This window comes from Trichomycterus rosablanca, chromosome 22 (assembly GCF_030014385.1).
Source record: "Trichomycterus rosablanca isolate fTriRos1 chromosome 22, fTriRos1.hap1, whole genome shotgun sequence".
In the NCBI taxonomy this organism is placed as follows: Eukaryota; Metazoa; Chordata; class Actinopteri; order Siluriformes; family Trichomycteridae; genus Trichomycterus; species Trichomycterus rosablanca.
In genome coordinates this window covers 16,588,111-16,660,199 of record NC_086009.1, presented here as the reverse complement: position 1 = coordinate 16,660,199, position 72,089 = coordinate 16,588,111, and the positions used below count along the sequence as shown (strand labels likewise).

The window sequence follows — 72,089 nt, the reverse complement described above, 5'->3', positions numbered from 1 at the left end:
ACAGGGTTTCGCGGGCGGTACCTGATAATGAGCCCAGCACGCCTCCCACATGCGCAGCGCTTCAGTGTCTGGGAACTCGCGCTTGAAGCATAGCAAGACCCAGCGATGACAGAAGAGCAGCTGAAGGCCGTCCTCACCCAGACGTTTCAGGTGCTGGTGAAACCGCGGCAGCATCAAGCGCAACAGTTCCCGTAAATACATCTGAACACGGAGAGAGATAGAGAGAGAGAGAGAGAGAGAGAGAGAGAGAGAGAGAGAGAGAGAGAGTTTTACTTCTGCTGACTCTTACAATTACGCACAGTGGTCTAAAAAAGTATTTTCCCCCTTTTCTGATTGTCTCAGTCATTGCATATGTTATAACTTCCTTTATATAACTGATTTATTACACCTGTAAGCAATTGCTGTAGATGTAACAAATTCTTTAAAAAATAGAAGGGGTGTCTTTTGTACATATAATGAAGGTCCAAATAGTGAAATGATTTTAACTCATTCAGTGTAAGAAATATGCAGAAGGCATCCATAAAGGAGGATTTTTTTACCAATCTGGCAGAATTTGCACTACCAATCACAAATTAAAACCCAAACATCACCACCAATCAAGTTAAGAGCAGAAGTAGTTTACCAGCTGCTGCTCCATATCCTCGTCTCTGGGGGAGCTGATGAAGATGGTGTTCTCCATCAAACCCACGAAGCACCAGAAAGTGTCACTCTCATCCTGAATCTCCGTTAGCAGAGGAGCCACCAGGTCAGACATGCCCTGGCAGTAGCCCATCTCCGGGTTATAGACTGCATAGTTTAACAGAATCCGTCTGGAGATGAGAGAGAAAGAATCTATTCACCAAAAAGCTTCAGAATTACTGCCATCCAATGTAGAGAGAAATCAAATGAATTAATAAAAGTTGCAGTATCGAACCTCATGATCTCCACATTAGGGTTGTTCTCTCCTCTAAAGAACATGTTGCTTCTGTCAGTCCTCACGACGTCCTTATCCACCGTGAACTGAACCTTCCTCCAGAACTCACTGTGCTCCTCAGGACTCATGGACAACCTAAAGACAGCAAAAGACAGGAGAAGATTATTCAACACATTTCTCGAACTAATTATCCCACTTCATTAGCAGCAAAGTAATTATTGTTTTATTTTTGATACATATGTACATTAGTTTTAACATTAAACATTTTTACATTAGTTTAACATTCAAATGTTACATAAGTTTTAACATTAAAATTTTACATAAGTTTTAAAATAAAAATTTTTACATTAGTTTTAACATTAAAATTGTACATTAGTTTTAACATAGTTTAACATTTTTTACATTAGTTTTAACATGTAAAATTTTATATGAGTTTTAACATTAATTAATGTTAGAACTAATGTAAAAAAAACTAAAGTCCAAATAGAGTTTCACTGCATTATTCCACGTGATGAAGTGTAAATAAATTCTTACAAATGATGTCAGCTCACATCACAATAAATCAGATCTACAACACAATAAGTCTGCAAAATGTCAAGAGTCTGAAAAGTTTCTAAATAATAAGTAATGTAAGCTTAATTTACCATTTATTTATACTCAATAACTTTCTTTTATAAATATCAACTTTTTTGGTTTAACTGAAGTCTAAACTATTAACCACTCATTTTTACACTGAGCTCTCTGGTCGACAGGCGGGAACACTTAAACCTGTTTTGTTCTGTTTCATTCTGTAATTTATTAACATCACATAGGGACGAATAAACTGTTTTGGCGTTCTGCCAGCGTCAATTGGTGAGGTGTCGGAAAACCTTCAAGCCAAAGGCCTGAACGCTCACCAAACAGGTGGGATTTAATTAACACTGTTTGTTTTGCATGAAGCAACACCAGACCTGATGCAACTTCACACAACTGTTTCAGAGCCAGTGTTTGTGCAAACTATTCCCCCGGCAGCACTCACCCCACCTTCTCACTCGGATTTTTATATCTCTCTCACTTATCCACCACTCTCTGCTATACTTTTCTCAGGACAATTACACACACACACCTACACACACACTTGTGTGTGTAAGTCTATTCTTGGGATTACAAGCTGGATCCTGCGCTGTGGGGACCTGTATTTCTAGAAGCTTTAGGATCAAATGAATTTTGCTCTAAAAAAACTGGTCACTTTAAATGAGAGAAAATGCATTAATACAGCACTGTGACATTTTCCCACATTCTGGGGACAATTTCTGGTAGACCAAACTTGTCAGGACAAGCACACACAACTTTTCTGGTATTTCTACAATGTAGGTACTTGTGAACAAGTAGGGACAAATTTCACAAACAATTGGGATGCTGCTGTAATGTGTATTTATAAGATAAGATAGTTGATTAAGTCACACTGCTCACTGCTATATTTTTCTCAGGAAAATTACACACACACACACACACACACACACCTACACACACACTTGTGTAAGTAACTATTCTGGGGACTACAAGCTGGATCCTGAGCTGTGGGGACCTGTATTTCTAAAAGCTCTAGGAGCAAATGAACTCATGTTTCATGTTACACCTGAATACAAGAAAAGCAATGTGACATTTTCCCACATTCTGGGGACAATTTCTGGCAGACCAAACTTGTCCGGACCAGCAGATACACACAACTTTATGGTGTTTCTACACTGTAACATTTGGGATGCTGCTATGAAGCGTATCTGTAAGATAAGAAAATTGTCACACCACTTACTGCTATACTTTTCTCAGAACAATCACACACACCTACACACACACTTGTGTGCGTCTATTCTGGGGACTACAAGCCGGATTCTGCACTGTGTACCAAGAAGCTTTAAAAGAAAATGAATTCATATTTTTTTTGTTTTAACCGAAGCTGTGAAACCAGTGATCACTAAGTAAAAGACAAGCAATGTGACATTTTCCCACATTCTGGGGACAGTTTCTGGTAGACCAAAATTGTCAACATTGACATTTCTACAGTGTAGGTACAAACAGGGGAATTTCACAAACAGATGTTGTTATAAACCATATCATAGAGAAGAAAACTACTACTACTCACACACTACTCACTGCTATACTGTTCTCAGATCACACACTCACACACACACACACACACACAATCGGACTACAGTATGTACATTTTTGGGTCTGGGTGCATCATTTTCCTTTCAAAGTACATAATTAATGTGTGTTATTCTACATAATATGTTTTATATTTTATTATATTATATAAATTATATTTTTGCGGGGTTTGTTTAGTATGTCAGGTCTTGTGACACCCGAACAATCATGAAAATGTGGTAATAAAATGATGGTTCTTTGTGTGTATTCTTTTAATAATATTTCATAACTGCTTGATCGTGGGAAGTTCAGAGTAGGGCTGGGCGATTTTGCCCAAAAAAAAAATCTCGATTATTTTAAAATTATAACCGATTGTCGATTACGATTTGGATTTTTTTTGTTCTTGTATAATGCAATTGAAATAAGACTCAGATTACTTTTTTTTGCATTGTAAATTAAAATGACTGCAGAAGTGCAAAAATAGTACCACCACCACCTATAATTATCCTTTTAAGGATCAAAAAATTTATAACAATAACGATCACAATAATTAAAAACAAAATGGAAATCTGAATTATCTATATGCTTTATAAGAATAGCTCACAAACAACTCTTTTTTTTTTTTTTTAATAATGTGCAGCAAAACCTTACATTAGGAAAAGGACTAAAAAAAAGTTCTTTACAGGTTTCTTAAAAGAAACACGAGTCTGTGCTGTGCTGTTTCCACCACCGAGTGAGTCTGTATCAGTATCTATACTGGGGGAGGGGGGGTGAAGTAATCACTCAGCTCAGCTTTGATTTTGTCCTCTTGTGATTGGGGGGTGGATGGAGGGGGCACGTTCTGCTTCTAACTATATAGACTACAACTCCCATGTTTCCACGGACCGTCACATGTCCCCGGTCAGCCAATCCGCGCCGGAGTTTTGATTCAGTTCAGCGGTGTTCGATTCAGTGAATCTTAATTAAACTCTTTTGTTTGTGTCTCGTTTTACCGATCGTGTTTGCGCTCCTTATTTCTGAATCTAACCGTTACCGTGTATAACCCTTGTTGTCTTCCGTTTACTGTTTTAGTTTATCCACTGGTTTTGGACTCTGACCTGGTTTTGTACACTGTTTTTGCCTTTTTATATTAAACTTTCCCTGATTTATATTCCGCGAGCGTCTGGTCAGTTTCTGCCTCGTGTCATGTTGGTATTTTAGTAAAAATATAAAGTATGTAAACAATCGCGATTGTCACATTCTAACATCGGGTGAAAACGTTCATTCTGATTAACCGAATTAATCGTGAAAATCGCCCAGCCCTAGTTCAGAGCCCACCCAAAAACACGACTGGCAGGGCAGAGATAAAACACTCTGGATGGGGCACTATTTTAATCACATGACACCACACTTACACCTTGAGGAAATTTAGATTAGCGACTATGCTGGTATGTTTTAAGAGATGGAAGAAAAGCAGACAAGTCACATGGATGGACACATTGATTTTGACAGGTTTTGAAATAAAGGACGCAATCATTTTACATTCTACATGTTAAAGCCTGGATATCATCATAGTCCCAAAAAATAAAAAAATAAAAAAATGCTGATATGTAATGTGCAACCTGGCTGATGTTTCCAGATGATTCTGGCACAACTCCATCCAAAAGTTATGATTAATGAGCTGACACAATAAGTGTAGCACACACTGCTACACTGCCGTGCCTGGTGTGCAATCGGTCATTCAAATGCTTCAATTTCTGCCCCAACCTGCCAATACTGCAGCTGCAAAGCCCAGATGTGCTCCTCATCAGGGAGCAGAATGCATAATGTGAGCACTGCTCAGTCAGATATTGATGGATTCATAATATTACAAGCTAATCAATAAAGCCTAGCAACCCTAAGATTATTCATATATTTGTATATTTATATAAAAAAACAACAGCTACTCCAACTCTAATTAAAACGATAACATATATACACGTTTCGTAGACGACTGACCCCCCCTACCCCAAATATATAATGCCAGCCCTATTAACCGACCTAAATCGAGTCTTTTTTTACATGTAGTTGAAGGGCACATGATGCCTTAATCTGTTATGACATGCCCGGTTCCTCAGGGACACATTAATTCACCCGCTGCACGTATCAGCACACATGTTTATTGATCGGGGCGGTCCAGACCACACCGTCTCCGTTAGTCACATCCACTGAGATTTACACAGGGTACAGAGGGTGTTAGGACAGCCTGCGACACGATTCTGTAATGCACGTCTTTAACACGTATAGCATAACGATCAGAGGTGCTGTCAGGTGGTTCCAAGTCTGTAAATGACTACAGATGCTCCTCTAGATACGATCTGTCGACTAGCATCGTTGTGGTTATAGTGTGGTTATTATGATATTTGTTATACAATATATAGAGAATTTCATTAAAACGTAGGTTACACATCAGGATTTTTTTTTTACTTAAAACAATAATTGTTTTAATAATTATTGTAAACTGCTGTTATTATCATGAAGCTTCCCCAATATTCACAAAACTATATTAAATGTATGATGTTAAAATATTAGGAAATTTGACAAAATACTGATTACTGTTCCGAGACGAGACTAGGCTTAGGTTAGGCTACCGTAGTACTGTCTTTGATTCATGATATTTTCAGCTTACAATGAGGTTATCAGAAAAAAAACCATTTTAAATGAAGGAGCACTTGTATTTGGGAATACGCCATCTGGATTACTTTACACGGTTATCAATAATAAAAAGCTTCAAGAATAATATACTAACAAAAATAGAAATACAGTTTACAGATTTTTTTCATGCATTTTACCCCCTTTTCCCAATTTAGCATAACTAATCCGCTGCTGGGGACCCCAATGGCCCAGTTTACAGATATTTTAGGTTATAGTTGGAACCCATGCCCATTTTTAAACAGTGGGACAAGTACAGGTATAATCATAGATTTAGGTACAGATAATAGAGTCATGTCCTTACCACCAACCAGGAAAACTTAAATAAAATAAAAATAAATTTAATTTAATAAGTGTGTCGGTACAATCACAACCCTCTTGGAATACCGGCTGTTTCTATTAATTTGTGCTGCTTTAAGGAATTAAACAAACTGGTCTCCAGTTATAAACCTTCTGCTGGGGTTGCCAGGCTTCACTCGTACCAATACCTAACATTATACCTATAACACTGATCCTTCTTTTATTTTTAGCATCATCAGAGGTTTCATTAGATGAGGTTCTGAATGACATAAAGGGTTATTTATTCTAAAAAATGTAACTCACAAGATGCTAAAGGAACTCGACAATATGTTTTGCTAGCTTGACAAATGGGTCACCTGACCATGAGCTGCACTGCATTTTATAAAGGATATTACCACATGAGCATATTAACACTACACACAGACAGCCATACGTCAACAATGTCCAGAAGTACCATCAACCTCTCTTGGTTTAACTTCACCTGGAACCATTGCTGTGTTTAAGTGTTATTCGGTTTAGTTTGTGAGCTTTTGTAGGCATACCCACCTCCTCTGCTGGATCTCTTGGTATTCGGCACGTTTTTGGATCCTCCAGGCCTCGCGTTCCTCTGAGGTCGAGTCGTAGCTGTAGTAGTGTAACAGAAAAGGCCACACCTCCCCGCGTATAGATGGGTCGATTCCCCCGAAGAAGATAACCTAAGAGAATAATTTCATTTAAAATTTAATGTACTAGCCCAGAGCTACTCATTACAGTACCTGTGTGAGTCTAAAATAGGTATAAAAACGACGCCAAGACACAATAAGCTGGAGAGTGTTAAGTCTCATGATCTTAATTCTGAACCTGCCCCAACAAGTCATGAAGTCGATTAAGACACGGTTATTAGAAACTGTCAAGTGATGACAAATAATTACAGAGCATGATAGTGTAATATGATAGTGTAATATATATAATTGAGATAATAAATCTGACTGACTTCTAAAAAAATTAAGTCTTTTTTGAGAGTAGGTGCCACATAGCAACATGGGTCTTAAGGACCTGGTTTGATCCTGACCTTTTATGATTGTCTGGAAAGGACTGGTTTCCTTGTGTTCACATTTTTGTATGTTTCAAATGTTTGATTCCAGTATTAAAAACTCATTTCATTTATATTTTCTGCATGTAGCAGATGCTTTTATCCAAAGCGACTTACAGTACAGTAACAGGGCCCAAAACTTGGGGCTTCAACCAGCGAACTTGCTTTGCTTTGTTATTGTAGTATCGCTGGATATTTTGGATATTCAAATGACCTCATCTCACCTTCCTGAGCTTGTACTCCTCCTCCACCTGACCGTTGTGGTTAAGGTGGCGAAGCCAGGAATTAACGTCCAGTCTGCGGTAGAGCCGTTCCTCGGGGTGGGTCTCTGTGGAAGGAAGAGTGGGCCTGCGGATGGAGAACTGCATACACGACTTCTCGTCCGTCACCTGAGCCGCAAACGAGAAAGCGGAAGAGGTTCGAGATCCGATGAGGTGGCTTCGTGCTTAACGCCGTTCGTGTTACATCTACTCACCTGGTCCTTCATCTGCGTCTCGCGGCAGCACTTCCACTGCTGAAAGACTTCGGCCAGTTTGTCCAGGCCGGCGTGGTGGAAGTGCAGGATCTTGTACTGACTCTCTCGACTTGCGATAACCAGCTGACCACTCGTGCACGCCTCATCACTGCACACGACACATTGCACGGTCGACTGATTAATGTTAAGCACTAGGACTGGAAACTGGGTTTCTGGGTTTGAATTTCAGCTGTGCTATCAGCCGGTTGGGTGTCTGCACAGACCTTGCATAATGTCCGAACAGGGGTGGCTGACACAATTAGGAATTGGAATAGTGTAGACTGACAAGGTTTTAAAGCCCTCTGAACCAGTATTATCAAAAACAAGTCTTGCTGCCATGTTTTACCCATAAAAAGCACAAAGGCTAAATGTGCTACAATTAAAGATGGAATGTGGAGCCTTAAGTTAAAGTGATTAAAAGTGATCATTGCCATTAGACTGTCGTAAGCCATGGAATATGGACTGCACAAGCCAGGTGTTGACAAGGTGACGGCAGGTGTCACCAGCATACCCAGCGTTAGCATGTCACAGCTGTTGCGTACATAAATATTTTGCTCTCGCATTACAAATCCACAGGGACCAACATGGTAAATCATATCAGTGGTAAAAATCCTGAAATTCCTCAGGAGGACAGAGATCAAGCAGAAAATGAATTCATTTTAATTATTTACTGCTTAATATTAACATGTTGGTATCATGGCACAACAGGCAGTGTGGGAGCCACACCCTCAGGCACAGCTGATTACGCCTAAACGCCTGGCCGGGTGGACAGCACTGCTATGATTCAAACGCAGCAACCACACAGGTGGGCTTCACCCAACTGACCCATGATAAAACGGCATAAATTGTAAAGTAGAAAAGTATATGATTGGCACCCTGTCTAGAGTGTATACCCACCTTGTGCCCTGTATTTCTGGCTGGCACTGAACCCAACTGGGTCGCTATGAATCAATTAGTAAAGAATGTAAAGAACCCTTGTACACATTCTGTAAGGGACTGTCTGTAAAATACTAATCACCAACATTAATTCTATATTCATAGAGGGTCTTATATTCATTACTGGATCTTGTGCCAGCCACAAACACTGGGCACAGGACAGGAATACACCCTGGACATGAATGTTCTTGGGGGTGCTAGTAAACCAGAGCATTCTGAAGAAACCCTGACAGACACAAAAACTCCTCATGGATGGACTGACAGGACTGAACCTAGTCTTCCCAAAACTTTGTTGCTATGGCAACCACTCCGCCAACTCTACTTACTTAATGAGGGACTGTTTAGTGGTGCGGTCGCGTCTCTATATAATCCCACCTGAAGAAGAGACGCAGTGACCTCATGTGACCCAGGTCCACCCTGAACACCCCACACAGCTGCTCCAGAGCCAGAACCTTCTGATACTCCTCCCATCGTCCACCCTGCGACTGGCTGCTTTCCGAGAGGGCGTGGCTGTCCAGGCTGGACGCGGAGCTGGCCGAGTGGGTCATGGACTCGTCACACATTTCTCTGAAAGAGAGACAGTAATCACATACTTGTGAATTAGTTGAAATAAGCAAGAGGACAGAACACTTCACTGCCCTTCCTGATGCAACCCTCTTTATTTTTTCTCCAGGCATGGGACCAGCACTTAGAGCGCACTGAGGAGTCCACCTCCCATTGTCTAGGCTGTTAAGCCACCCCTATACTGTCGGTTAACAAAATCATTTACATTTATTTATTAGCTAAAGCCTTATTTAAATTTAGAGTGATCTGAGAGCTGATTTGAGACTCATCTTCAGTAAGCATGTGGCAGGTTTTTTTAAAAGTAAGTAAGTTATGCACTTTTCCTGTTTAAATCATGAATTATGAAGACGTTTTATGCCAGTACAGAGTCTGGCTGCATGTTAAACACTGCATAATGTTATTTTTTACAGAAATGATTTAAAATTGTTGCATCATGTCACATTATAACAGCAAAACTAGCTTATTGAGTTATAATAACAGCATTAATGCTGCCAGGAAAAGCTCTAATATCTGTCTAAAGACTAGACAGTTAATCATTTTTATTGGTTTAATTTGGTTAAGATCTTTTTAGGCAAAAGACTGATTTTACAATGTTAGCTCATATTCTACTTTCCATTCCACCTTAAGAGCAGTCAGCATGATTCTGTCAGTTTAATAAGCTGATTAATGACATAAAATGCCTATTTATTTTTTTCCACCAAAAGTGAACCAATTTACGCTGCATTTAAGTGTTTAGATACACTACATGGTCAAAAACAAGTGGACACCTATTTAGAGAGGTAGATGGACACCCCATTTCCAAACCATAATCATTATTATACAAGTGGCCCCCTTATTGCAGCTATACAAGTGTCCACAAGTACTAATAATGATGTCAGGGCTCCGTGCAGGCCATTGGGGTTTCTCCAGACCCTACTCACCAAACGGGGGTAGTGGTCATGTAGTGTACCTTAAATATGGGGAGGTTTAGGGCTACAATTGAAATGTAAAATCTTAATACAGTAGAGATTAATCTGTTCCACAGCTGGGTCTGCAGTAAGACACATGGGGCCTGCAAAGTGTGTGTGTGTGTGTGTGTGTGTGTGGAGGAGACAAAGAATTAGAAGAATGTGGGGAAGTTACTATGAGACACAAATCAGCCCGTCTGCCAACTAGTTTCCCCTGTCGTCTGTGCCTCTCCTGCCATCTCTCACAGCCTGCTTATTTTTCCCAGAGCCGTAACCCGAGCCGCGGGACCCCTCGCTCTGTCTAACCGAGCATGTCAAACAGGCCAAATGCACCTCCAGACACGTCTGTGACACGGGACCTGATTGGTAGGCCGGGGTATAATGTGGGCAGTGTTTAGGGGGAGATTTGGAGCACAAACTGAAACACTGTACACAGAGCCATAGTGTATTACAGTCATTACTTAGAGGTGTAAATAGATAAAAACACACTAGCACACCAGAGCTAACACCTCGAACTCACAGGTTTGAATCTCGTTTTTTAGGAGTGTTTTGCCGGAGGAGATTCTTTATGACTGCTGCTATTACGACCTCTGCTGGCTGGTCGATGGCATGTGTGACTCTCTGTAGTACTAGTATAGTACTAGAATATTATTAGTAATCTATTATATATATATTACAATAATAATTAATAACACAATAGTAGAATATAATAACATAATACATTTTCTGAAGGTTTTTTCTGATTTATTTAGAAATTTTTGTGGCTGAAACACATAAATTCAAAATTTAGAAGGTGTCCAAATACTTTTGTTCATATAGTGTATTGAACCCTTAATTGTCTTTTTCTTGTTGGGTTTTGAGAAAAAAAAAAATAAATAGAAAAATTGACTTTTGGAACCAGAGCCAGTAAAAATAAAGCAATTAAGATAGGTTAAGATAGTGGACTAGTGATCAGAAGGTTGTTGGTTCAAGCACCATTACCATTAAGTTGGCCCTTAACCCTTAATTGCTTGCACCTTGCAGCTCACAGGAGTTAAAGCATCTGCTGCTAACATCTTGGTTCCAGATACCACAGCACACCTTCAAGGGTCTAGTGGAGTCCATGCCTCGACGGGTCAGGGCCGTTTTGCAAGCAAAAGGAGGACTAAGACAATATTAGGAAGGTGGTCATAATGTTATGCCTCATCAGTATATATGGGGTCAGGGTGCAGTGTCAGCCCCTGGAGCCAAAGGGATTAAAGGCCTTGCTCAAGGGACCATCAGTGGTTGCATGACATAGCTGGGATTTGAACTCTCAACCATATGGTTGATAGCCCAAAGCTCTACCCACTAGGTTACCACTGTCCCATGTAATGTAAGTCACATTGTAAATGTAAACGTATACTAGTTTAAAGCTATGACATCACTATTTCCACTCAATCGTCATGGTCACATCTTAACTTGTGTTCTGTACCAATTCCAGTTATTTTCCTGTCATCATATGGTTTGTTTAATGCAGTCCATCACTGATTGTTTTGCTGGCAACATCAACATCCCCACGGCTGATCGAATCCAGTCCCCGTCCTTCTGAATCCAGATTCCTGGATGTCAACAGGCAAGCCGTCCACGGTCTCCGAGCTCCCCGCTGAAACGAAGGCTCTCGGAGGGACGGTACCTTCCATCGCACGCAGCTTCAAATCTCAAGCCCATCAGTCTCCCGAGGTTACGAGTACGAAGAGTCACAGACTCGGAATTAAGACATCGCATAAACATCGCAAGTACAAAAACACGGCTTTAATTACAGGCTGGTATAATGACACTAGGCTCGGACGTCTGTTTTTACACAAGCTCTGCTGTTTCACTTTCATTGAACCTTACTTTTACTTCCCAGCCTCTAATAATTCCACACACACACACACACACACACACACACACACACACACACACACAGTAAAGGATTCCAAGTGACATGTTTCCAGTTTCCAGCTCTTTTAATGCCGTCCATTAAATACAGAGCCGCTTCCAGAGGGTTCGGGAAGCTGGGACATTCCTCATTTCTTTAATCCTCAGATCTGACACTAAGCCCAGCAATACAGCCAGAGGAAGAGAGAGGCCAATCAAAGGCCAGGGAGACAGATGATCCAACAATACAATTATTCAGAGAGAGATGGAGGGGGGGGATTGACCCATTATCAAATTCACGTGTTTTAGCCACAGCAATTGCTAGAATAATTTTTGTGATTAATTATTATTATATAATAATATAAAGGCTGCAGGGATGCAATTACATGCCTCTGGTTTAGCAGCAACAGTTTAAGGAAGGCCCTTTCCTGTTACAGTATAACTATCCCTGTGCACAAAGCAAGGTCCATAAAGACATTAAGGAGAGCTTGGTTTAAAGAACCCTCCTATTGGACCTTATTGGACCTTAACTCCAGTAAACACCTTTGGAATAAACTTTTATTTTTATGCTTTTTCCATCCTTTTTCTCCAAATTTAGCATAGCCAATCCGCTGCTGGGGACCCCGATGGCATCCAAAGAGGGTGTATATTAGCCCGACACACACTCCGACGTGTGCACAGTCCACCAATCCCTTTTTATTTACCCATACTTCGGTGGATTTGCACATGCAATTGGCTTCACGTACTGAGAGCCACGCCCTGATCTCTGCGCTCCTCCACTTTCTGTACAGGAGCCCTGGGTAACCAAGGTCCTTACATAGCGTTTATAACTCCACCCCTTAGTCCGGTCTTTCCCACCCAGCAGACTGGAGGCCAATTTTGTCTGATGCAGACATTCGCCAAATGGCCTGATAGAGGTCTACAGCAATTATCCAGTTGCGCCAACCATTTGACTAAAAGGACACAAATTCCCATAGACGTAATTCAAATTCTTGTGAGAAGCCTTCTCATAATACAGGCTCTTATTATAGCTGAAAAGATCACATAGATGACACTATGTTTTAATACCATTTGTTTTTGGGAGGACAGTGGTAGCCTAGTGGGTAGAGCTTTGGGCTATCAATCAGAAGGTTGAAAGTTCGAATCCCAACTCTGCCATGCTGCCACTATTGGGCTTTTGAGCAAGGCCCTTAACCCTCCCTGCACCAGGGGCGCCGTACAATGGCTGACCCTGCGCTCTGACCCCAGCTTCATTATATTTTGAAATGGGATAGTGAGGTGTCCAAATACTTTTGGCCATATACCATATTTAGGGAAGGTCCACCCCACCCTCAGATATTTGGCCGTGTAACTTAATAACCCGTCGCACCACTTTTAGCAGCAATGACTGCAACAAAACACTTTCTATAATTCGATATTAGTCTTTCACATGGTTTGTGGAGGGATTTGAAGCGTCTGTTCTCTGCACAAGCGCTTTTAATCAGACACGCCGCTACCGTATTGAGTTCAGGCATTAAGTGCTCGCTTCAGTTCTCGCCACATTAACGCTATTGAACCCGAGGCAGGACCTTCAAAACCTTCGATTCGACTTGGATGAGAGTTTGCTTTTGTTCTGCTGCATAAGCCAATTACGTCTCAGCTTCAGCTTATGGACTTATATTATCCTCAGAAAAACTATGATAGACAAAAAATTATCATACACAGCAAAGTGCCCATTTCCCAAACATTTTTGGTATCTCACCATGTCTAAAGAACCTTAATATTTATTTGGAGATAGTGGTTTTGTTCTTGCTACACTTCCATGAATTCCAATTGTTAGGTATTTAGGGATCATCCTGATCAGCAAACCTGACTTTTTTGGCACAGTTATACACAGGATGCCCCTCCTGATGCAACCCAATTTACCATTCAAAAGGGAAGTCATAGGACCCAGATAACCAGGTGTTATATGGGTGGTGGACAATTCTGAGCACTGAAGTGACACAAACATTGTAATGACATGGTAGTGTGTTTTTATTGTATGAGTGCATAGGTGCAGCAGTGTTGTTGGGAATTCTAAACAGCTCAATATCAATGCTGTGCTTTGACCAAAAATAAATAAATAAAAAAGGTGACAACATCTTGTTATCAGAAAGTGTCCACTAATAAAATAATAGAAATGATTTACACCTACAATAAGTGCTAACATGGTATGTGCACCTAATAAAGAGGTCATTAAGTGATATAATACACAAAACATTATTATATAAAACATAAATAGTGTATTTTTGTTTACACTGAAATGAATTCATGTTAATCCATTATTTTACTCCCATTTCAAAACCTGTATGTAATCACAACCAAGCTTAAGAACTTCTCTGACTCCATCACACAAAAGGTCCTCAAACAAGGTGCTTGAGGTGAAGGTTTTGGAACAAGTATCATCATATGTTGGGATTCCCCTAAGGATAATTGTAATGGAAAGTCAACAAGGGTGTGTTAAGATAGAACTGGAAAGCAGCCCTGGACTCATGAGTCACTGGCTGTTGGAATATCTGAGTGAAAAAACAGAGTGAATCCTGCTGTAGGGTCTCACTGGAGCAGAGAGCTGAGTCTGCCAAAACATCCAGCAGTTTATCACCTCAGCTTAGTGGAGGATGTGCAAATAATCCTGACCTGGAAAATCCATCTTTTCATTTATGTCGCCCTCATGTGGACGATTAAAGGCATTACAAACCAAAAACCCCATACAATAGTACCTAAATAAGGTGGCATGTGTCATGATGTCTGTCCCACGTGTGGATAGAATTTAAAATGGATCAGTTTTTGTATACAATCTGTTAATATTGTAAATAAATGCAAACTGTGTATAATTTTTTACAAGGTTATGAATTGCATAATTGAGCATCTCAACCAAATAAAACTTGTATTTCTATGCATTCTGTAAATATTATTATACAAAAAAAGGTGAATCCCAGATTTTTAGTCCCTGGTTTATCAGAAAGATTGTATTGCTTGTTTGTACAAACATCTTTTGAGTAATGTCAGTAGACTCAATCAATTTCTATTAAAAAATTTTCAAAAAATGGTCAAATTAAGTACAGTAAGAGTAAAATTACATTTACATTTTCAGCATTGAGCAGATGCTTTTATCCAAAGTGACTTACAGTGCTGTCACAGCATACTGTCTAAGCAATTGAGGGTTAAGGGCCTTGCTCAAAGGTCCAACAGTGACAACCTGGCAGTAGTGGGGCTTGAACCAGTGACCTGTTTGATTACTAGTCCAGTACCTTAACCACTAGGCTACAACTGCCATACAAATAAGGGTTTCACTAATTTTATTTTTACTATTTAATACACTTTTGCTGCATATATCTACTAAACAGCACTTTTTTGTGAATTCTGCAAATACTGCGTCAGAAATAAAAAGCTTTCTACAGCATTTTGGTTTAGACATTTAATGTTTTTAAATTAAGCGACTATTTTAAAATTAAATAAGCCTTTTTTTTCCAAAACATGTTCACTATAGAACATTTTGCACCAGAACAGAAATATTTGCACTATAAATGTTGATATGTTTGGTGTTAATTGATTAGTTCATTAAAGTGCCCAAAAAACTTAAGACCATGAGATAAACAACATTCTTGAGATAGACCATGAGATAAACAACATTCTTGAGATAGACCATGAGATAAACAATGAGATAAACAACATTCATGTTTATGAGATAGACCATGAGATAAATAACATTCATCTGTGCCATGATAAACATTGTTGGTACCTTCTTTATTTTATATTAAGAGAGATAAAACGTTTACAGGTAATGTTTTTAATACTGAGTAAAAGAAAGAGGAGCAATAACGCAAAGCTAAGTTGTTTATAAGTAAAGACGAGTCCAGGTAGCACGTGTCATTCCGCTGCTTAACCGCTAGATGGCACCAACGGTTCAGTTCCACATTTTGTCAGTGTTCTAGCGTGATCTGTTGGTAAAGCGGTGGTGCGTCTCATGTTCGCTTAACCACGTGCTACATGAAACAACATTAAAGCACGTGAACTTCGTATTTTGGTCAAAGTTTATTCAAGTAGTTTTAAGCTTTTTTTAAAGTTTTTACTCAAACGATAGCTCGAACCACAGCTCATAGCTCGGCGGTCAAGGTACTGGACTAGTATAATGTTGCTGGTTCAAACCACAACATCACCAGGCTGCCACTGTTGGCCCCCTGAGCAAGGCCCTTAATGCCAAGTTCACACTACATGACTTTCCGAGTCGTCATGTCGCTGTACAGTTCACACTACACGACTGGATCTCGTGTAGTAATCGGGGCTCTTTCAAGTCGGTGTATATTTCACACTACACGACTGATCGGCGATAGAGAGTTTCACACTACACCATCTATCACCAACTGGAATCGCAGGCGAGCTTCTCTGCTCTCCCAAACTACGTTTTGTCACGAAAACAAACACGACCAAAAATGCATATCAACAAGTAGCGAGTTAATAATAATTTTGTTGCAATGCAATGTTGGTGTTATGTTTTGTAGAGAACGATCAAGTCAGAAACACTGTAAAGCGTGTGTGTGCCAATGTATTCTGATATAAACTATATTATGCCCCTGTCCCACCTTTTCCCCTCATCCCGTATCTTCCCCGTTCTCATTGGCTGTTTGACATGGCACTTATTGCCAGTCGGGCAACTCAGATTCAGATATCTGACATGCTAGAAATCTCTAGAAATCTTCACACAGAGATTGAGAGCTGAGTTTCGATCACCGAGCGAACGCCGAGTTGCTCCCGAGCCGGCAAATCTAGCGCCGACCAGTCGCTGAGCGAAAATCAGGGCAAAAATTGTGAAGTGTGAACTAGGCATAATCCTCAGTTGCTTTAAATGTATTCAGTCATAGTTGCATTCATTATTCAGTCCAAGTCACTTTGAATTTAAAGAATGCCTTAAATGTAAATGCAATTTAATATCACAAGGACAGTATATTCTCACCACATACAGGATAATAAACGGTGCAGACAGGAGGTCAGTGCAGCGTGTACATTACGGTCCAGAGCATGTCAGAAATGTAATATAGCACCAACATGCTGAGTAACACGAACCCTGCTGAGCTGCCATGAATTATGAATAAGTGCTGTACAGCTACTGTTACTGTGTGCACTGCTGTCCTGACCTGCTCCAGCACACAGAAAACAGACTACTATAACCCTATAACTACTATAAGCCATAGCCTAGTGCTTAAGTTACTGGACTAGTAATCAGAAGGTCGCTGGTTCAAGCTCAATGGTTGTCAGGTTGCTGCTGTTGGGCCCTTGAGCAAAGCACTTAACCCTCAATTGCTCAGACTGTCTACTGGAACTGAAATGTAAGTCACTTTAGATAAAGGTGTCTGCTAAATGCCAAAAATGTAAATGTAAAACACCTGAACACAATAATATAAAGGGGCATCCACATACCATTAGCCACAGTGTACATACAAATATATAACATGGTCCATAGGGCTACATAATGAAGTAAAGTCAATTCACTCTGCTCACCTGCTCTCACTGTCCAGGAAGACAGAGCTGGTACTCTCGGCCAGGGCCTCGCTAACAGGCGACAGACAGAACGGCGAAGAGAAGGTGTCCGAGTCGGAGCCCAGCGTGCTGTCGCGGCTCACCTCATCGGCGGACAGCTCACACGACCCCTCGTCGCCCTCCTCCTGATTCTGCAGGGCTGCCTCCTGTGCCTCCTCTTCATCCTCGTCCTCCTCTGGTGCGGGTGGCGGGGGGCGAGTCTGTGCCGGACGGGCACGTCTGCGCCGAGGGTTGCGTCGCACGGGCGAGCTCTCGGGGGTGATGTAACGCAGGGCCTCTTCATCCTGCCTCTGGATGCGTGAGTTCGGCACCCAGGTGAGGATGAGCGTGGAGCCCAGGGTCTCATCCTTCTCCAGGTGGACACACAGGTATCCTGTAGAGTCGGGCATAGATACAGTCAACGGAACATGCCGGAATAGAATTATATATATATGCCCCTGCCCCACACATTTAGACCTTCTCCCCCGGGTTTTCCCTCATTCTGTATATTGTGTTCTCATTGGCTGTAGCTCGACTTCACACTCACTGCCAGTCACAACCTGATCGCAACACTTTTCACACTTGAGGATTTTGAGTCACCAACCAATATTAAGTAGATATCTGATAGATCCAGTCGTTGAACAGTTCACACGTAGCACGTAGCGAATAAGGGGTGAGAGGCGAACGCAGATTTGCCTCCAAGCTGGCACATCTAACTGCGACCTGTCGGCGAATGAAAATCAGGCAGAAATCGTGTAGTGTGGGCTCAGGAACAAGTTCTCCAGTTTAGTTCCAGACACATCATCAGAATTATTAAAGCAAACTAGAAGCACCTGAACACTATTCAGAGTATTCTAGGTAAATGGCAAGTCTATCCATCAAAATCAAACCCAGAACACAATAGTGTGCAAAAAAGTCAAGAGATATTCTTAGAAAATGCACAAATATATCAAAAAACCCTTTAAAACACTTCTTCCAATTCAAAGTTCTTCAATCATTTACTGACAGTAAATAAACAGTTGCAAAAATCATTTATATTCCAAGACTGTTTAATCACTATAAACTCAGTCAACATTCATATCATTAACAAACCCACAAAAACCAATAAAGCCTAAACCAATAAAGGCAAGATTCCAGTTATTTGGAGGGGGTTAGGGTTCATGCAGCTTCTGAGAAAGGGTTTTCCTGATCTCACGAAGTACCAGTACCTGGGTGATGCTCGGGCAGGCCGGGCAGGGGCTCGGCTGGGTGCACGCACACGTTGTTTTTGGAGAAAATGATCTCTCCGTCCTGCAGAGGGCGTGACCCTACCGACCCTACATTAAAGGTCAAGAGGTCAGAGGCTTTGGATGAAGCACGGCGCAGGAGTCGACCGAATGACATCTCCGATCCCTGAATACTGCTCCCATCCTCTGAGAAAGACAAGCAAAGCAAAAGTGGGGATTATAGAACAGCATGCAAAGTTCCTGCATGAACAGGGTGTTGCAGAAGTCCTGCATTAACTGTTCAGGTTCAAATCTTACCAATATTACTTGATTATGCTACAATAAAAACTAACAGAACCACACATTCAGATGTTTTATGCTTTAGCATTAAGTCTAGATTTGGTAAAAATGAGAGTAAAAAATACAATTCTGAAGTAAACAATATTTGAGATGGTGATAATGTGGTCTTTGGAACTTGGTCTTTGTGCCAGGTCTCTGATCCTGTACTAACAGTAGGTCAATCTGGAATGCATATGCAGTCACTCCTTGAACAAACATTTTAAAGTTTGCAGATGCAAATACACTCATACCTGAACATGTAAAGTTCACAAAGAGTGTAATGTCAGCCATTAAAACCATTAGCACAAATGCCCCCCCAAATGCCTCCAAAATTAAAATGCAATACATGATGTAGCATTAACACTCGATTGTCCTTTTTATCTCCAGCCTCAGACAGCGATTTTTGCATGTGACAAACTTCCTCTTATCAAAAGTGTAAGCGTATTTGACCGGATTTAGGCAAAATCACCATCTTTAATCAAATGCTGACTTCCATCTGCTCTTCCTCTGTTTTGTTTATCTGTCCTGATTAGCTTAGCCTCTGCGTTTCCTCCACTGAGCGACTAAGAAAAGCTAATCGACACTGAATGCTCTCTGTACTGCAACTCAGATCAGTTTACTAAGCTAATGATTATCTTCAACTTTATTGACCGAGGTAGTATCTCAGTCAATAAATATATGTGGCGTCATGGTGGGATCTTAGAAAGATCTGTAATATAACATGAAGTAACACAGCTGACTTCTTAAGATTTAAACATGAACTGTGGTCCAAAGATTCCTCCACTGAAATTGCTTGCATAGTTTAAAAGATAAAAGGATCCATCATGGGGTCTGTCTGAAACCTAGTGATCTCTCTACATACTCATCAGTTGTAAATCTTGTGACGGCTCATTCTAATAAGCAAAGTCAAACCAGCTCTATTATATATGGGCACAGAAAAGTCACCAGCTATTGTCAAACATGACCACTACTGGCTGCTGACAGATAATGTGTGATGTAAGAAGCATTAGCATCCTCGTGACAGACAGTGGCCTGCTGACTTTTTGAAGTTAGAAAACAACTTTACCAGGACGTGTTGCTACGTACTTGTAGTTAAATAGTAATAGCGCTACAGTGTGCTGTAAATCCTTGTTATTATGTAGTAAATACCAACCACAAGTCATAGGATGGGGAAGAAAAATCAGGTGATTCTCAAAAAAGAGGCAAAAAGTCCTAAAGTCAGCTGGTGAACAGAAAAAGCGGAACTTTATAGACACAACAAGCTACAAAACACTGAGAAGTTTTTCTGCACCTGTTAAAAGGATATACAATATATGGTCAAAGGTATGTAGACACCCAACCATGAGCATGTTAAACAGCCCATACTAAAAAATTTTGGAGTGAAAACGTGAACGTAAAGACATGACCTGTGAATTAATGTTCTAATTCATTCCAAAAGCAGTAAACTGGGTTGACGTTAGGGCCCTGTGCAGGCCACTGGAGGTCCTCCACACACATGCTGGAGCAGCAAAGGCCAACAAAGTTGTAGACATTTACTTTGGATAATTAAGTTCATATCATTTATACAGATGTATAAATGGATCTAAAACACCTGAAAATTATAATTGGGAACAGTGTCCACAAACACTGGCCATATTGCGTTTGTCATGGCTATTTTGAAAGTTCATTAATTTTTCATTTTTTTTCTTCATGTTACTGAATGATTGGAAAACACATTTTTCATTTTGGTCTTTTTCTTCGACCACTGTAATCAAAACATTTGGTCCTTAAGGAGAGTGACTATGTATCCACGTGTGCAAAGTTGAAGTACTGATGTATTGCTCTCTCCAGAGAGGGGATGCGCATTACCACAGGTGTGCAAAATTTGGCAGAGCATCCCTTTTAAGCAACATGTTGCTGCGCTGAGGGTGTTGAATTTTTGCCGAGTCAGATTTCGACACAGCATCGGATTTCTCTCTTATTTGTGCTGATATGTGAGAGATCTGTAGCTGAGGTTATAATTAAAAATACTTAATGAATGAATGAGATTTTGTGTGAGAGATCTGTAGCTCAGTTTATAATTAAAAAAAAATAATAATAATGAATGAAACAAAGCTTTTGTACATGAAATTAACAGCATTTATTAAACAATTACTTTTTCATTTACTCCTGTGTGTTTAATTAACATCCATAGTTACTAAGAAGATTCTAAACATCAATATACATCAACTAATACACTTATCGGCAAATTATTCCAAAAACTGTTTTCTCCATCTAACATCTTTCATGTTTGAGTAAATTTAAAGCTGCGCAAGTGTCTGAAATATGTTAGTCCAGCTGAACTTGCTTTATTATAAATTAACATACTGACCTTCTGTGTGTAGTAGATGCCCTACAGATGCTATAGTGCCGTTGTGGCAAGGGTCACAATTTAGCTGCTTTTACGTTAAGAATTAAATAGTAACACATTTAGAATACAACATATTCAATCTTGTGTAGCCTAAAGTAATTTGTATTTGTGTGAGGTATAATAAATTTGTTTATAGGTGTATGCTTTTTATTATAGCCAGGTTTTTAAATATTTTCTTAGCACAGAGGAACATGTCAGAGTTCTTGTCCATGTTAAAAAAAAATTACAGTATAGATTCAGTAGATGCACAACGTTCTAAATAATTAGAATACAATAGAATGTCTTTATTACACATATACAGGTGTACAGTACAACAAAATTCATTCTTCACATATCACAGCTTGTTTGGAAGCTGGGGTCAGAGCACAGGGTCAGACATTGTACACCGCCCCTGAAGCAGAGAGGGTTAAGGGCCTTACTCAAGGGCCCAACAGTGGCTGCATGGCCACATGGGATTCGAACTTTCAACCTTATCAGTTGACAGCCCACAGCCTTACCTACTAGGCTAACACTGTCCTGTGCAATTCATTAAAACCTGCCAAATGATATCAGACAACCTCAGGACATGGGTTCTGATCATTTCAAAAGTGCACTGGGGTGAATGGTCATGGTAAAGCAGGTGACTTTTTCTGCATAACTGTCTTGAATAGCAACTAATGAGAAGTGTATGATGCATGTCAGTCATCTTTAAAAAACTATACCATCTAGTGTTTAGAGTACAAAAGAGATAAAGGATATAATGACATTATTAATTGTAATTCCACTCCTGCAGCTGCAACCAAGGTATCTGTTCTCATCCTATCCGCCTTTCAAACCTGGATACAGAATGCAGGATGGAGGTCGTTCATGCTAGGCCTAAACTGACCATGCTCTACAGATCAGATACGATTTTATAGCAGTTTAAACCCAAACACACACACACACTGTGATCTCTACCTACAGTGCCCGCTATTAAAGCCCAGCATCATTACTCACTAACACCGCCCAGGTTTACTGTAATAAACGGGGATCAGCACTGACGGTCTCCGTATGGGACACGCTCGCATTCAAACAGCCAAAAACAACCTAAAACATTCAGTGTACAAGTCTTACCTTTAATCCCCCTGGATATAGTCACCGCCCGACCATCTCACTGTGTGATCTGGGTAGTAAATTAAATTGTTTGGACTGTTTAAATGTAGCTGCACCTTGTATGTTTATCCAAAGCGCTACACACTACACTACACCGCACTGCAAGCTACTGTAGCCTACCGCTACTGCTCAACTCAGGGTTGCCAGATTGTGCCGCTTTGTAGCCCATTCAGAGTTAAAGCGGCAGTATAGAGTGTGACGTTTGTTGGTGTGTGTTAGCTTTGATATTTAAATAACACTTGTGAACATTTTTTAGTTTACACAGAATCTAATTAATGTAGTTGGAAATTGAAACACTTAAGGGTGTTGAAACTACCCAGCATTCAGACCTTTGGTAGTGCTAACCAGCAAACTACATAATGACAATACTGTATAGGAGTCATTCTATAATTTGGGGTACATTCCATGTCCAATGATAATAATTATATTTATTCTAACTATTTTCTTTAAAAATGTCATATTTTACCTATTAATGGAAAACATGTTGTAATATCACAAAAACATTATGTGCATCCTATGCTTCATTTAGCTTGAAATTTGTCATGATGTTCCTAAATGAACAGGTTTTTCTGTGTCCGTTTTCTAAGTTGAGGGTGCCTTGGTTTTAAAATAATGAATAAAATCATTAAGGGCAACAACATCTATTTTTTTATTTATTTTAAAAGTTTAAATACCAAAGAAAAATAATATTTTTTAAATTGAGTTTCTCTTTTAAATAATTTAAATATCTTTATTTATTAATGTCCGCAAAAGTTCTGTCAACTATGTTACTAACAGAACTCCACTCAGCAACTCAAAAATGGTTTGTTCTAAAACTATGTGACCAGCATTACATGATATCATTTTTCTCTGTGGAGGGTATATTGAACAAACTGTGGTGAATGTCCTCTTATTTTTTTAAATATTTTATCTATAATAGAACATTGTCAATGAGTATATTAATTGACCGTCAACTATGTTACATACATTGTTATGGTTAAATTTTTTTTTATAATTTTAATTCAAACGTATGTTCAAATTAGACATTATTCTGTTCAAGAAATGACATGTGGTCAGCCAGGCAAGGTCTACCACTGAAGTTATGGGTCAAAATAGGGAAATTGTCAACTACGTTACCTGTCAACTAAGTTACCTAGTAGTCTACATCTACTGTCCCTTTAAAATTAAAATAAAAAAAAATAATGTTTAAGCTTTGCAAATAGTGGATATGTTACACTAAAGAATATATTAACTTGAACCACTGATTGTTTTATTGAGAGAGAACATTGTTTTTGTACTTTTTTGGTGATGTGAAATGTACCCCAAATTATAGAATGAGACTGATTTACCTACAGTATAGTCTTTGTTTTTTAATAAGCATATATTTACTGTATAACGTTTAGGAACATAGTTAGAACCCCTAAATGTTTCTATTTACGTCAATGAAACAATAAATATGGCGTTTTGATACCCATCCTGAATGAACACTTTAACTATCACTATTTGTAGTTACCTATAGTGTAAAATGATATCTTGTATCCTGTTCTGTATAAAAGCCTTGTTATTGAATAATATCACAGGTTTTTAATGATACCCCTACATTTGTTATGTTTCAGTAAAATGTATTGCTTAGCTTTTACCTCACTTAACATAATATTAATATTTAGGTCACTTGGCCTCCTACTTTTGCCTCCATGAGAGTAAAAAAAATTGAGAATTTGAACAAATTAAATATATAACGGCCATCACATTACCAAAAATATTAACATGAGACTTGCTGTGCTACACACAAAGCAGAAAATGTCCAGAAATGCATTATTTGTGCCAAAGGCCAGACCAGAGAGCTGGTGCAGCCTGACACACGTTTCCTAAGGTCCCGTGTTTGATTTTCACTTCCAGTTATTGTCTGTGAAAGTTTCACTTGATCGTTTTGTGTCCATGTGGGTTTTTTGGAACTCCTTTCAGCTTTCAAAAACACAGAATTCAGCAAGTACCAGGTATACATGGAATTTCTCTTGGTGTAGGTGTCAAACATAAAACTGAAAGTACTGTAAAAGGATGTGTGATAGGAGATATGTATAGATATAACAAAGTACAGTAACACTGTAATAAAAAAGCCATTGTCATGCACATTTTTGGGTGGTTCTAATGTTCTGGCTCATCACTGTACAGTAGAATATTCCTCACAAATTAACATACTAAAATATCGATACATATCTGTCTCTAAAATGTACAATAAATGTATGAAATAACTCAGTTTTTTTTTTCTGCCTTGAAAGTTTGTGTTCTAATTATTCAAAGCAGTTAAATAAAGTCTGTAACATGTCATCTCGAAGTGTATCTAATCATTGGTTTAATTCAGAAGTGCATATCAAAATGAAAAGAAACAAGACATATTACAAAACATAGTTCATAGAAAATATGTCAAATTTATTAAGCTTACAAAAGTTCAGCAACCTTCAAACAACATGTTCAGCATACAAATGTCTTTCATGTCATTCATTTGGTCAGACAGTCATTCCTTTATATACTGAAACATGAACTGTGCCACCAGAGGTTTCATCAGCTCCACTGCATGGTAAATGCCTCTGACATAAGCAAGGCCAGGTTAGACACTGTTAGAACCTACAACATACACACATACACACACACACACACACGTTCGTCAGTTAAATAAAGATCAAGAAAATGAAAACATCACAGACCGTGTTTATTTTCCAAAGGCTTAATTTTAGCCTGGTTTAACAACTCCAAAACCAATTCTGATGTCTTACTAAAGGACCCAACTGTGTTTATCACAGCCTACAAGCCTATGGTGATGTGCAGCTTTCTTGACTTTTAAACACCAAGTTTGTGTTCTAGTCATTCAGTCCCTTAAAGGAACAAGCCAAAATATGTATACACCCAAGCATCAGATCCATATGTGCTCACTTAACATCACAACAAAACCTTTGGCTTTAGTATGGTAGCTTGGTGGAGGCTGGATTTTAATCATCAAACCTCTGATCAACAGCCCAAACCACTAACCACTTAGCCACTGTCCTTACAAAACTAATGGCTACATATTTTTGAGCATAACATTCAAATGCATTACCTGAGTGTCCGAGCGGTAGGAAAAATCAGTCACTTGTTTCCCGTTAGCTAATACTTTTGATGGAGGGGTTGGAACTCCAAATACACGCACTTCTCCCAGGACTAAACCATCCAGAGCTCCATTCAGTTTTAATGGCTCACTCACCAACTGTGACTAAAGAATAAAATAAAGACGTAAACAAACAGGAAGACCAGGTGCGCTCATCAAAAACAACCACTGAAGACAAACTAGGGACTCGGGTGGTGCAGCGGTCTAATGCTAATGACCGCAGAGACCTGGGTTTGATACGTAGTGGACACAGCAGCAGGGTTGAGGACTCTAGAGGCGCTATTTGATGTGTGGAGCCACCATGAGGGGTGAGGAATACAGAAAACATAGCATGATCCTCTGTACTGTCTTGTTTGAACAAAGTGCAACCTTGCTGGTGATCAAAAATGTAAATGATAGTGATATAATAATAACACGGTTCCTGAAAGAATTTAAACAGCTACCTGTCCTGCCATGAAGATGATATATGAGTAATCTTCACGCTCAAATGTGTCCAAGCTGTCCCCATCATCCCAGAACAGCTCTCCTTTGGCCCACCCCCCTGAGGACAGTGCTACCGTCAGGAAGAAAGGGTTACGGCTTGAGGCAGATGTTGTCAGTGCCGGCACCTGAATACATACACAGTTCCTAAGTTTAAAAAATCAAGCAAACAAAGTTAGATCACAGTGTTCGATCAGTGTATGTGTATAGAGTACCTGCTGTGGAATAATATGGCCTTCTCTCACATGGACATTGATGGTGTCTAGTGGGGCGGGGAGAAGAAGGTATTGTCCCTTGCTGTTGTACGGTTGTCCCTACAATAAAACATAACACCGGGCACTGATTTTTGTCAATAAAGCCTCAGTTGATGTTCCAGTTCATTCCAAAGCTGTTCAGTGGGTCGAGGTCAGGGCTCTGTGCAGACCACTGGAGTTACTTTAACCAAAGCTTGCTTTGTGCACAGGGGAACCAATCCAGAAAACTGGCATTTGATACCCAAGTAAATGTACATGTATATAACAGAGCTCTGTATTTGTAACTATAAGGATAAAAAAAAAATTTTACGTTGTGCAGGCTGTACCACAGGGAGGGAGGAAGGTAGGCAGCCAGCTCCACTGCTCCCTGTTCCAGGACTGGAGTGATGAGCAGAGAGCTCCCCCAGAGGAACTGTCTATCTATGGTCTGGCAGTTTGGATCAGAGGGAAACCTAACAGGACAAAATAATCAAATAATAAATATAGGTACTATAATAAAGAATCCATGTGAACTAAATTTTAAAGCGACATTTATTAATGAGCTTCTTACTCCAAAAACAGTGGCCTAGCCACAGTGCTGGCTGACGTGTGTGCATGGTGGAAAAGTGTGTAGAGAAAAGGCAGGAGAGAGTATCTCAGCATTATCACGTTCCTCATGGCTGCCTGGGCCTCCTGTCCAAATACGTATGGCTCCTGGGGCTAAAGTACAAAGAAACATTGATGTGTAACCAATATAAATTTAACAAGGCACATAAACGCAAAATGAACTTGTACATTAACGCCCCTTGTGGAGATTAAAAATGGGGAAACAACCCGGGCATGTCTATAACACAAGCAGGATGGCTCACCACTAACAGCCTGTGCCTAGTGTGGATCCATGTTTGGGACCCACTCATGAGAGGACCATCATGCCGCCTTTGGAGGCAGCTCGTCTGTCCAGGACAGTTCCATACTGACAAGGAGCACTGACAAGTGCACCTCCCAATGGCCAAACTGTTCAGCCACCCCTCAATCCCTCAGACATAGCTAACCATGTCTGTGTAGATGGCCAACTGGCTGATAGCACTGCTGAGAATTGGGTCCCGGATTTCAGCTATAGTGGGCAAGCGTATTTTACCGCTACAACACTGAGTGCCAGTAATAGATTATAAATTTAAGGTTTAAATTTTGGTTCTGCTCATTACTCACACTACACGTTGTACAGGTGATATATAATAAAACAGAATATAAAATAAAACTGAATCGGTTTTTGGATCTTACAGCATTAGGTCTGTCGTTGTGGTTCCTCATGAATGGATAAAAAGCTCCTAACTGGGTCCAGCGCACACACAGTTCCTCGTTAGTGTCCCCTTCGAATCCACACACATCTGCCCCAACCAAAGGAACTCCATAAAGTCCAAACAGGAGCACAGCTGCAACACACACATACACACACACACCTTTCTTTTCTTTCACATTCTTCTGTTTGCCATGCACTCATGTCATAAATGCTTACCAACCCACCTACCTTACAGATGAACTCTGAGGGTATACAGTTACTGACTGTAGCCCATATGTTATTCTGTACACTTTATAGACCCCTTTACCCCACTTATCAATCAAATGCAAGCAATGCAATGAAACTGAAATGATAATGACATGCCAGGCATATTTTTTAATTCTTACCAGGGATGGAATATCTTAGCTGCTCCCAGTCACTCCTAACATCTCCTGTCCAGTGTCCTGAGAATCTGCCCAGTCCAGGAAAAGAGGAGCGGGACAGCACAAACGGCCGAGAGCCTCTCACTTTCAGCAACGCACTGTGTAAAGGTATAGAATAATATGACAATTAAAAAGTGCTGGATGTTATAACAGTCGTGTGTCTGTGCAGATGCCCAGCTGGCTGAGAACTTGAGATGTCAGCACTGGTGAACTAAACATGCATGTGTGAAAGAGTGAAAGTCTAACCTGTGTGTGGCGATGGCCTCGGTTAGTCCATACAGGTTGTGCAGATTGTAATGAGAAGAATACACCTGCTGGCTGGTCATACACAGCGTACCTGAGTTCAGCCGGCCTTCAATAACATCTGCAGCACAAGATGTTAAACTGAAAGACTTTATTTGCTCCTTGATATTACAAAATTGTTACCGGATTCTGATATTTTGTCCACCGTCTGAATTACAGTACTGACCTGGAACATATGGTGGGTTCTCCAGGTTGGTAGATGGGCATCCATGCACAGAGCCTGGAACAAAACTAGCAGGTTCATTCATGTCCTGCCAAGGAAATTGCGACAACAAACAAGCATCTAATGAAAAGAGAAAAAAACAATATACACATTGTGGTCAAAAGTGTGTGGACGCCTGACCATCAGATCAGTTCAACTCACTATCCAGAGGCCGTCAAATGGCACAGTAGCATGGAAGTCACTGATACACTCTTTCCACCAGCTTACACATTCTGGATTGGTGAAGTCTGGAAACGCTGTTGGACCTGGCCATACCTGACACACACACACACACACACACACACACACACACACACACACACGCACACATAATGAATTAATAATAATCAGTGTTTTTGTTAATGGGTGTTGCTTAGAAGTTAATACAGATAAAATGGCAAATATTAAAAATTATAATAGTAAATTTTTTGGTGCAGCCTGACCTTTCCGATAAGCGTTTGTCCTGTAAGGTTTTTGATGAACACTCCACGCCGCTCTCCATCATCAAAGGGCTTATATGAACCTGGAGGACTTGAGCTACTGATGCCTGGATCCTAAAACCAACCACACGCGGTTATTATGATTCTGTCCACTTAGTAACCAAATTACGGTGTGAACATACAGTCAAAGTCAAATAATAACATACATCTGTAGCATGACTGTGTCTCAAATCAAGCTCTATAAAGACATGATGAAAAGCTTGGTTTAAAGAAACCCTGACCCCCGCCCCACTGGAATGAACAGCTTTGGAATTAACGGGAACATCAGTTGAGGCTTTCTTGACCAAGATCACATAGAGGTCACTTTATTTTAATAGCAATTGTTTTTTAATTAGAATGTCCAACAAGCTCACAGTCAGGTGTCCAAATACTTTTGGCCATATAGTGTATTAATTTATGAAATTATTCATGGCACTTATATCATGGCACAGACTTCGTGGCAAAGTCACATAGAGGTTCACAGGGTCTCCTCTTTTTCAAAGTTCAACTCTTCACTAAGAGATTAAACAGATTAAACCAAGACACTTACCAAAATGAGTATGTACTTCATCCCCTGCTGATGAAACTCTTGCACCATCTCAGGCAGGTCTCCAAACCTCTGAGGGTCGAAAGTAAAGACTCTTTTCTTGTCAGCATAATCGAGATCATTCCACTGTACGTCCTGCCACAGAATTGTATCAATGTATCCATTTTATGAAATGTAATTCATATAAACCTTATTTTAATTTTTAAAGTCCCCCAAAAGAGAAATGACTTTTTGGATTGGCCTTTTTTCAGTCCTGACATGATTGCTATTGAAAATATGTGGACTGGACTCAAAAGTCAAGTTCCCTGCTTGAAATCCAACAGACTGGGTTGGTAGATGCTTGCTGCTTTAAACAACAGCTAATTGAGGTGGAAAGAGCTTAGAGATAACAGCCAAATATTGTTCTGTATTTTACATCCATCAGATTGAGATTGTATTCATACAAAAAACTATAAACAGAATCTCAATAAAAACACTTTGGAACTAAGAATATCTTACAAGGCATATTTACTTACCAGAGGGAACTGGGCCTGGTGCATACGCTGCACCACAGATCTTGTTACATTGCTGGAGGTGTAGCCCCAGCGGCACAGATGAAAGCCCAGCGACCAATAGGGTGGCATCATGGCATATCCTAGATTAGAACATTATGAAATGAATTCTGAATGTCCTGAAACACAAATTACGTAGATGTTAAAGGCTGCTTACCGATAACCTCATGATACTGTCGCACCACACTTTGTGGATCTGGTCCTAGGAAGATGTAAAAGTCAAGAATTCCTCCTATGGTCACCCAGGTTACTGCTGGCATGGGCTGCAATGCCACTTCTACATACAAAAAACATCCAATTTATGGAAACGCTGCACAAAAATGTCTCAATTACTGTGTCCATTTACTCACCCATAGCATTGCTGTTGAGTAGGAAGATACCATACGCATGACCATCACCCTCCTGTACTAAACAGAAGGGATGAGAGCCATACAGATTGGCATCACTCTGTGGGAAAAAAAATCAAAACACTTTTTATTAAAAGTCTACACTAGATTACTTTATATATTGGGACAGATGGAACAGTTGATGTACCCACGTGCGGTGCCATGTCTCTGTTCCACAGGGTGATTGAGGTCCAGTTGAGGTCCAGAGTAAGTTGAGTGTAGTGCTCCCCAAATCCAGACACCAAAGAGGAGGCCAGAGAAGTGGAGAGTTGTAGGTACTGGTCAGCGAACAACAACGGTGCTACGGTGGTATTTACTCTAAGACACACAACATAGAGACAGTCTAGTGACATAAAAAATAACAATGGAATGGATGTTCATTGAGCTAACAGTCATATGTTCACATAACTTTGCCCATGCATTGCAGCAAAACAATCCTTTGCATTTCACTAATAAATAATCTTCACTGAGAAACTTACAACACTCGGCCATTGGATCTGCGACGAACGACAAAGCCAAACGGATCTGGATGAAACTCTACATCATAGAGGAGACTCTGCTTGTCTGCAGGTCTGCTGGGTGGCACTGTGACAAAGGGAACTTCATATCGAGCAGACAAAGGATCCTTCAGCTGCGTTTGGGAGAAGAATACAACAAAATTGGTTAAAAACCTGGTTTATGTTTTTTTTTTCTTCCAATAATTAATTTTACAGAATCCATGCTGGCTGAGAAAAGCCACAGGCTGGTCTGCACAGAGCCATGTCTCTAACTTTCATCCGACATTTTTGATAAACTAGAACCTGAGGTAAATCTTACTGCCCAACAGAATACCCAGCCCCACTGTTCTTTCTGGCTGAAGGAAAGTAAATATCTACAGTTATGTACCAAAGTCTGCTCAAAAACCTTCCCAGTAAAAAGGAGGTTACTTTAGCAGCAAAGAAAGACCAGCTCCATATTTACACCCATTAACTAGTTGACCTAACATATACAGATGTAATGTTAAGTGACTCATGCCTATCAATCTTTCTGTCTACATTCCCCTCAAAGTTAATCTAAGCTACTTACTGTGAGGTGTAGGCGGCCTGGTTCCTCAGACATCACTTCAAGCTGAAGTGTGGAGACGTCTCCGGGAAGGTAAGACAGAGCGGTCCGAGTAAGGCTAGCTGTCTGACCCTTAGGTGTGGGTAGAAGTGGTCCCATTTTGTAGCCAGGGAAAGAAACAGGGTAGAAGCACCACGGCGGGCCACTGAATGCAGACTGAAGCAAGGGCACATAGCAGCAGCCTCGCTTCTCACACCCCTCCCGAGTGAGGGTTCGATCCCGGGCACAGTCAAACCGCTTTTCCACTGGAAGACTGCAGATGTTTTCAGCAGCAGTGGAATAAGTCGGTTGTTCCTTCACAGGGAAGGTGTTTGTGATGTTTTTAGCCTTGTTTACATGGAAATCCCTGTTGTTTGGGACAGCTTCTGTTCTTAATTGTGGGTGTGATGTTAGTCTTACAGTTGATGTGTGCTGATCATGTAGGTCACTTATCAATATGAATGATGATAGTAGTGCAGTCACAAGAAAAGCAGCTGAAATAGGGATTTGTGAAAACCCACACCAGGTCATGGTTCACAGTTTTTCAGGCTCTGATGTTCTGTTCTATAAGGAACATTTTGACTGCATCTGGAAAGAAATAAAACAAAAATAAAGAAAGGGGGGCTGTTACATGGATTGGGAGATATTTACTGGACTTATGTATGGATTAATAACTTGGTTAAAGAGATGCTAATAAAGGTTTTTTTACACACATGTTGGAAGCAGGTGTGCCTGCAACACCTTAACTCACTAATAATGGGTGTCCACATACTTTTGAACCATATAGAGCAGACTTGGAGATAAAATAGGTATTGTTCAACATGTTTATGTAAATATTTTTATTAGAACTGTTAGATAATATTAATAATGGTGATATTTTTGGATTCTGGTACATTTTAGTGAGAGAAATGCGCCACAAGATCACAAAGCGGAACTTTGTTTACAAATTAAAAGAGCCTCAATCATGTAACAGTTTGCGCAAAATGTATAATAAAAAGTGCGATATTCAGTACGGAGTAAGCAAATTAATTAACTTAATAATTTTTACACTTACCAAAGTAAAAAAAATAAGTCCCGTTGAACTAAGACTTTGCAACTGTGTAATACTCCTAATTCCACCCGTAACGCTTTTACTACCCGTTTTTAGACAAATTCGCTTCCTGTACTACCACCTTTCAACAGAGGCGGCGCACAAACACACAGAAAAAAGTTTCCGTTACATTCACAAATTCATTTCACTTATCCTGGTCAGGGTTGCGGTGGGCTAGGTGGATCATCGATTGAGCATCATCGTTGCACAAACTCAAGGATATTATTAGTGTAAATATTTGCTAATAGTCATTTCTTAATGCACATAGGCTTTAGTCACAGCAAACTACATTTTACATTCACATAAAATTGTGAATAAATTTCACAAAGGTAAAATAATAAACAGTTGAATAACGTGTGCACCTTTTGTCCAGAAAATTAGAAGTCGTTACAATATTTTAATATTTACGTTTAATAATTTTGGCAAATTACACGTTTTCTTCTCAACCAGTTAAACTTACGTAGCCATAGTATTCTGTCAATTTAATTCAATTTACTAATCTGAACGATAGATGTCGCCATCACCCCAGATACAAAAATGAACAGGGTGCTCGTGTCCTCATTTCATGTTTTTACTAGGGCTGTCAAACGATTAAAAATTTTAATCGCGATTAATCTCAGAATTTCATATAGTTCATCGCGATTAATCGCATTAAAAAAAATCTGTGTAAATGTTATAGAAAACAAGGATTTTTAAGTGAAATGTTACAATTAAAATGGTGAACACATTTTATGCTAAATGTACTGATGTTAAAAACTGCTGGGACAAGAGAAAACTGTAAGGGAGTTTTATTCACTCACATACTAGGCAGTAATACTATCCAATGGTTTGATGGACGTTTCTACACGAAGTGAGTGTGTTTTGACCCTTTGGGGCTTCCATAGTTCATGGACAACGTGCTTGATTCAGCTGTCCGGTATTCTTTACCGTAACAGAATAAGTTAATAAAGTGTTCTGCTCCCGACAACTTGTGAATATAGCGTGTATTTATTTCTTTATTATGCATGTGCAGATGCTACGACGCTCTTTTACATTTTGTTAACAAACCGCAAATGAAAAACGGTGACATGTCCGACATTAAAACGTTTGTTCTACCAGTCAAGTCTCAACATGAACTAGAATTTGCGTTAATGGCGCTATTTATCTTAATCGCGTTAAATTGAGATTGCGTTAATGCGTTATTATCGCGTTAACTTCGACAGCCCTAGTTTTTACACATTAGAAGTGCAACAAATTTTTTGGGACAACTACAATGTTCCTTACTTTAAGGAGCTTATTAAAAAATACTCCTTATTAGCTACTGAAAAGGACAATATTGTTGCCCATTAATACTGTAGACAGAAAATACATGCATTGTCACCCCATAATAAAATACAAATGTAATATTATATTAAATATAAAATTTTGTACATTTTCTAAGCATTTTATTAATTTGCACATTGTTAAACTTGAACTTACACACAGTGAGCACTACACATTATATACATATACAATATCCAAACAGTTCACACTGTATTCAGTTTTCGTTTCTACTTACATTTATGCAGCCATAAATAAAAAAAATGAAATAAAGTAAATACGAATATACAAACCCCAAACTTTAGTCTTTGTAATAGAAACTTGACAGCATCTCCCAGTATAATAATTGGTAATATTTTATGTTTTTATAAAACAAATATAAATACACATTAGAATAGACATTTTGCATACAGTTTAGTAAAATCTTTGGTTAAATATTATTTTAAAACATTAAAGGTGTCAGGTGTTCTGATGTGATTCCAAGGTTGAAAGAAAAGTTATAATTTCTGTTTAGTTTTTTCTTCTTCTGGTTTTTTGCTTGTTAGTTAGTTTTTAGCATCTGTATAATCAACTGGAAACAGCAAGAAGGTCCTGGGTTCAGTTCCCAGGTGGAGCAGTCCAGGTTTGCATGTTCTCCTCATGTCTGCTAGGGTTTCCTCCGGAGGCTCTGGTTTCCTCTCACAGTCCAAAGACATGTAAGTGAGGTGAATTGGGGATACATTGCTTGTGATGATGTTGGAAATTGAACTTGATGAATCATGTGTAACCTGTAACTACCTGCCTTGTCATTAATGTAACCAAAGTGTGTAAAACATGACATTACATTTATGATAGTTTTACTTATTAAGACTCTGTGCAAGTTATATGATAATTCAAAGTCTATTTGTGATAGATAAAACACGAGTTAGTGAGGTCAAATTGTACCTTAAGCTTTCAACTGAACAAACAGAAAAATCCACTAAGGGGCGACACAGTACATTCACTGGATGTGAATACTGGTAGCTTTCTGATGGTTTGAACTTTGACTGGGTTTGGTGTCCTCCCTCCCTCCTGTCACTCGTAGTCTCCAGAGATACAGAGAAAAATACAAAGAAAAATACAGAGAAAGCTGAAGCAATACAAAAACACATTTACAATTTGTGGTGACTGTAAAAAGTGACAATCAATATTAAAGCAAAATCCAAATGCATGACAGTTCAGTAACTGTCATGTAAAGTTACTGTTCAAAAGTAAAAAAATTTGTGTCCAAAATAAAACACCCAACCTTTATGTTTATGTGATTCTATCATTACAAAAAGCTAATATATGAAGAGTAGGAAATTAATGAAACAGTATATTTAAAGTGCCGTTTGGCATGTAAACAACAGGTCAGTTGTTAATGAGTTTAATGGCATTTGGGGGGAAAAAAATAGGATTTTGTGTGGGGGTCTATGTAGCGTTTGCCAGAGGGGAGGTCCGTTACATTCACAATAACCTCTATCTTAGTATGGTCTACAAATCCCTGGATTTTACACAAGATTTTTTGTCTACATATTTTGCCTACATAGTTTCATCAAACGTTCTGAACTGCACAATGTCTTTGAACGACTGACTAAACTCATGCGTATGCGAGGAGTCCTCATTCAAAGGGCGGGGTATAATGCTGAAACATGATCGGACAGGTGTACATACCAGCAGGCAGGAAAACAGGGGAGAGGATTTTTCCTCTCTAAACAACTACACAGACAGGGGGCCCGTCGGGGACCAGTAAAACACGCAGTGCCAGGTGCTAGGGCGCGGGCTGTGTGTGTGTGGTGGTGTAGCGAGGCGGGTGTTACCGCAGGCTGGGATGGGTGGCGGTCAGGGGGCACTGCGGGCCGCTGGAACCCTCGCTCACTGGAGGAGCTATACACGCACTGGGTGTTGGCGTGGACCACTGCGGGCCGGTGGAAGAAAAGCGAGTGAAAGAGGAGAGAGGATTTTTTCTCTCTGAACAACAACACAGACAGGGGGCCCGTCGGCGGCTTCTCACTGACGTTTCTCCAAGAGTGAACGTGTTCATTCAGAGTATAGAGCGGAGCGGCGGGGATCAGTAAAACACTCTCTCCCTGGAGGAGCTGAACACGCAGCAGCAGTGTGTGTGTGGGGAGGAATCACTAAAACCCAGGCAGCGCTCCCAGCAACACAACACACCCCAGCAACTCAGCATAGCCCTGCATGTTCCCGTATTTGTAAAAAAAGAGCAAACAACTGTTCACAGTGAGCTGCCCGATGTTAAGAAGCACTTCTGTTGTAGTGGCACCAAAGCTCATCCATTAGGCACTGCCATGTAACTACAACAGAGTATAAACTTCAAATGACCTATTTAAATTTTTTTTATTTATTTTAAATTATTTAAAATAAATGAGTGTTCATTAATACAGGGTGCTACTGACACAGTGTCATCAGTCACTGTCATAAGAACAAACTGTATTAACCTTTAATGTAGAATACCATGAAAAGAAAGAACCCAAACAGCTCCCTAACTCATCACCCACATGCAGCTACAACCACCTATGAATCGAAAAAGTAAAGTATTAACGTAGTGCTGTTCATGATCATTACACAGAGACACAGCCAGCTCTCGCCTTCTTTTGGGTTGAGTCATCTGTACAAACCGCTTTACCTGAAGGGGAATTCCACCGAGGCAAATACAACAATGGCTCTTCCATTCGACACATACATACAACTGCAACCACTTCCAAATGCTCAGTACATTCAGATTAACATTGGACTGGAATGCAAACACTGTGACGACAACAGAGACCGAGAGAATCTGTGGGGGGCGATAAAGGACTTTCTTCAAAGCTTCTACAGAATGTGCAGAGCCATACGAAGACTTTTCTTCTGAGAACAAGAACTACCACTGATGTGGAAAATATCCTGCCTGGTTCCTGTTCCAAAGAAGTCATGTACCTCACCTCTAAATGATCATAGACCTGTGGCTCTCACATCCAACGTCATGAAGGCCCTGGGAAACTTAGTGCTGTCACATCTGAGACTTCAGGTCAGCACCTTCCTGCCCCCCCCCTCTTGCAGTTTGCTTATCAGATGCTGTTACCTACTGCAAAGGGCTCATTCCCATAAACATGAAAAATGTTTCATTTAAAAATGAAAAAAGAGTATTTATACTGAAACATGATCGTACAGGCGTGCATACCAACAGGAAGGAAAAGATGAGAAAGGATTTTTTCTCTCTCTAAAAAGTAACACAGCCAGGACCCCGACGATGGCTCCTCACTGACACTGACTTTTCTTTAAAAGTGAATGTGTTCTTTGTATTCTTGTTTTTGTGTGAGTCAGCATAACCCTGCATGTTCCCGTATTTGTAAAAAAAAAAAAGAGCAAACAACTGTTCACAGTGAGCTGCATGATGTTAAGAGGCAATATCCTGCCTGGTTCCTGTTCCAAAGAAGTCATGTACCTCACCTCTAAATGATCATAGACCTGTGGCTCTCACATCCAACGTCATGAAGGCCCTGGGAAACTTAGTGCTGTCACATCTGAGACTTCAGGTCAGCACCTTCCTGCCCCCCCCCCCTCTTGCAGTTTGCTTATCAGATGCTGTTACCTACTGCAAAGGGCTCATTCCCATTCGGACCAGAGCAACACCATCTGAACTACAGAAGCACTTCACACGACTAACTGAAAACTCCTTGTGCAGAGAAACCTCCTTCGAAGGGCGGAGCTTAAATACTGATATATGATTGAACAAGAGATCACGGCCGCACTACAGAGTAGGCTGGCACGTATGGGAGGGATTTTTTCACTCCGACTTAATTGACTATAAAAGTGCAAACTGTAACATGATTTAACGCAGTGGTGACGTTCGACAACATCAAGACAAACGTATTTTGTGGGACATGAATAAAGTTGAGTTGGGTTGAGTCATCTGTACAAACCGCTTTACCTGAAGGGGAATTCCACCGAGGCAAATACAACAATGGCTTTTCCATTCAGCACATACATGCAAGTGCAACAACCTGTCGCAATGAATTCTTCATCGGGCGAAAACATAACACAAGCCGTGTACATTCAAATCAATCCTCCTGTTGAGGAAAACAGAATCATGACAATGATAAGAAACATTACAGCTGTTGTGAAATTTCTTCTATCGGTCTACCAAGTCTACAGTTTCATACGCGATTATCTCTTCTAACCAGGAGAGTACAGACCATACTCAGTTCTCAGTTACCCTATTACCCTGTGGTTACTCTGGTTAACATCAACATTAAAACACTGTAAAGTCTTCTGTCTAACTAGCCTGCATACCGTCTATGTATATCTACTGAAACACACACGACTCATGATTGAGAGGAGGCGCGGTACTACTCAATTCAGCCAAAAGTTCTAAAACAAACCCGTATGATGTCTGTTTACTCAGTCAAGACAAAACTGTTTTCATGTGTTTTCTGATTAGACACACGACACGCCACAACAAACTGTGTTCATTCTGATCAGTGTGAGATCGTGTTCCTGGTTTTTACACTAGATGTTTTTAGTCTACATGTAACATTTGCCCCTAAAATATTTTCCTTTTTACTATTGTAATCTTAATAAATGTATCTGTTCATGAACTTGTGTGCTGTCTTGTTTATCTTCATTAAACGTGTTTCTCTCATAACCATGTGCAGTACAGTCTGGGACTCAGATGATATACATGTAGTAAGATCATTTTTACATCACCCTTGCTTTAAAAATGAAAAAGAGTATTTATACTGAAACATGATCGTACAGGCGTCCATAACAACAGGTAGGAAAAGAGGAGAGAGGATTATTCTCTCTCTAAAAAGTAACACAAACAGGGGATCCTGTCGGCGGCTCCTTACTGACACTGACTTTTCTTTAAAAGTGAACGTGTTCATTCAGATGGGTGTGAGATCAGACCTTACTGACTCACACAAAAACAAGAATACAGCCAGGGAAAAGTGCACCAGCACGCTCCCCTGGTCGGCATTTCACCCGTGTAATGCACTTCTGTTGTAGTGGCACCAAAGCTAGTCCATTAGGCACTGCCATGTAACTACAACAGAGTATAAACTTAAAATGACCTATTAAAAGAAATATTAATTTAAAATAAATGAGTGTTCATTAATACAGGGTGCTACTGACACAGTGTCATCAGACACGGTCATAAGAACAAACTGTATTAAACTTTTAATGTAGAATACCATGAAAAGAAAGAACCCAAACAGCTCCCTAACTCATCACCCACATGCAGCTACAGCCACCTATGAATCGAAAAAGTAAAGTATTAACGTAGTGCTGTTCATGATCATTACACAGAGACACAGCCAGCTCTCGCCTTCTTTTGGGTTGAGTCATCTGTACAAACCGCTTTACCTGAAGGGGAATTCCACCGAGGCAAATACAACAATGGCTTTTCCATTCAGCACATACATGCAACTGCAACCACTTCCAAATGCTCAGTACATTCAGATTAACATTGGACTGGAATGCAAACACTGTGACGACAACTGAGACCGAGAGAATCTGTGGGGGGCGATAAAGGACTTTCTTCAAAGCTTCTACAGAATGTGCAGAGCCATACGAAGACTTTTCTTCTGAGAACAAGGACTACCACTGATGTGGAAAATATCCTGCCTGGTTCCTGTTCCAAAGAAGTCATGTACCTCACCTCTAAATGATCATAGACCTGTGGCTCTTACATCCAACGTCATGAAGGCCCTGGGAAACTTAGTGCTGTCACATCTGAGACCTCAGGTCAGCACCTTCCTGCCAACCCCCCCCCTGCAGTTTGCTTATCAGATGCTGTTACCTACTGCAAAGGACTCATTCCCATTCGGACCAGAGCAACACCACAGTCAGAATCACTTTCTTCAACTTCTCAAGTGTGTTCAACACAATTCAACCTTTCAACCTGGAGAAGAAGATGGAGAACATGCGGGTGGACACGGATCGCCTGGGTCCTGGACTACCTGTCTGCAACACCCCAGTATGTGTAGCTGGGAACCTGCCAGCCTGAACTGCATTACTTCTTCAATAGTTCTACAAATCCTTAGTGTTTACACAACATTTTTTGTCTAAATATTTTCTTTTCTCTTAGAATATTTTGTATTTTACCAATGTACTCTTAATAAATGTATCTTTTCATGAACGTGTGTGCTGTGTTCTCTAATGCTTACAAAGAAAAAACAACACTAAAACCAGACAACAATAGATGTGCCATTTATTTATTGATTTTCAGAAACTGAACCCAGAGGTTTCATCAGCAGATTCTCATGAACCTTGAAGTGATCAGAATATAAAGTTCTTCTCTCCATCTGAACTACAGAAACTCTTCACACGACTAACTGAAAAATCCCTGTGCAGAGAAACCTCATTCAAAGGGCGGGGTTTGAATGCTGATATATGATTGAACAAGAAACTATTAGGCGGGCATTTACGGGAAATATTACGTCATTTAGATTACGATGTATTTTATTTATGCAGCAAGGGCGGGCAAGGGAGGAAAGAGGGCTGGTGAACCTTTGCTCGCTGGAGGAGCTGAACACACAGTGCCAGGTGCAGGTGCACCAGCACGCTCCCCTCGACGGCGTTTCCTCCGCATAAGTGTGTACGGGGAGGAATCACTGAAACCGCAGGCCGGTGGAGGAAAGCGAGGAAAAGAGGAGAGAGGATTTTTTCTCTCTGAACAACAACACAGACAGGGGGCCCGTCGGCGACTTCACATTGACGTTTCTCCAAGAGTGAACGTGTTTATTCAGAGTATAGAGCGGAGCGGCGGGGATCAGTGAAACACTCTCTCCCTGGAGGAGCTGAACACGCAGCGCCAGTGTGTGTGTGGGGAGGAATCACTAAAACTCAGGCGGCGCTGCCAGCAACACAACACACCCCAGCATCTCAGCATAGCCCTGCATGTTCCTGTATTTGTAAAAAAAAAGAGCAAACAACTGTTCACAGTGAGCTGCCCGATGTTAAGAAGCACTTCTGTTGTAGTGGCACCAAAGCTCATCCATTAGGCACTGCCATGTAACTACAACAGAGTATAAACTTAAAATGACCTATTAAAAGAAATATTAATTTAAAATAAATGAGTGTTCATTAATACAGGGTGCTACTGACACAGTGTCATCAGTCACTGTCATAAGAACAAACTGTATTAACCTTTTAATGTAGAATACCATGAAAAGAAAGAACCCAAACAGCTCCCTAACTCATCACCCACATGCAGCTACAGCCACCTATGAATCGAAAAAGTAAAGTATTAACGTAGTCCTGTTCATGATCATTACACAGTGACACAGCCAGCTCTCGCCTTCTTTTGGGTTGAGTCATCTGTACAAACCGCTTTACCTGAAGGGGAATTTTACCGAGGCAAATACAACCATGGCTTTTCCATTCAGCACATACATGCAAGTGCAACAACCTGTCGCAATGAATTCTTCATCGGGCGAAAACATAACACAAGCCGTGTACATTCAAATCAATCCTCCTGTTGAGGAAAACAGAATCATGACAATGATAAGAAACATTACTGCTGTTGTGAAATTTCTTCTATCGGTCTACCAAGTCTACAGTTTCATACACGATTTTTTCTTCTAACCAGGAGAGTACAGACTATACTCAGTTCTCAGTTACCCTGTTACCCTGTGGTTACTCTGGTTAACATCAACATTAAAACACTGTAAAGTCTTCTGTCTAACTAGCCTGCGTACCGTCTATGTATATCTACCAAAACACACGGCTCATGATTCAGAGGAGGCGCGGTACTACTCAATTCAGACCAAAAGTTCTACAACAAACCTGTATGATGTCTGTTTACTCAGTCAAGACAAAACTGTATTCAGGTGTTTTCTGATTAGCCAACGACACGCCACAACAAACTGTGTTCATTCTGATCAGTGTGAGATCGTGTTCCTGGTTTTTACACTAGATGTTTTTAGTCTACATGTAACATTTGTTAAATATTTTCCTTTTTACTATTGTAATCTTAATAAATGTATCTGTTCATGAACTTGTGTGCTGTCTTATTTATCTTCATTAAACGTGTTTCTCTCATAACCATGTGCAGTACAGTCTGGGACTCAGATGATATACATGTAGTAAGATCATTTTTACATCACCCTTGCTTTAAAAATGAAAAAGAGTATTTATACTGAAACATGATCGTACAGGCGTGCATACCAACAGGTAGGAAAAGAGGAGAGAGGCTTATTCTCTCTCTAAAAAGTAACACAAACAGGGGATCCTGTCGGCGGCTCCTTACTGACACTGACTTTTCTTTAAAAGTGAACATGTTCATTTAGATCGATGTGAGATCAGACCTTACTGACTCACACAAAATCAAGAATACAGCCAGGGGCAAGCGCACCAGCACGCTCCCCTGGTCGGCATTTCACCCGTGTAAGTGTGTACGGGGAGGAATCACTAAAACCGCGGGCCGGTGGAGGAAAGCGAGTGAAAGAGGAGAGAGGATTTTTCTTCCTGAACAGTAACACTGCCAGAGGGTCCGACTGCGGCTTCTCACTGACGTTTCTTCAAGAGTGAACGTGTTCATTCAGAGTATAGAGCGGAGCGGCGGGGATCAGTGAAACACTCTCTCCCTGGAGGAGCTGAACATGCAGCAGCAGTGTGTGTGTGGGGAGGAATCACTAAAACCTCAGGCGGCGCTTCCAGCAACACAACACACCCCAGCAACTCAGCATAGCCCTGCATGTTCCCGTATTTGTGAAAAAAAGAGCAAACAACTGTTCACAGTGAGCTGCCCGATGTTAAGAAGCACTTCTGGTTTAGTGGCACTGAAGATCGTCCATTAGGCACTGCCATGTAACTACAACAGAGTATGAACTGAAAATGACCTATTAAAAGAAATGTAAGTTTAAAATAAATGGGTGTTCATTAATACAGGGTGCTACTGACACAGTGTCATCAGACACGGTCATAAGAACAAACTGTATTAACCTTTTAATGTAGAAAACCACGAAAAGAAAGAACCCAAACAGCTCCCTAACTCATCACCCACATGCAGCTACAACCACCTATGAAACGAAAAAGTAAAGTATTAACGTAGTGCTGTTCATGATCATTACACAGAGACACAGCCAGCTCTCGCCTTCTTTTGGGTTGAGTTATCTGTACAAACCGCTTTACCTGAAGGGGAATTCCACCGAGGCAAATACAACAATGGCTCTTCCATTCGACACATACATGCAACTGCAACCACTTCCAAATGCTCAGTACATTCAGATTAACATTGGACTGGAATGCAAACACTGTGACGACAACAGAGACCGAGAGAATCTGTGGGGGGCGATAAAGGACTTTCTTCAAAGCTTCTACAGAATGTGCAGAGCCATACGAAGACTTTTCTTCTGAGAACAAGGACTACCACTGATGTGGAAAATATCCTGCCTGGTTCCTGTTCCAAAGAAGTCATGTACCTCACCTCTAAATGATCATAGACCTGTGGCTCTCACATCCAACGTCATGAAGGCCCTGGGAAACTTAGTGCTGTCACATCTGAGACTTCAGGTCAGCGGCTTCTCACTGACGTTTCTCCAAGAGTGAACGTGTTCATTCAGTGTAGAGAGTGGAGCGGCGGGATCAGTAAAACACTCTCTCCCTGGAGGAGCTGAACACGCAGCGCCAGGCGGCTCTCCCAGCAAGACAACACACCCCAGCAACTCAGCATAACCCTGCATGTTCCCGTATTTGTAAAAAAAAGAGCAAACAACTGTTTACAGTGAGCTGACCAATGTTAAGAAGCACTTCTGGTTTAGTGGCACCAAAGCTCATCCATTAGGCACTGCCATGTAACTACAACAGAGTATAACCCAAAAAGTAGTGAGCAGTGAGAAAATCTGGGGGGCCACTGCCAACAACCACCCCCGCGCCTTTTTAACGCAGGTCCTGGTATTAACGCAGTCCTGTTCATGATTATTACACAGTGACGCAGCCAGCTCTCACATTGTTTTGGTGCCGTCATCTGGACAAAACGCTTTACCTGAAGGGGAATTCCACCGAGGCAAATACAACAATTGCTCTTCCATTCGGCACATACATGCAAGTGCAACAACCTGTCACAATGAATTCTTCATCGGGCAAAAACACAACACAAGCCGTGTACATTCAAATCAATCCTCCTGTTGAGGAAAACAGAATCATGACAAAGATAAGAAACATTACTGCTGTTGTGAAATTTCTTCTATTGGTCTACCGAGTCTACAGCTTCATACACGATTTTCTCTTCTAACTGGAGAGTACAGACGATACTCAGTTCTCAGTTACCCTGTTACCCCGTGGTAACTCCGGTTTACATCAAAGTTAAAACACTGCCATGTAACTACAACAGAGTATGAACTGAAAATGACCTATTAAAAGAAATGTAAGTTTAAAATACATAATTGTTCATTAATACTGGGTGCTACTGCAGTGTCATCAGACACGGTCATAAGAACAAACTGTATTAACCTTTTAATGTAGAATACCACGAAAAGAAAGAACCCAAACAGCTCCTTAACTCATCACCCACATGCAGCTACAGCCACCTATGAATCGAAAAAGTAAAGTATTTACGTAGTGCTGTTCATGATCATTACACAGTGACACAGACAGCGCTCGCCTTCTGTGGAAAATATCCTGCCTGGTTCCTGTTCCAAAGAAGTCATGTACCTCACCTCTAAATGATCATAGACCTGTGGCTCTCACATCCAACGTCATGAAGGCCCTGGGAAACCCAGTGCTGTCACATCTGAGACCTCAGGTCAGCACCTTCCTGCCCCCCCCCCCTGCAGTTTGCTTATCAGATGCTGTTACCTACTGCAAAGAGCTCCTTCCCATTCGGACCAGAGCAACACCACAATGAGAATCACTTTCTTCAACTTCTCAAGTGTGTTCAATACAATTCAACCTTTCAACCTGGAGAAGAAGATGGAGAACATGCGGGTGGACATGGATCGCCTGGGTCCTGGACTATTTGTCTGCAACACCCCAGTATGTGTAGCTGGGAACCTGCCAGCCCGATCGTCTTATAAGTAACATTGGAGCACCACAGGGAACTGCACTACTTCTTCAATAGTTCTAAAAATCCTTGGTGTTTACACAACATTTTTTTGTCAAAATATTTTCTTTTCTTTTAGAATATTTTGTATCTTACCAATGTACTCTTAATAAATGTATCTTTTTCATGAACGTGTGTGCTGTCTTCTCTAATGCTTACAAAGAAAACACAACACTAAAACCAGACAACAATAGATGTGTTATGATTCAGGGAGGAAGGACCCAAGGATGCAGAGGGTTTAACTTAAAAGGGTTTTATTTACAAAATCATAAACATAATATACAATAAAATAAAGGAATAACAGTAACAAAAAACACTTCGGGGAATCCCGAAGGCAGCCGGTGACGCCAGACTGAAAGAAACAAGGGAAAAAACATAAAGGGGAAAAAGGGAAAGCGCGAGGCGCGAACCCTGGTCGCTCACCTCCAGGCTGGGAGCTTAAGCACGCTGCCACAGCAACGCTGAAAGCAAAACCGCTCCCAGCACTAAAGAGGCGAAGCGACCGGGTTCGCGAGGTGGGAAACCTCGCGCTGTTGGCCGAAGAAGGGGGGATAACACCGCCGGTAGATAAATGGCACGGCGCTCACCAGCAGTTAATGCTGGTCAGCGCCATGCCATCCACCGGGTGTGATTTACTTGCGGATTTCAAAAGTTAAAAGCAAAGGCGCTGTCACCAGCCAGGGTGGCTGGGAAGTGGCCATTTGCTCCTGCGCTCCAGAGGGCGGAACGTGACGCTGTCACCAGCGGTAGCTGGGAGGGGGTCAGGTTCCTCTGGGCGCAGTCATGGGGTCTCTAGGTGGCGGCGGCACGGCGGCTCGACGGCTCGGCGGCAGCGGCCCGACGGCGACCTGAGAGCGGCAACCAGGCGGCGGCGGCGGCACGACAGCTGCGGCACTATGGCGGCAGCTTGGCGGCGGCGGCGGCGTGGTGGCGCCCACTAGCGGTGGCCCGGCGGCAGCGGCACGGCGGCGGCGGCACAGTGCGGCGGCACAACCTGAAGATAAAAAAAACAATAAACATAAAAGGACACCGCAGTGTCAAACAAACTCAAAGAAAGAAAAAAGAATCGGCCAACATGAGCAGCAGGTGCGACGGCTACAGCTCTGCACCTTTCCCTTAAATAAGGGAAGGCACCAGGCACAGCTGTAGCTCGTTCGCCCTAACGAGCTGCCCAGGTAATTAAATGAGCAGCTCGTTTCTGCTCTGTAAGGCCTGTGGTGTCAGGGAGAGATGGCACATTCCCCTGACGCCACAGAACCTAACAAGATGTGCCATTTATTTATTGATTTTCAGAAACTGAACCCAGAGGTTTCATCAGCAGATTCTCATGAACCTTGAAATGATCAGAATATAAAGTTCTTCTCTCCATCTGAACTACAGAAACTCTTCACACGACTAACTGAAAATTCCCTGTGCAGAGAAACCTCATTGAAAGGGCGGGGTTTGAATGCTGATATATGATTGAACAAGAAACGATTAGGCGGGCATTGAGGGGAAATATTACGTAATTTAGATTACGATGTATTTTATTTATGCAGCAAGGGCGGGCAAGAGAGGGAAGAGGGCTGGAGAACCTTTGCTCGCTGGAGGAGCTGAACACGCAGTCCCAGGTGCAGGTGCACCAGCACGCTCCCCTCGACGGCGTTTCCTTCACCTAAGTGTGTACTGGGAGGAATCACTAAAACCACGGGCCAGTGGATGAAAGCGAGGAGAAGAGGAGAGAGGATTTTTTCTCTCCGAACAACAACACAGACAGGGGGCCCGTCGGCGGCTTCACACTGACGTTTTTCCAACAGGCGTTTCCAGCAACACAACACACCCCAGCAACTCAGCATAACCCTGCATTTTCCCGTATTTGTAAAAAAAGAGCAAACAACTGTTTACAGTGAGCTGACCAATGTTAAGAAGCACTTCTGTTGTAGTGGCACCAAAGCTCATCCATTAGGCACTGCCATGTAACTACAACAGAGTATGAACTTAAAATGACCTATTAAAAGAAATATTAATTTAAAATAAATGGGTGTTCATTAATACAGGGTGCTACTGACACAGTGTCATCAGACACGGTCATAAGAACAAACTGTATTAAACTTTTAATGTAGAATACCACGAAAAGAAAGAACCCAAACAGCTCCCTAACTCATCACCCACATGCAGCTACAACCACCTATGAACAGAAAAATAAAGTATTAACGCAGTACCGTTCAAGATTATTACACAGTGACACAGCCAGCTCTCACCTTGTTTTGGGTTGAGTCATTTGGACAAACCGATTTACCTGAAGGAAAATTCCACAGAGGCAAATACAACCATGGCTCGTCCATTCGGCACATACATGCAAGTACAACAACCTGTCGCAATGAATTCTTCATCGGGCGAAAACAGAACACAAGCCGTGTACATTCAAATCAATCCTCCTGTTGAGGAAAACAGAATCATGACAATGATAAGAAACATTACTGCTGTTGTGAAATTTCTTCTATCGGTCTACCAAGTCTACAGTTTCATACACGATTGTCTCTTCTAACCGGAGAGTACAGACGATACTCTGTTCTCAGTTACCCTGTTACCCCGTGGTAACTCCGGTTAACATCAACATTAAAACATTGTAAAGTCTTCTGTCTAATTAGCCTGCATACCGTCTATGTATATCTACCAAACAGAGCACAGAATGGAACCACCCCTATGAATCGAAAAAATGAAGCATTAACGTAGTGCTGTTCAAGATCATTACACAGTAACACAGCCAGCTCTAGCTTTGTTTTGGGTTGACTCATCTGGACAAACCGATTTACCTCAAGGGGAATTCCACAGAGGCAAATACAACAATGGCTCGTCCATTCGGCACATACATGCCACTGCAACAACTTCCGAATGCTCAGTACATACAGATTAACATTGGACTCGAATGCAAACACTTTGACGACAACAGAGGCCGAGAGAATCTGTGGGGGGCAATAAAGGACTTTTTTCAAAGCTTCTACAGAAGAGCCATACAAAGACTTTTCTTCTAAGAACAAGAACTACCGGTGACATGAAAAATATCCTGCCTGCTTCCTGTTTTAAAGAAGTCATATACCTAATCGGCCCTCACATCCCACATCATGAAGGCCCTGGAAAAACCAGTGCTGTCACATCTGAGACCTCAGGTCAGCACCTTCCCAGTATGTGTAGCTGGGAACCTGCCAGCCCGATCGTCTTATAAGTAACATTGGAGCACCACAAGGAACTGCACGACTTCTTCAATAGTTCTACAAATCCTTGGTGTTTACACAACATTTTTTGTCTAAATATTTTCTTTTCTTTTAGAATATTTTGTATCTTACCAATAAACTCTTAATAAATGTATCTTTTTTATGAACGTGTGTGCTGTGTTCTCTAATGCTTACAAAGAAAACACAACACTAAAACCAGACAACAAAAGATGTGCCATTTATTTATTGATTTTCAGAAACTGAACCCAGAGGTTTCATCAGCAGATTCTCATGAACCTTGAAATGATCAGAATATAAAGTTCTTCTCGCCATCTGAACTACAGAAACTGTTCACACGACTAACTGAAAATTCCCTGTGCAGAGAAACCTCATTCAAAGGGCGGGGTTTGAATGCTGTAAAAATGCTTGCTTTAAAAATGAAAAAAGAGTATTTATACTGAAACATGATCGTACAGGCGTGCATACCAACAGGTAGGAAAGATGAGAAAGGATTTTTTCTCTCTCTAAAAAGTAACACAGCCAGGGGACCCCGGTGGCGGCTCCTCACTGACACTGACTTTTCTTTAAAAGTGAATGTGTTCTCTGTATTCTTGTTTTTGTGTGAGTCAGCATAACCCTGCATGTTCCCGTATTTGTAAAAAAAAAGAGCAAACAACTGTTCACAGTGAGCTGCATGTTGTTAAAAAGCACTTCTGTTTTAGTGGCACTGAAGCTCGTCCATTAGGCACTGCCATGTAACTACAACAGAGTATGAACTTAAAATGACCTATTAAAAGAAATATTAATTTAAAATAAATGGGTGTTCATTAATACAGGGTGCTACTGACACAGACACAGTGTCATCAGTCACTGTCATAAGAACAAACTGTATTAACCTTTTAATGTAGAATACCACGAAAAGAAAGAACCCAAACAGCTCCTTAACTCATCACCCACATGCAGCTACAACCACCTATGAATCGAAAAAGTAAAGTATTAATGTAGTGCTGTTCATGATCATTACACAGAGACACAGCCAGCTCTCACCTTCTTTTGGGTTGAGTCATCTGTACAAACCGCTTTACCTGAAGGGGAATTCCACAGAGGCAAATACAACAATGGCTCCTCCATTCGGCACAACCATGCAACTGCAACAACTTCCGAATGCTCAGTACATTCAGATTAACATTGGACTGGAATGCAAACACTGTGACGACAACAGAGACCGAGAGAATCTGTGGGGGGCGATAAAGGACTTTCTTCAAAGCTTCTACAGAATGTGCAGAGCCATACGAAGACTTTTCTTCTGAGAACAAGGACTACCACTGATGTGGAAAATATCCTGCCTGGTTCCTGTTCCAAAGAAGTCATGTACCTCACCTCTAAATGATCATAGACCTGTGGCTCTCACATCCAATGTCATGAAGGCCCTGGGAAACTTAGTGCTGTCACATCTGAGACCTCAGGTCAGCACCTTCCTGCCCCCCCCCCTCCCTGCAGTTTGCTTATCAGATGCTGTTACCTACTGCAAAGGACTCATTCCCATTCGGACCAGAGCAACACCACAATGAGAATCACTTTCTTCAACTTCTCAAGTGTGTTCAATACAATTCAACCTTTCAACCTGGAGAAGAAGATGGAGAACATGCGGGTGGACACGGATCGCCTGGGTCCTGGACTATTTGTCTGCAACACCCCAGTATGTGTAGCTGGGAACCTGCCAGCCCGATCGTCTTATAAGTAACATTGGAGCACCACAGGGAACTGCACTATCTCATCAATAGTTCTAAAAATCCTTGGTGTTTACACAACATTTTCTGTCTAAATATTATATTTTCTCTACTAATATTTTGTATTTTACCAATGTACTCTTAATAAATGTATCTTTTCATGAACGTGTGTGCTGTCTTCTCTAATGCTTACAAAGAAAACACAACACTAAAACCAGACAACAATAGATGTGTGTTAGGATGAATCTTTTGGTTCAAAAAGGTCCTGAAGAAAGCAGTCGGGAAGTCCAGAAAGTACTCTTTAAAACACTTTATTAAGTGTAAAAAATAATCTGTGAATATATATCAGAGCTAAGCCGACCGGCGCTCCTTACTCCTGCAGTCTAGAAAAACCACGTAAGAAAGAGGCCGAGCCTCTCTTCCCCGCCGGTTTTTAAACTCAGCTAGGCTCCTCCTCCTTTACTGCTGGTGGAGCCAATGAAGTGTGCTAACAAGCCCCGGGCTCTGCCTCCCCCCCCTTCTGTAGGAGTCAGGGAGAGAGCCTAGCCGGCGACATGTTGGACAAAAGACCACGTGGCCTGGATGTAAAACTTCCCATATTAAATGTACGTTTTTATGTTCCGAAAAACCTAACATGTGCCATTTATTTATTGATTTTCAGAAACTGAACCCAGAGGTTTCATCAGCAGATTCTCATAAACATTGAAGTGATCAGAATATAAAGTTCTTCTCTCCATCTGAACTACAGAAACTCTTCACACGACTAACTGAAAATTCCCTGTGCAGAGAAACCTCATTCAAAGGGCGGGGTTTTAATGCTGATATATGATTGAACAAGACAAGAGTAAGCAGGCCTTTGGGGAAGGAGGAATATGTCATTTAGATTAGGAAGTATTTCATTTGTGCGGCAAGGGCAAACAGCGAGCACAACGCAGTAAAATAGCGTAGCCGCTTAAGGAAGCAGCAATCTAAGCCAACCCGCACTACAGAGTAGGCTGGCACGTATTGGAGGGATTTCTTCACTCCAACTTATTTCACTATAAAAGTGCAAACTGTAACATGATTTAACACAGTGGTGACGTTCGACAACATCAAGACAAACTTCATTTGCGTGACATGAATAAAGTTGTCGCAATGAATTCTTCATCGGGCGAAAACACAACACAAGCTGTGTACATTCAAATCAATCCTCCTGTTGAGGAAAACAGAATCATGACAATGATAAGAAACATTACTGCTGTTGTGAAATTTCTTCTATCGGTCTACCAAGTCTACAGTTTCATACACGATTTTCTCTTCAGAGTATAGAGCGGAGCGGCGGGGATCAGTGAAACACTCTCTCCCTGGAGGAGCTGAACACGCAGCAGCAGTGTGTGTGTGGGGAGGAATCACTAAAACCCAGGCAGCGCTTCCAGCAACACAACACACCCCAGCAACTCAGCATAGCCCTGATGTTCCCGTATTTGTAAAAAAAAGAGCAAACAACTGTTCACAGTGAGCTGCCCGATGTTAAGAAGCACTTCTGCTGTAGTGGCACCAAAGCTCATCCATTAGGCACTACAACAGAGTATAAACTTCAAATGACCTATTAAAAGAAATGTAAGTTTAAAATCCATGATGTTCATTAATACAGGGTGCTACTGACACAGTGTCATCAGACACGGTCATAAGAACAAACTGTATTAACCTTTTAATGTAGAATACCACAAAAAGAAAGAACCCAAACAGCTCCCTAACTCATCACCCACATGCAGCTACAGCCACCTATGAATCGAAAAAGTAAAGTATTAACATAGTGCTGTTCATGATCATTACACAGAGACACAGCCAGCTCTCGCCTTCTTTTGGGTTGAGTCATCTGTACAAACCGCTTTACCTGAAGGGGAATTCCACCGAGGCAAATACAACAATGGCTCCTCCATTCGGCACAACCATGCAACTGCAACCACTTCCAAATGCTCAGTACATTCAGATTAACATTGGACTGGAATGCAAACACTGTGACGACAACAGAGACCGAGAGAATCTGTGGGGGGCGATAAAGGACTTTCTTCAAAGCTTCTACAGAATGTGCAGAGCCATACGAAGACTTTTCTTCTGAGAACAAGAACTACCACTGATGTGGAAAATATCCTGCCTGGTTCCTGTTCCAAAGAAGTCATGTACCTCACCTCTAAATGATCATAGACCTGTGGCTCTTACATCCAATGTCATGAAGGCGGACGAGGAAAACAGAATCATGACAATGATAAGAATCATTACTGCTGTTGTGAAATTTCTTCTATCGGTCTACCAAGTCTACAGTTTCATACACGATTTTCTCTTCTAACCGGAGAGTACAGAAGATACTCAGTGCTCAGTTACCCTGTGGTACCCCGTGGTAACTCCGGTTAACATCAATGTTAAAACATTGTAAAGTCTTCTGTCTAACTAGCCTGCGTACTGTCTATGTATATCTACCGAAACACACACGACTCATGATTGAGAGGAGGTGGGGTACTACTCAATTCAGACCAAAAGTTCTAAAACAAACCTGTATGATGTCTGTTTTACTGTTTACTTCATTAAACTACTACCTAACTCACTTGAAAGTGCAAAATGTACATTATTTAACCAGATACTGTACTATAATAACATAATCTTGGGGTTACTGACAGAGTCAAGAGAAGACTGCTTGCTTTGGGTGTGATCATAATTGCAGGTGTTTTTTGGTTAGTTAACGACATGCCATGACAAGCTGTGTTCATTGCGATCAGTGTGAGATCAGACTTTATTGACTCTCAGTAATACAAAAATTCAGGAAGAAGCCATAAAACATAATGTACTACACAATACTTCTTTAAGAAGGCTACAGGTTTCTGGTTTTCACACAAGATCTATGTACATCGATTTTAGTGTACATGTAATATTTGCCCCTACAATATTTTGGCTATACCATTGCACGCTCAATAAAAGTATCCTTTTTTTAACTTGTGTGCTGTTTTTGTACATTAAACCTGTCTCTCTCATAACCATTTGCAGTGGAGTCTGGGACTCGGATGATATACATGTAGTAACATAATTTTGATATCACCCTTGCTAGAAAAATAAAGAAATGAAGATATAAAAAAGTGTATATAAACACATACATGTGCATGTAGTCCTCATTCAAAGGGCAGGGTCATTATGCAAGAATTTGATCGGAGAGGGTAGGAAAAAATAGATGACATCCGTCTGACTGACACTAAACAAACTGAAAAGACAAAGCAGATGATGCCTATACTGTCCACTCTGACAGAAACATTTTCTCTAACAGTGACGTTTCTTTAAAAATCTTATTCTTATAAATTCTTATAAACATTAAAGTTATACAGTTATACAGAAGCATAATCAAAATTCTGGGCTTTTCTAGGGTTATGGTTAGGGACTCAACAGGCTCTCAACTGCAGCTGGTGGTTTAATCATGAGGATAAAGCCGTATCACTTCATGTAGAATACCACTAGTGGTGGGCCGATCATCCAAATATCGATATTAGCGTAATCGGATACTTTAGTTTTACTTTTTCTCTGCAACATTCAGTACGCTTCTCCCGTTTCGTCAGAAAGTTAAGATCATGTCTGTCAGACTGTAGCAGCTCCTCTCACATCTTACGTGCTCACCTTGCTCCTCTCCTCCTGCTCTGCTGTGTTTTGTTGTGGTACCGTCGCATTATTATGTTGTTAAAATCCTAACAGACATAAATACTTTGATATACTTTGCAGATACAGAAATAGGATCATTTTTATGGAAATAATAGTGTAAACTACACGTACGTAAAGTACGGACGCACCTTACGCACTTTGCGCACCCTACGCAAATGGAGCGGAGCATGCGCAGTGAGGCGTGTTTTATTCCGCGTGTTTGTGTTTTGGTGAATGAGAGCTCTTTTCTTTTGACTTTGCGCTTATGAATGTAAACAGATTAGCCTCTATTTTTTATTTTAAATTAAAAAGGACACATATATTCGGTCACTATTAAAAATGTACACATTTATTTACCCAGCAAACACAACAACGTGGAGTTAGCCACTTTGTGGTGATACACCATGATGGTAAGGTTGTGAGAAAGTGAAGCACCAGAAACAAGAAATCTGACCACTTTAAACATCTGAATTTATTTACAACCCTACTGAGAGCAGCTACCTACAAAAAATTTATTTATTACACTAATACGCTTAAAAGTCATGAAAATTCATTCAGATTTAAAACGTTGATTATGCATCTACTGGCCCTGTATTTACTTGGGATCAAACAGCTCCTTAGTTATTCACTAACATGCAACTACAATCACCTATAAATCGAAAAAAATGACATATTAACGTATTCATGTGCAATATCATTAGGCGTTCTTGTCTAGACCAACCGGATAACGTGAAGGGGAATACGAGGCAATGGCTCCCCCATTCGGCACATACATGCAACTACAACAATCTGCAAGTGTTCAAAAAAGCTTCCGCTAAAAGACAAAAATGTTATTAACTGCATTATCCTGATCAGGGTCGCTATGTGTCCTGTGTTACATGTTACTACATTCTAGAGACGGATCTAATCCAGAGCAAGTGCATGTACATGTACCCGCTCACACTTCGGCTTGGAGAAAAGTTTCCGCTAAATGCGAAAAATGTAAATATCCACATTATCCTGATCAGGGTCGCTATGTGCCCAGCACCTATGGAAGTGCATTCTGGACATGGCACCATGCATCCCGAGGACACCCACACAGATAAATTCATCGTAGATAATAAGCAAGTTACTACGTTTATATATTTTCCATCTGTAGTCTGATAGCCATTTAAAGCGCATGCGCCAGGCTTTGTTGGAATACGGGTGGGGAAAGAAATTCATGGCAGACGGAAAACAGGCTGTATGACCGCTTCCGGTGTTGAGTCTTTGTGAGAGCCGGGAGCGCGCTGTGTGGAGAGTTCACACTGTTGCATGCATCCTTATCAGTTCAACAGGCCTTTACACACAGCTTCTGTAAGTACACCTACAAAACCAGATATTAATGCTTTTTAGGGATATACGTTTATTAAGTAGTAACTAGAGTAGCCGTGTTGCATATAATTGTTTCGGTATTTGCATTTAAACCACTTAAATGGTAGCCAGTTAGCCGGCTAGTTCAGAGTAACATTACTCGATGCTAGCGTCGTATATGTATACCAACACACACTGAGTCTGTAATGTACCCGCTATTATGGTAATATGGGTAATGTGTACTTTGACAAGTTATACATTTAATATGATTAATTTAGGGGGTTTTAAAACCGGCTTTATTTTACTAGCAAAGGCGCACCGGAGTCCACATGTTCTCCGGTTTAGCAAGGCCGCTATGCTAACATGCTAACTCGGTTCTCACGTGTTAACTAACTTGGGGCTGGTCGAAGTCGGCGATTTCCGTTTAAATAGATGATTATTGATCATTTGTCGTAATAGTAGAGATAAAAAGATGCCATGTTGGCTAAGTACGTAGTGAAAAACTTGTCTGACCTCACTTGTGCTAAGCTATGTTTGCTAACTGTACTCCGTCGGTGATGATCAGATATTATAGGTTAGTATTTACGTCTGGTTTACTAGTAGAAATCAGCCCACTGGATCAGTTTCTATTTAATCGGTAACATTTCAGTTATTTGATCGTAAAAGTCGTGTCTGATCCGTCAAAGCAAGTCTCGACGTTCAGGTAGGAGATAAAGCTAGATTAGCCACAAGCCGGTAAAGATCAAGCCGACAGCGCACATTTACTCGGGATTAACACCGATCACTGTCTATAAACACGTTCATTGTGTATTATCCTGTCTGTTTATGGGTTGTTTTCTGCACCAAATGCAGAAGTGAAATTGGGGTAAAAGTTGCATCTATTACCTTAATGTTCGCGCCCAGATCTGAGCCACCAACATGAACTCAATGTACATTCCCTAGTGTGGTTCGAATATAAGACCTGACACCTCACACTGATGGAAACGTTTCAGTCTAGAGATTTGGCTCTGGTGTTTATACCACTTTGTACACTCACTGGGGTGGCTCGGTGGGTAGCACTGTCGCCTCACAGCAAGAAGGTACTGGGTTTGATCCCCAGATGGGGTGATCAGGGTCCTTTCTGTGTGGAGTTTGTATGTTCTCCCCGTGTCTGTGTGGGTTTCCTCCGGGAGCTCCGGTTTCCTCCCACAGTCCAATGACGTGCAAGTGAGGTGAATTGGAGATACAAAATTGTCCATGACTGTGTTTGACATTAAACTTGTGATCTTATGGATCTTGTGTAATGAGTAACTACCGTTTCTGACATGAATGTAACCAAAGTGTGTAAAACATCACGTTAAAATCCTAATAAATAAATAATGCACCAAATGCAGCAGTGAAAGTGAGGTAACGGTTACATAAATTACCTTCATGTTCGTGCCCATATCTGAGCCACAATCATCAAACTTATAATGTACATTCCTTACTGTGGTTCGACTATATGACCTGACACCACACAGTGATGGAAACTTCTGTCTAGACACTTGGCTCTGGTGTTTATACCACTTTGTCAGTAACAGATCTACATAAGCTTGACATCAAAATAAGGGATAAGTTGTGAACCGAATGTGGCCTGGCATGGTTGTAGGAGTTAGGCAGCTGATTTGAGAATGTTACACTGAAACGACCCACAGGTTGTAACACAGTGGCCTAAAAAGCAGCAGAAACACTTAATGATCGGTAAGCTGACATGATCTCAAATAACCACTCAAGGTTACTCGCTGTGTTCAAACCTTGAGGTGGATGGGCTACAACAACAAAAAAGTCCACAATGTACTTGTCAGCCAAGATTAAGAATCGAATGCTCTATTGATTCAAGATTGGACAAACACTGTCTGGTCTAAGGAACCATTATTGCACCTTATTATTACCTTACCAGTTGATTAAATAACAACTCCTGCAGGTTTATACCTGAACTGTGCATTTGAAATACAGTTCCACAGAGGAGCATTTATATTCATGTATTGATCAATTGTAATCCAGTGGGTTCTTCTGTTTACCCGTGTGTGTGCAGGATGGAGTGGCAGCCGGATGAGCAGGGACTTCAGCAGGTCCTTCAGCTGCTGAAAGACTCTCAGTCCCCAAACACAGCAACACAGAGAGCTGTTCAACAAGTATCCTTACACTGCAATATGTTTTTTTTCTTCCAGTTTGGGATCAGATGAATTTGTTTAGCTCATGCTATAGTTTAGCCGGTGCTAAAATCCTGGCTTAATTGTCAGCTGCTGGCTCATGCTAATCTGCTTTACAAAGATCGGTAGTCCCCGATATGTATAGTTAGGAACACAATGTGTTACACTGTTGTCTTTTAAGCTGAATATGGAGATCGTTCTGGTACTGGAAGTCTGCACTGATTTCGGTGAGTGGAGGTGATGACCAATGATGTCTTGACTTTCCATGATGCTGTAAAGTATTCATACTGTCTGATCCACTGTGGCCACTGAGACAAACCTGGGACTTTAGTTTGTATGTAAGGGTTACGTTACAAAACGTTTCTCCACAGTGATTTCACTTAACCACACCACCAGAAACTGGAACAGCTCAACCAGTTTCCAGACTTTAACAACTATCTCATCTTCGTCTTGACGAGGCTGAAGTCTGAGGGTAAGCGCCCTTTGTTAAATGCTCCTTGATGCGGAATTGAACTAGATGCTGATATTAGTTTGTGTTATTGAACCAACATCACAAAAGAATTGCTTGCTAATTATCATTATTATTCTGGTTCCTGATAGATGTGCTAATTAATGCAAAGCTTGTGTTGGACAAACATCTCAGGCTGCTGATGCACAAAATTCTGACAGTAATGTACCTCACTGGTTTTAATGGAAGTGATGACAAGCTGTATCTTGATTGTCTGTGATGTTCAAGTATTCATACTGTCTGATCCACTCTGACCAGTGAGAAGTTGTGCAAAGTTAAGCTAGTTTAAGAGCTTCCAAGTACTGGAATTGAGAATTGTGTTTGTGCTGACTATGTATGAGGGAGAGAAGGGTCTCTTACGTATCACTGTGATACGCAATCTACGGGACTGGTCTGGGCACATGCACAAATGGTGGGGGAGTCAGATTGTGTCTAGCGTGGCTCTGCGCACACAATATGGCTTTGTAAGGGAACACACCACTGGCAGGTGATAAGAAGGGGCCGCGGATTAGACATTGGGGTGTGTGGTGTGCCGACTCTCCTTGATCGGATCGGGGGTGGTGCAAGCGGCAGCGGATTCGCAATTGGGAATTGGAAATGACTAGATTGGCAGATGGGGGGGCTGCAAAGGATTGTTTTTTTTTTTTTTATTCGAATCAGATTGAATTGTAAGTGTGGGTGCTGTCTCACCCCCATGTTAGAGCCACATTAGTCTCTTTATAGATAAACAGAGGTATACTGGAGCATTAGGCAACGAAGCATGGCAAGACATGACCATTAAATTAGCTGTCTAACCTGATTGTAATTTGATAAAGCAGAATGTGTAGGATTTTGAGCACGCCTCAACTTAACAATAACATAATAAGTCCTTTTTGTACCTTCCACTGCCCCCATGGTGGAGGAGGGCTGCAGACTAGCTTCTGAAGACACATGTAAAGTCTGACTTCTTTACACCAGCGAGTGAGGAACAATAGGAAGTCGATTCTTGATAGGCTCTGCACTTCTGTGCTAATAAGCATATACATATGACTGGTTAATACGCTTAATACTGTCAACACTGTGTCTGTCTTCAAATAGTGTTAAAGCCTTGACCCTTGGTAGATGAATGCAGTGAAAGTCTGATCATGTGACTGCTTTCAAATTGGTGTTTTTTATGCTTGGCTAGAATAATAAAGATTAGTTCCTTTTTATTTCTGTGCCACTTTCAGCCTGTTTATGGCTTTCTGTTGTTTTTACACATTACAGATGAGCCGACCCGGTCGCTCAGTGGTCTGATTCTGAAGAACAACGTGAAGGCTCACTACCAGAACTTTCCTCCTACAGTGGCAGACTTTATCAAGCAGGAATGTCTGAGCAACATCGGGGACCCATCCCCCCTTATTCGTGCTACAATCGGTGAGTCACGTAGTACTGTATTTACATGCATGCAAAACGACCTCCTGCAGTGAACTGATTATTTAAATGGTCATCTGATCGGCACTGCTGAAAGTAAAAATCAAAGAACCCGTTTTACAATTCTAAATGAATTGTATCTGATTAGGTAAGCAGGTGAGTTTGAGTTTATACTCATAGTCTGAAAACACAGCTGACATTTGGCATCACGTGAAAGGCTTGCGGTAAGCGATAATATGCGCCCGACTTCACCGTGAACCGAGCACAATCTGCCTAGCACGTAAAATACGCCTTAGCCCAAAATAGTCCATATGTTGCTTTTTAAAATAACACAGTACAGACTGGCTTGACTTCAGCAGCTGTTAGGGAATAACTGAATGATCTAGAGCAGTTGTCTGCTTACATGGCAGCGCACTTATGAGTTTAAGCTTTTTGGTTTAGTCTACACGTCAGGTTTTAATCCTGTACAGCTGCTCATGTGTGGACGAGAATTTGACTTGATGCTTGTTTATCAGTGTGAGCAGCAAAAACTGCTTTTTATAAAAAGTATACAAATGATATTTGAAAAATATATTTGATGAAATGCAGTATTTTTGTCAGTGACTTCAAAGTACTTGCATGGGAATGCAATGGTTTTTACAAGAGAATGCAAAACAATAGCATTTTTTGTTTTGTTTTACCTTGCAAGTAATTTGCATTACAATGTTTTATAGGGAATACAAAACATTTGTAAGAGAACTCGGCATTTCTTTTTTCTTAAAAAACATTAATATTTAATATGATATAATATTAATAATTAAGAAACCTAATGCTCTTTGTCCTTCAGGTATCCTGATCACAACCATCGCCTCCAAAGGCGAGCTACAGACGTGGCCTGAACTACTGCCTCAACTTTGCAACCTGCTCAACTCTGAGGATTACAACACATGTGAGGTTTGTAGCACCACTTGTGCATAAGCTTGAGATAATTAACAGACCAGGGAGCAGAGTCATATCTAAGGTGCACCTGATTACCCGGTGCTCCTGGTATGTATAGCAATTTTGCTGGCTAGAACAGTTTTAATCAACTCAAATTGGGGCAGCTCGGCCTCACAGCGGGAAGGTCCTGGGTTTGACCCCCAGGTGGGGCGGTCCGAGTCCTTTCTGTGTGGAGTTTGCTTGTTCCCTGTGTCTGTGGGTTTCCTTTGGAGCTCTGATTTCCTTCAAGGTGAGGTGAATTGGAGATACTAAATTGTCCATGACAGTGTTTGACAGTGGTTGAACTGATGAATCGTGTGTAACCAGTAACTAAAATCCTAATAAATAAATAAGCTGAAATTTTAACCAAATATCACTTATGTAATATACATCACAATACAGCTGTCTGGTTTTTTTGGGAGTTTTAAACCTTGACATAAATGTGGTTTGTGTTTTAGCTTCCTTAACCCACACAGACCACAGGTGTGGGTTGAAAACCACCCATCACTTGTGTAAAAAATTGTTCTGAAAGTCTTCTTTAAAACAGCAACATCGTATAGCAGTGCAAATAATTTTTTCTGCTTGTGCTGCTTATATTTAGGGTTCATTCGGAGCTCTGCAGAAGATCTGCGAAGACTCGTCTGAGCTGCTGGACAGCGATGCATTAAACCGGCCACTGAACATCATGATCCCTAAATTCCTGCAGTTCTTCAAGCACTGCAGCCCCAAGATCAGGTCAGTCACTGAAGATCGAGTTGCTCTCTCATTTTGTACAGCACTGGTGTAAATGTTCACCTTGACCTTGCTCATCTGACACGGCTGGTTTTTATGCTTGATGTCTACAGGTCTCATGCCATTGCTTGTGTAAACCAGTTCATCATTGGTAGAGCTCAGGCGCTGATGGACAACATCGACACCTTTATTGAGGTAAGTAGTTCTGTGGACTTGCTTGTGTTTACTTGGTGAAATTGACAAGCAGTGTGGGGTTTATATGTTTACAAAAAGCAGCAATCGGTGCATCTCTAATAATGATAAATTAAAGCATGTTTGGTATTTATAGTCCCTTGATCCTGATTGGATCGTTCTCAGGTTTGCCATCGATAATGAATCTTTTCACTTTTTCAGAGTCTGTTTGCCCTGGCTGCAGACGAAGACTCCGAGGTCAGGAAGAACGTGTGCCGAGCGCTGGTCATGCTGCTCGAGGTCCGCATCGACCGCCTCATCCCGCACATGCACAGCATCGTACAGGTGAGCTGTTCCTCATCACACGTCCTCCCAACACTGCCCAATAAAGTGGTTCTTTTAATATAAACTAAAATCTTTTTACTGTGTCTTTTAGTACATGCTGCAGCGCACACAAGACCCAGATGAGAACGTGGCTTTGGAGGCGTGCGAGTTCTGGCTCACTCTAGCTGAGCAGCCTGTCTGTAAAGAGGTGCTGTCAGGACACCTTGTTCAGTAAGTTATTACTTGGAGAATATTGTAAACGCAAGCGTTCAGTGCATCCCTGAGACATAGCCAAGATTGGAACTGACTTTTGCAGGACTTAATCAGGGTTGGATTTTATCCCTGTTCAAAGTCAGTCTAGTTTGTGTCTTGGTAGTTAATGTAGCCCTATAGTAGCCCTCTGTCTTGTGTTTTGGCACTGTAGAATTAAATGTTTTGAGTCTGTAAATAAATAAAAATGCTTTTTTAAACGTTTTAGACAGTATGGAAACACACATCTGGCAGCCAAAATTTGAGTTTTAGCTCTCGCCATCTGTCATGGATTTGCACCTCGTTTTAAATCTGTTCATACCGACCAGCTGCTTGTGCGGTGCGATATGCTCCAAATCTGTTCTCTTTTAGATTGATTCCTATTCTGGTGAACGGAATGAAGTACTCTGAAATCGACATAATCTTACTCAAGGTACGTACACATCACCACTATCAGCTGAACTTTTCTGTCCCGGCGATGGCCTTTCAACGGGAATGATGATGTCTTTGATCTTGAGACAGCTCTATGATGTTTCACGTATTCATACTGTCTGACCCGAGGCCTTGTGTGTGTTTTGATAGATTTATTTTAGAAAAGGTAAAGTAGCTAAGGGTAAAACATGCTGTTACGTGTGCTAGGTCTACTGTGGGTGGACTACATCTGGATTCCCATTTGTTTTGTTTGTTTGTTAACCCGCAAACAAACAATAAACTACACAAGATTCACCCCAATATGGAAAATGTATAGACCAAGTTATATACACTAGATGTAGAATAGGTTCAAGACATATAGTTCTGTACATATAAGCACGCTTTGTTACATTTACATTTTCGGCATTTATTAGACGCTTTTATACAAAGCGACTTACAGTACTGTAACAGTATACGGTCTAAGCAATTGAGGGTTAGGGACCTTGCTCAAGGGCCCAACAGCAGCAACCTGGCAGTGGTGGGGCTTGAACCAATTACCTGATTACTAGTCCAGTACCTTAAACACTAGGCTACAATGTCCCTAAATTAGATGTTAAATTGTTAAATTAGATGACTGCTAGCAATCAGAGGTATAATCAGATTTTGGTGGCAGTAATCTGATAAACCCAAAGCCTGAGTTTACACGTGTCAGTCTGTAATCAGATTTCTTAGCCAGGCCGTGTGGCAGCCTGTAAAAAAGCTCTTGATTGCTAGTATAGAGTTGTTCGATGTTTGAATTCTCCTGATTAGTGAGATCTGAGTCGAACATCGACCGTGACCAGAATAGAGCATTGGTCAAACATGCTTGTTAATGCACAATGCCGCATTGTGCTGTTTTTCCTTCGTAAAGGCGGCGTTATTTAATCTAGTCTCTGTTTGTCCTCACACTGCTTCAGGGTGATGTGGAGGAGGACGAGGCTGTTCCAGACAGCGAGCAGGACATTAAGCCACGCTTTCACAAGTCTCGCACAGTCACGCTGCAGCACGAGGGAGGCGAAGGGGAAGAGGGAGAGGACATAGATGAAGATGACGACGATGATGACGAGACTCTGTCGGACTGGAACTTACGTAAGTAACTGTACCTCGTGTGTGAAATGCATATTGTGCAGCATTTTAATAGCAAGGACCACACTGGTCAGAAGTGGAGGTGATGACAAACTAAATCTTGACTATCTATGATGTTCGAGTATTCATACTGTCTGATTCATTGTGACCAGTGGAATAAAGCATGCTGTAGTACAGGGATATTGACAAGTAACTGAAAATTAATGAAAACATTGTTTTAGGATTGATTATAGGTTAGCATATTCTTCTACACCTAATGATTTATATCAGTATTGGAGTTACAGATCTTACATGCACACCAGTGCTATAGAGCAGGAGTTCTGGGTATTCTTGCCTTGTGCCTGGTGAAATGATAAGTTTGTCCACTTCGTCAGCGAGAACAGATCTGCTGTCCCCTGAAATGAAGAAAAACTAGGGCTGCAACGTTTTTTCCATCCATAGTTGATTTATTTAATATATACACCGACAGGGTCATGGGCGACCAAGGCTCATTGATGCACGTGGGGAGCGAAGGCTGGCCCTTGTGGTCCGATCCAACAGACGAGCTACTTTAGCTCAAATTGCTGAAGAAGTTAATGCTGGTTCTGATAGAAAGGTGTCAGAATACACAGAGCATCACAGTTACGGGGCTGTTTTGGCAGCAAAAGGGGGACCAACACAATATTAGGAAGGTGGTCATAATGTTATACCTGATCGGTGTATGTAATGTTTTCCTTCTTATTTAATTGTTTAAGCAGCAGATGTATGAGAACCATGTTTTTTTGTTTTTTCTTTAGGTAAATGTTCAGCAGCTGCGCTAGACGTGTTGGCTAACGTGTTTAGAGACGAGTTGCTGCCACACTTGCTCCCTCTGCTGAAGGATCTGCTGTTCCACCCAGACTGGGTGGTCAAAGAGTCTGGTATCCTGGTGCTTGGGGCCATTGCTGAGGGTACGTCAATCATTAAAACTCTATTGCACTTCTGTACCAGGCCTGATTTATCAATGTTCTCTTTCTCACCTCTATTTTTCTTTCCTCTCTCTCGCTGTGTGTAGGCTGTGTGCAGGGCATGGTACCTTACTTGCCCGAATTGATCCCTCACCTGATCCAGTGTCTGTGCGATAAGAAAGCTCTGGTGCGCTCTATAGCCTGCTGGACGCTGAGTCGCTACGCTCACTGGGTGGTTAGCCAGCCTCATGATGCCTACCTCAAACCTCTAATGACTGAGTTGCTCAAACGCATTCTCGACAGCAACAAGAGAGTCCAGGAGGCTGCCTGCAGGTTTGTTTTTCTCTGTCTTGGTGATTCCATGCACTGGTTCCAGTTTGTTCTCTCTCTGTTCAGCAATTTATGAATTTTATTTTTAATTTTATTAAGTATTTATTTTTGACTGCTCTCGTATTTAGAGTCATCACAGGTCACTCAGTGCTTCACTGATCATGTTTTTTTACCTTTTCTTTTCAGTGCATTTGCCACTCTGGAGGAGGAGGCTTGTACAGAACTGGTTCCCTATCTTGGCTTCATTCTGGACACACTGGTCTTTGCTTTTGGAAAATACCAGCACAAAAACCTGCTCATCTTGTATGATGCCATCGGGACACTGGCTGACTCTGTGGGTCACCACCTTAACCAGCCTGTGAGTTTTACAACACATTTCTAAAACTTTTTAGAACTTAGTCTAGCCTTAATGGTTATAACAGGTTTTTTTTTTTAAACATCTTTTTAGTGACCCACATTTTGTCCATGATTTTTTAGACTGGGAGGCCTTACACTGGCGTCAATGGTTGCCACAAATGTTGCACTTATAAACCAAAACATTAGGACCGTCTGTCTAATATGCTGTCAAATTCTTATTTCTTTGCTCTCACAGGAATATATTCAGAAGCTGATGCCCCCTCTTATCCAAAAATGGAACGAGCTGAAGGATGAGGACAAGGATCTGTTTCCTTTGTTAGAGGTGAGCATCCATGCTCTTGAAGGAATAAATCAGACAAGCAGTACCACAGCCTGGCTGACCAATGTGTGTTTCTGTTTTCAAACAGTCATGGAAAAATCATTTATCACTACTCATACCATTAGTACAACTAAGCACAACTGTGACAGGGTCTAAAAACCTACACTGCTGTGACTTGAATAAAGACTGTCTGCATTGATGTATAAGAATGTGTTCAGTGAAATTTCTTTCTTGTTTAGTGTTTGTCATCAGTGGCCACTGCTCTACAAAGTGGCTTCCTGCCCTACTGTGAACCGGTGTACCAGCGATGTGTCACTCTGGTGCAAAAAACACTTGCTCAGGCAATGGTAAGTTCACACACCAAAGTGTTGGTTGTTACTGATATTAGTAGTAGTAGTAATATTAATGTAGGTAATGTTGCACTAATTAGTTAGTCTTTAGTGTATCAGGAAAATACTTTCATGGTTGGAAAGTAGACTTGTTCTTTGTTAGGTCAGTTTACGGCCACCCGTCAGTGGTCCTTGCAATAAGACCCTAACCCCAGTGAACAGCATTTTTTACTTTTTATCCCAATCAGCAATTATGTATTTTGTTTCCTGAGTTTTAAACCCTGAGCTTGCAAATGTGTCATCCTGATCTTATTTATTTATTTATTTTTATCCCTGCTAGATGTTCAACCAACACTCAGAACAATACGAGGCCCCTGATAAGGACTTCATGATCGTGGCTCTGGATCTGCTGAGCGGCCTGGCTGAGGGCCTCGGAGCGCACGTGGAGCAGTTGGTGGCCCGCAGCAACATTATGACCCTGCTCTTTCAGTGCATGCAGGTAAATCGTGCATGGATGAGTGTTATACATGGTTACATGGCAAAAATGCCTACTGTTACACCCCTATATATAATCAGGATGCTAACATACTTTCTGTTTGTAGGACACCATGCCAGAAGTGAGGCAGAGCTCCTTTGCTCTGTTGGGAGACCTGACCAAAGCGTGCTTCCTCCACGTCAAGCCCTGCATCTGTAAGTAATGCCTTGTTAATGAATCTTCTAAAGGTAAAAAGCACAGCAGTAGTGTTGTTCCCAGAGCCCTCTGCTGACTGGTCAGTCAGTTTCAGTCAGTATGATTTAATGACCACTGTGTGTGATTGTGTGCTTTGCAGCTGAGTTTATGCCCATCCTTGGATTGAATCTCAACCCTGAGTTCATCTCAGTGTGCAACAATGCCACCTGGGCCATCGGAGAGATCTCCATCCAGATGGGTACGTTTGAAGTTTGCAGAACTTTTTGTCGACTGCTTTGTAAAAAGTTTTTACATCTTGGTTCAAACAGCCTGCAATTAGAATTCTAGGAAGGTGTGGCTGGGGGATTATCTGTAATAGTTGGTTCTAATTATCCCAACTTTTTGCTTTTAGGTGCAGAGATGGAGCCGTATGTAGGGATGGTGCTCAACAGCTTGGTGGAGATTATAAACAGACCCAATACCCCCAAGACCCTGCTAGAGAACACAGGTACTATAACTACAAATGGTTTAAATAGGGAGCTGGAGTTCATCCTTCAGCAGGGCATCCATCTGGCAGAATTAACAGGACTTGGGAGGAAAGGTCAACAAGCTTTCTGAGCGGCTGCACAAATGTCTGCTGCATGAGTGGTGGAGGGTTCACGGAGAGTGTAATGTAATTCTATGTATGTGGGACGGTTCTCACCACTGGCAGGTGAAAAGAAGCAGCTGACTGCACGTATGTCATCGCACAGGCTGGTGGTGGACATTGGGAAAGTCCAGTAAAAACTAATTAGATTTAGTGGAGAAGATAAAAAAAACAAGTTTCATGTGGCTACATGTGTGTTTTTTTTGTACTGATAATTTTTCTCTTTTGAAACAGCCATTACGATTGGCCGGCTGGGCTACGTCTGTCCACAGGAAGTGGCACCCATGCTGCCACAGTTTATACGACCTTGGTGAGTAATCGACCTGTTTTCCTTTTGGTTTGGCCTTCAGGTGTGATTTCAAGTGATTGAAATCATCTTTAATACCCACATGAGAACATTTGTGCTGTCTGCTTGCAGGTGCCAGTCGCTTAGAAACATCAGGGACAACGAGGAGAAAGATTCAGCCTTTAGGGGCATCTGCTTAATGATCGGAGTAAATCCTGGTGGAGTGGTGCAGGTAATTCTAACTATTTAAATTCATCCTGTCTGCTCTTGTTTAGCTCTGTCTTGTAATAAAACATTCTAACAAACCATCACTTAGTATCAGGGCCTGGCAGTGGCATCGTTACCCTGCGTTTACACATTATGACATGGCGACCGGCTGTCATTCGTTTTCAGTTAGAGCTGGCATTGTTTAGCGACAGGAGGCAGAGCGAACATTGGCAATGCGAAGTGTGCAACACAACGATATTAAGTGTAACTGTGCAAATTGGGAGCAAAGCAGTGTGGTGACTACTAATAGGAATTGAGTGGTACTTGCTTTATCTTCACCAACATTAAACTGTATGCTTTTTAAAAAAAGAATCCTAGATAATTGTTCCTACTAGAAAAAGACAAACTTGTTTTGCAAATGCAGTTTTCTGATCCACTGATCAGCGGCAATACTTCTGATTTGTGGTCAAATCGTTTTTTCCCCCTATATGCTCCGTAGATATTAGCCAGTTAAACATGCATTTATTTTTACATGTATTTTTATTTATTTATTTATTTGTTTTGGTTTAACTTGCATTTAAAAATGCCCACAGGCAATGATGGTGCTGCCGGCATGAGCTCTTAGACCTGTGCGACACCTGACATTGGATATAGCCCGAAGCTTTAACCACTAGGCTTTCACTGTAATGCATGGTGTGTGGTTACTGGCCCAGTGGGCGGTGGGAGCTTAACTGTCTTGATACTGTACTAGTTAACAGAAGATGCTGGTTCTAGCTTCTTCTCTGCCTGGTTGCCTCAACTCACCTACACTGTTTTGTGTGCAGGACTTTATTTTCTTCTGCGATGCCGTGGCGTCCTGGGTGAACCCAAAAGATGATCTGAGAGACATGTTTTATAAGGTTAGCCTCCTCACGCTGCATCAATGCTTTCTTTATATTAGAAATACGATACCAGGGAGTCACTGTAAATGTAAATGTGTGGTTTCAGATCTTACATGGATTTAAGGACCAAGTGGGTGAGGAGAATTGGCAGCAGTTCTGTGAGCAGTTCCCTCCCCAGCTGAAAGAGCGGCTGGCGGCGTGCTACGGCGTATAGACGCCCCTCCTCACTGACACAGGACACGCCTGTTAGGTACAGTGTTCCACATATATTTACTCCTTTCTTTCCAATACCAGACTTTTCTAGTTTATTATTGAGCACAGCAGTCCAAAGACATGCAAGTAAGGTGAATTGGAGATACAAAATTATCCATGACTGTCTGACATAAAACTTGTAAACTGATAAATCTTGTGTAACCAGTAACTATCTCTCCTGTCATTATTGTAACCAAAGAGTGTAAAGCATGATGTTAAAATCCTAATAAATAAATACTCTGTTCTATTTTCTAGGCTAACATCTAAAATGTTTCTCTCTATTCTGCAGGTCTAATCTCCGGGAGGGTTACCGGGAGGGGAATTCATCCATGTGTGTATTGCCCTGCTGTTGGAGGGGGGAGGCCGGCACGATGCTCCCTGCACCCTGTGTCTCTGTGAGGGAGGGTGGGAAGGGTGGGGAGGGGGTTAGGGGGAGCCAACCTCTGCATCACACGCTGCGGTTTAGCGTCCCGCGCGCTCCGAGTAGGAATTTTTCAAATAAAACGGAAGCTAAAAGGGTTTTAGGCTGGGATAGAGAGGGAGGGAGGGAACTCGTAGGCAGAGCTCGCCGCCTAATAAACTCCACTGTTCTCTTTTACGCTGCGGGAGAGCGGCGACGGGAGGGGGGAGGACGCTGGGTGGTACCGAAGCGCCCACCAATAGCACAGTCTAGTCTAAGCCCTGGCACCGCAGCTAGACTCCTATAGCACACGCGTTAAATAGACAGACACTCTTTAGACGAGCTTAAGGCAAAGCCATTGCCCGCGGCGGCCTGTAATTTACAAATATAAGAATACTACAGTATTTTAAAGAGAGGTTGAACACTTCAGTACTAAAAATCACTTAACCACAGGGATTTTTGGCTAGAGGTAAGGCATGAGATAATTCTAACAATAGGGAGGATAAGTACTACTACACTTTTAATAGGCCATCATTACTCGCCAGTAAGTACAGTGCATATTGTCTCGCTTTTGGGCTGATTCACATACTTTTAGCAGCCAAAGCTTGGCTTAGGGTTTGTTTATCCACCTCATCAGAATGCTTCTTCGTGTTTCGTGTTGACCCTAATTCTGCTGTAATCAGACCAATCTTCAGGAACTGTAAATGTAGTGCTCACTGTGTTTTCCTTTTTTGTGCTTGCTCAGATAAGGGAATGATATAAAGGTTTGCATGACTTTGGAGCTTTGGAGAAATCAGTGCAATGTGCAGATGTCAGGTTTTTTTTTATTTCTTTTTTTTTTTAGTTATTTTAATGAAAAGCTTAATAGTATAATGTTTAGTGAGTTTTCTTTTTAATCCCCCCATTTAGGTCAATGTTTGTGAGCTGTGTTCTATTTAGACATGCTTCTCTAATGCCTAGTGCACATGACACAATTTCAGGACTTCCCTTTAAATCACTTTACTGTCAAGCAGCTAAGGCTTCAGTTTCATCTAGCATTTTTAAGGTGAGCCCTGAGCAATATGCCCAAAAGAACGAGATAGATAGCTATTCAGTATAGCTGTGCTATCAGCCAGCCGACAATTGGATGTGTGTCTGTAGGGGGAGGACAGTGACTGAAAAAATGGGGTTCCTCATCGCTGGACAATTACATTTACATTTTTCGGCATTTAGCAGATGCTTTTATCCAAAGCGACTTAGTTGTGACCATATACAATCTAAGCAATGATGTGGCTTGAACTGGCAACATTCTAATTACTAATTCAGTACCTTAACCTCTAGGCTACAGCTTCCCTCTGCTGAGCACGGTGTAAAACAACTAAATAAATAAAAAACCCACCACTGCTGACCAGTTGAGGCGGCTGATTATGGGTAGCAGTGGGCAGTGCGTGGCTTTCCACACACAGCACTGAACTCTTTGAGACCCTGCCCCATCAGGTGAAAAGAAGCGATTGACAACTGTTCGCGTCATTGGAGGCATATTTAGATATGCCCAAAGTGCCCCGTCTTAATATGTTGATGTAAAAATGAAAAGTAAACACTTACTAATAGTCTACTTGGTAATATTAGGATTCATCAGTGTTCATATCATTTTTGCTATGACCAGAATGGCAGGGACCCTGAGTACCCCTGTCCCCCAAAACCAGTAGATTTGCTCCCCAATGTACAATTCCTGGCTCCAATGCTTTGCATGCATGTCCCTTGCATATGTCTGTAAACTTTTAACAGTGTGCCATCAGTGCTCTTCTGCCATAGTTACAATTAAGCCATACACAGGGTACAGGGTTAGTAATGTTAGTTAGGTCAGATGTAGCCCTAGCTTTAAAGTGTAAATAAAACAAAGTCCAGCTGACTTGCATTCAAAACATGACCTAAATTATTATTTAATGTTTAGGTTCTTGTCAGTTTTGGAGAGAAATGAAGGCCTCAATGAGCAGGTTATATGTTCTTGCTCTTTCAGTGCAGTCATTCAGTCACCATCGCCGTGATGCTAATGCTAACCACTCTCTCCAGTTTTAACAATGACCATGTAGCTTAAGCGCTGTATTGTGGTAAAACTAAAAAAATAATAAAGTAATGAAAGTTGTTTCGTGTGCTCTAGGCTTCAGAAACCATACTTTATCCTGACCTTCCTGTAGACCATGGGGATGTGCTGCTAGTGCTTTTTAAACAAAGCAACCGTAATGAAATGAAATGAAACAACCCAGTGAGGATTTCTTTTGCACTATCTCGGAAGCATACACAGCAACCCGGCACATATCTAGAGGAGAGCTATTTCATTTATTGTAAAGATTGGTTAAAAGCGACCTTTAAAACGTGATTATTTCTAATGGATGGATTTGGAAGGTTTACTGATCGCAGTGTGTTTTTCCACATGCGTGTAGCTCAGCTGTTAGTCTGTGTACTTCTGTGTAATAAAGATAGTTCGATAGGCGACGTTCGACAGAGCTGTGTGTTGCTGTGTTAGCCATCTGTGTATTGGTCAACATTTAATGTCTTTAAGAAGCTGTAACATTAAAATGACTCATTTTAAGTGCTAAGATTGAAATCTACTCATATTAAGGTAGTTGTTGGTAGGTAAAGCTTAAATAATTAAAATGTGTAAAATGTTTTCATCTGTCAGTAGGTGTCACACTTGCATTATCTGTTGAAGTTTGCTCTGCATAAAACAAACAATTTATATATATATAGAGCACACTGGCTTCTTTCCAGGTGATTTAACTCTTCTTTTCTTTAAAATAGGGACAAAGCCAATTGTCAACACTTGCAGTTCATTTACCCTTGTCTTGTTTGCTGTATTGAGCTGAGGCCTTATAGGATGCACATAGATTTTCTCTGCACAAAAAACCTTAGGTGTTTGGCTTAAGTACCAAAAATTAAAAAGAAAAAGAAAAAAAAGCAGAGGCTGTTAGATAGCCATGAAAGCAATAGCCATGTCTCTACCAACCTTTACTATAGAGCTTAGTGTCTAAATATAGTTTGTGTTCAATCCAGACTTGATGTATGGAATAATAATTGTAACATGCATGAATTGAGGGCTCACTGTGGTGTTTTAAAATGTCTCGTTTGGGTTTTCTTTTACTTTAACGGATGATCCTGTTGTGACAATACCACACGACCACCACTGAGCAACTACTACCTGATAAACCTTTAAGATTTCCGCTTTGCTTGTTCAATAATAGAGCCTTGACAATCTAATCTTAGCTTTCTACACTTTTGTAAACTTGCTCCTTCCTCAGGACTCTAGAAATAAGTAAATGACTGTGCAAGTGTTGTTCGATGGGCATTTTAGGCATGCAGAGGGATTTTTGTGCAGGTTGTGTTTTCTCCCACTACAATATTTACAGTTAAGTCTATAATTGATGAGCAAACTTGCATTAAACAGGCTGGAGATCATTTTTAAAGTTAAGGTTTACCAAACAGTTGTGCTCCACGAT

General features: G+C 41.1%; 3 protein-coding genes and 3 non-coding genes across 6 annotated transcripts in view; 4 read left to right on the top strand and 2 right to left on the bottom strand.

The window, feature by feature from the left end:
- tbc1d16 (TBC1 domain family, member 16) overlaps positions 1-22,553 on the bottom strand; it is a 24,412-nt gene extending 1,859 nt beyond the window's left edge. Inside the window, exons 1-10 of the mRNA XM_063018786.1 lie at positions 22,482-22,553; positions 18,665-18,868; positions 17,439-17,850; positions 8,905-9,096; positions 7,555-7,702; positions 7,304-7,468; positions 6,554-6,702; positions 914-1,048; positions 623-809; positions 22-201 (exon numbers count right to left, since the gene is read on the bottom strand). Coding sequence (XP_062874856.1) covers positions 22-201; positions 623-809; positions 914-1,048; positions 6,554-6,702; positions 7,304-7,468; positions 7,555-7,702; positions 8,905-9,096; positions 17,439-17,850; positions 18,665-18,839 — 1,743 coding nt within the window. The 5' untranslated portion in view covers positions 18,840-18,868; positions 22,482-22,553. The remainder of the gene's footprint in view (positions 1-21; positions 202-622; positions 810-913; positions 1,049-6,553; positions 6,703-7,303; positions 7,469-7,554; positions 7,703-8,904; positions 9,097-17,438; positions 17,851-18,664; positions 18,869-22,481) is intronic.
- Positions 22,554-24,908: 2,355 nt separating this feature from the next.
- On the bottom strand, positions 24,909-32,757 carry gaa (alpha glucosidase). The gene is made up of 20 exons (XM_063018671.1): positions 32,679-32,757; positions 31,610-32,212; positions 31,024-31,175; positions 30,697-30,862; positions 30,509-30,605; positions 30,316-30,435; positions 30,123-30,241; positions 29,611-29,742; positions 29,025-29,135; positions 28,744-28,857; positions 28,546-28,630; positions 28,323-28,440; positions 28,041-28,174; positions 27,636-27,787; positions 26,926-27,074; positions 26,686-26,827; positions 26,337-26,435; positions 26,085-26,249; positions 25,594-25,746; positions 24,909-25,124 (listed from the first exon to the last, which is right to left on the bottom strand). Exons 2-20 carry the CDS (start codon positions 32,153-32,155, stop codon positions 25,062-25,064), a joined length of 2,817 nt encoding a protein of 938 aa, XP_062874741.1. The 5' UTR covers positions 32,156-32,212; positions 32,679-32,757; the 3' UTR covers positions 24,909-25,061.
- Positions 32,758-54,911: 22,154 nt separating this feature from the next.
- tnpo2a (transportin 2a) lies at positions 54,912-68,589 on the top strand. Its single transcript, XM_063018427.1, has 25 exons — positions 54,912-54,973; positions 57,024-57,123; positions 57,538-57,613; positions 58,895-59,044; positions 59,868-59,974; positions 60,600-60,733; positions 60,844-60,925; positions 61,124-61,246; positions 61,338-61,456; positions 61,847-61,907; positions 62,842-63,013; positions 63,787-63,939; positions 64,044-64,269; positions 64,453-64,624; positions 64,859-64,945; positions 65,182-65,289; positions 65,612-65,770; positions 65,874-65,961; positions 66,102-66,200; positions 66,354-66,449; positions 66,822-66,897; positions 67,006-67,105; positions 67,905-67,979; positions 68,068-68,211; positions 68,503-68,589. The coding sequence occupies exons 2-24, from the start codon at positions 57,025-57,027 to the stop codon at positions 68,173-68,175; spliced, it is 2,670 nt and encodes an 889-aa protein (XP_062874497.1). The 5' UTR covers positions 54,912-54,973; position 57,024; the 3' UTR covers positions 68,176-68,211; positions 68,503-68,589.
- Positions 57,832-57,898, top strand: LOC134300440 (small nucleolar RNA SNORD41). The gene has a single exon (XR_010007362.1). It is a non-coding gene; the product is annotated as a small nucleolar RNA SNORD41 (small nucleolar RNA).
- LOC134300439 (small nucleolar RNA SNORD41) lies at positions 61,964-62,034 on the top strand. Its single transcript, XR_010007361.1, has one exon. It is a non-coding gene; the product is annotated as a small nucleolar RNA SNORD41 (small nucleolar RNA).
- On the top strand, positions 63,087-63,153 carry LOC134300441 (small nucleolar RNA SNORD41). The gene has a single exon (XR_010007363.1). It is a non-coding gene; the product is annotated as a small nucleolar RNA SNORD41 (small nucleolar RNA).
- Positions 68,590-72,089: the final 3,500 nt, after the last annotated feature.

Excerpts from the sequence above, each read along its gene's own strand:
- gaa (XM_063018671.1), bottom strand. The coding sequence starts at position 32,155 with ATGACCTGGTGTGGGTTTTCACAAATCCCTATTTCAGCTGCTTTTCTT. Across the intron at positions 26,250-26,336 it reads GCCATATTATTCCACAGCAG|GTGCCGGCACTGACAACATC; the intron begins GTACTCTATACA and ends GTATGTATTCAG. Across the intron at positions 25,747-26,084 it reads TCATCTTCATGGCAGGACAG|TCACAGTTGGTGAGTGAGCC; the intron begins GTAGCTGTTTAA and ends TTTATTCTTTAG.
- tnpo2a (XM_063018427.1), top strand. The coding sequence starts at position 57,025 with ATGGAGTGGCAGCCGGATGAGCAGGGACTTCAGCAGGTCCTTCAGCTG. Across the intron at positions 65,962-66,101 it reads CCACGTCAAGCCCTGCATCT|CTGAGTTTATGCCCATCCTT; the intron begins GTAAGTAATGCC and ends TGTGCTTTGCAG. Across the intron at positions 66,898-67,005 it reads CCACAGTTTATACGACCTTG|GTGCCAGTCGCTTAGAAACA; the intron begins GTGAGTAATCGA and ends GTCTGCTTGCAG.